Below are 72,089 nucleotides of genomic sequence, written 5' to 3'. Positions count from 1 at the left end.
AAGCAGCCATTTTATGCCACGATCGCTGATAAAACATTTAGGTAATCATTCTCTAGCAAAGACCGTGGACATTCGCTTGTACCAACATCCAGACGAATTTCATCAACCGGGAGTAGCAATTAGGTGACAATCAGGCACGTGTTCGGGCCGGGATACAAGAGAAACGGCTGGCTTCACGAGAAGTTTCCAGGGAGAGAGCGAGAGAATTTAACGTGCCACGTGCTCGTAACGATCCGAATGTCTGCTCGTACGTCCTGTTCCGGAATTTAATACAGTAACGTACGCGTAATTTAGATCTGGTCCGGCACGGCTAATGCGTTACACCGCAACGCTCGCTCGCGCCTGGAATTTCGCGGGCAAATTATATCGGGCCGGCGCGGCAGAGAGCGGAGAGGCGGTCATTAACGCTCGGTGCATCAGCGTCGCATTCTGCCGCCGCGGATTCACTTTGCGCTTCGGGATAGCGATCGAAAAATACCTGGACGGGTCCCCGTGTGTCCCCGCGGTCTCCACAAATCTTTCACCGCGGGAAATTATATCGTTACGCGCTCGAGCATTCCTGAAACGTAACGGCGCGTTTACAACGCCGCTGCTGACTCGAATTTGTGCAACTACGCCGATCATTCTCCCACGATGCGGAATATTCTCTTTATTCTTCCTTTCAATTTTATAAAGATCTTGCTTAACATCGGATCATTCATTGCCGCCGTAATAACAGATCATTTACGCTTTCACGAAGATTGGCGTCTGCCATAGGAGTGATATGTAGCTTCCTTTCTCTTCTGCAGCATAGCTTGGAGGAACAGCTAGTTTACAACAAACCTACAGTTAACGTACAAGCGTATAGGAAGTAATAATGTAGCATACAAAAACGTGCTGCAAGAGTACAGTAAATGTACAACAAGCGTGTAGCAAATTTACTGTAAGCGTACAACAAGCGTACAGCAATCGTACAACAAGCGTATAGGTAGTAACAATCAGCCCTACTAGAACCGTGCTGCAAGTGTACAGTAAATATACTACAAGCGTAGAGTAAGCGTACTGCAAGCGTACAACAAGCGTACAGCAAGTGTACAGCAGTCGGACAGCAAGCGTATAGAAAATAATAACGTAGCATACTAAAAACATGCTGCAAGACTGCAGCTAACATACAACAAGCGTGTAGCAAATGTATAGCAAGCGTACAATAAGCGTACAGCAATCGCACAACAAGCGTATAGGTAGTAACAATCAGCCTTATTAGAACCGTGCTGCAAGTGTATAGTAAATGTACCACAAGCGTAGAGTAAGCGTACTGCAAGCGTACAACAAATGTACAGCAAGCGTACAGCAATCGGACAACAAGCGTATAGGTAGTAACAATCAGCCCTACTAGAACCGTGCTGCAAGTGTACAGTAAATATACCACAAGCGTAGAGTAAGCGTACTGCAAGCGTACAATAAGCGTACAGCAATCGTATAACAAGCGTATAGATAGTAACAATCAGCCCTACCAGAACCGTGCTGCAAGTGTACAGTAAATGTACCACAAGCGTAGAGTAAGCGTACAGCAAGCAACATTTTGTGAACACCTCTACCCATCTACCCATCGCTACAAAGCAAAACTGTTACACGAACCTAACCCTAATCCACCCCTCGTAAAAACTCCATACCCTACCAACAATTATCTCCCCTGAAAAAATAATGCATTGTTCTAAATGATTGCCCTATCATCGAGTTGCCGAACAACGGCGGCGAAAGTGTCGTAATGTTAGGCGTGGTTCGATCGTGGGTCTTACACGTACAAGAAAATCGGCTCGTGTAGCGACGGAGTCCTGAACTGGTTTCGTGATCGTCGTCGTGATTGCAAACAGCCCGGTCGAACGATATTCTTGTGCAACGGGGAATCGTGCGCGACAGAACGTCGTCGCGTCGTCTCGGTTAGAGAGCGGAAAATGGAGGCACGTTGCACGATCCATCTTCCGCGTACGAGTTTATCTTGAGAATTTCATTTGGTGGCTTACGTGGCTGTGAAAACAGAGCGATTTTCCCTGGTCCCGTTTTTGCTCCTCTCTAATTTCGCTAAAATCCAACCAGGAATTCGGTGGTAAAAATCGCGCGAGAAATTAGACGAGGGGGTCAGTTTTTCCTTCTCCGACGCCACGTTCTCTTAGTAAGGGTAAAGTGGAAGGGTTTCCCGTGGTTTCTTGGGAATGTTGAAATTCACTGTGTTTTACCTCGATTGCCACGCGAAACGCTGACTTGGTAGTTCTGGCGTGTTACGAATTAACGTTGGACGAGTTAGCGACTGGATCGACCCTTCTGCTGCGTGGTGGTTTTGGATTACGACAATCAACAGACACTCGGCTTCTAATTTAAATAAGCCATGCAACATTTCCACGGCTATATTAACTTTTTAGACGTGTATTTGTGAGGGCGCGCTATCTGTTACATCAGACATGATCAAATGTCACCGCGGAGACAGCTACACGCTCGCTACTAGATGATCTGTCTCGCTATTATCAATCAACCCGTACAAATACATCACTCGTGTGGTATATGTATACGGACCGAATTTAGGAATAGTGAATTCTGGTTATATTACTCCCGCTCATATTGTTAGCTTACGTCATCTCCGAAATGATCAGATTTAGATGTCTGAGTATTTATATACGAAACTTCTAAATTCCTGAATTTAAAGTTCTGTCGGAATTGTTGTTCTAAATTTAAAGTAGACGCAAATGTATCGCGTTCTAAAAAATTCAAGAATTCCTCGCCCCTATCTAATTTCGAGATCAAACTAAGTTCGTGTACGACGGATGTTCTAAATGAAGTACACGAAGACCGACAAGACCGTATCAAGTAACTTGAACGATTCGATTAATCAGCCCGGAATAGACAAGTAGCAGCGACAAGAAGTTGCTGGATCTGCGGGATAGTGAAACGATCGTAACGAATTTCTAACGCGCGTTTAATTATTACCGATCATTATATCGAAATCACCGGGAGATTAGAATGATATTAGAGTGAATCCTGGTGTTGCAGCGTCCGGGCTGACGGTCGACTATCGGAAAACGATTACAACATAATTCACAGTATCGATAAAATTTAATTGCGCTTTATATAATGTAACGGCACAGGCGAGTGAGCGCACGCGGAGCAACGGAGAGATATATACGTACATATAGTAACTCGAATCGGGGAATTTATACACTGTCACTTTTGCAACCGTTGGAAATACCGAGTAACAAGGCGATTTCGATGGTAATATAATTCGTTATCGTACGCGGTTCGTTTTATCATTACCGCGAATCAAGCTACGTTTTGTATCTTGCCACCGCGACTCGAATCTGACGTTTCCCCGATAACCGCGGTATAAATCTGGACGCAATATCGCGGGACAAAGCTATTTGGGTTGCCCACCGATTTTCTGGATGAAGATCGACGGATGCGCGATGCAAAATGTGGAAAATCGGGAAAATAACGGAAATTTTCAATTCGGTTATGTTCAATATTCAAACGTCAAATAGTTATGATCGATTACTCGATTTGCATGTTGGAATTGCACATTTTGAATAGTTGATAGTCACGGATTGAAAACTGTTATGATACGTGTCAAGTACTCATATGACTATATCATATATATATCATATACACATATCATACATATATCATATATTAAATACACGGTGTGACAGTGCGTCGGAAACTTACATGTTGACCTATGCAGTCGAGATAGTCATACATCGAATACTCACATATAATGCTCATGTGTCGAAAACTCACATGTCGAACATTCATACGTCGGATACCCACATGTCAACATAGGCACACATCAAATACTCACACGTTCTAATACTTACATACCAGATACTCGTCTGCCACATACTCACACACCAAATACTCACACATGGACAAAATATTGCTCGAGATAGTCATACATCGAACACTCACATATAATGCTCATGTGTCGAAATCTCACATGTCGAACATTCACTCATCAGATACTTACATGTCAACATAGGCACACATCAAATACTCACACGTCCTAAAACTCACATACCAAATACTCATCTGCCACATACTCACACACCAAATACTCACACATGGACAAAATATTGCTCGAGATAGTCGTACATCGAATACTCACATATAATGCTCATGTGTCGAAATCTCACATGTAGAACATTCACTCATCAGATACTTACATGTCAACATAGGCACACATCAAATACTCACACGTCCTAAAACTCACATACCAAATACTCATCTGCCACATACTCACACACCAAATACTCACACATGGACAAAATATTGCTCAACATACTTACACATTGAATATTCAAAAGTCTTAATACGCACGCCACATACACGCCATACATATACACACCTTCGCTTATTAAAAGCTTATCGTCAGTCACCACCAAAGCAGATAGAATTTACAGCAATTACAAATGTTCGAAATAGATTCTCGACAAAGGAATGATTAATTCTTCCAGTCGACTCATTAGAGTCAACCTGATTGGATATGAGATTCGTGGAACGATTATCAAGCTCGTTTCCCCGGGTTCGACAAAGCGTTCGCCTGAAGGCGAGAGTGGTTCGCGGACGAATAAAATTTTATCGATTCGCGAAACGATACTGGCAAGTCGACGAGATACGGGACAACGACGACGCGTATCCGAGTCAGACTTTGCTGATAACATGGTCGCGGAACGTCTTGAACGTACCGCGGATACAGGTAGAAAATGGACGCATAACAATTCGCGTGCTTTATGGTAGGAGAGGTAACTGAATCCGCTGAAAAGATACTGATAAAGGAAAGACATACAATTCTCAGAATAACCGTAGATGCTATTGGGTTGTTTGGACATTTTATGTCGTCCGCGATAGCAGTTAGCGATAAGAGTTTCAACAAACTATAATACATATTTCTCACACGATATTAAAACGAATTAAGCTACAAAATTTCTATCGAATTTCCAACGCAGCTATATTCATGACAGCATCCCCTGATCATAAGCAGATTCTAACAACCGCAAACTTGTTGATAACGTACGTAGATCGATAAAGTTAATATCAAATCTGAAGCGTTATCAGCCCAACTTGCATCTGACTTCGCGAGGTTTCACTTAGATTGAAGTAGGTTGTTAGGTTATGTCAGAACGATCCGCACGTAGGTGAAATTTACGTTCAGCCGGACTATGTTCGGGCTAAGACAGTCCTACACCGAAGTAGGTTGCTCGGCAGTTCGGTTCAAGCACGGATGAAGTTTACGGTAAAATAGGGTTGCAACAGGGAACAACTTTATCTCGAACGTTATCCTGTTCTCTTTTCTTGCTCTTTTCAAAACGCTGCTTCTTCCATTCGAAATTCATCCGATTTCCTGCAACACGCTCGACTGCATTCCACTTCGCCGATATCGAAGACGTTCCAGGATCACCGCGATAGCGCAACCTGAGAGGGAAGCGTCGAAGATAACCGAGAATTCCCAAGCAGAATTCAGGCATTACGAAGACATCGAGACAAGTCTCGGCATCGACCAAGCTTAATATCGCGAAAATGTAGAACGATTCCGAGAACACTTCTGTTGCTCACCGTCTCGGCGTCTTCCGACAAATTGACAAACTTTTCTACCCTTAATATCACCAGCATTTTTCGCCAACGTTCACGGACTTTCGACTTCCTTAACGAATAGATTACTCCGCGGAACGTGTCCCTCTCTCTCGACTTTTGTCTATTCGAGACGGAGAAAGACAGGCGCTTTTTGGAGCAGTTTCGCGGTACGATTGCGCGACGAGGGCATTAGAGATAACAGCAGAAGTGGTTCCATAAGGCAGCAAGAAACCCTGGAAGAAGATACACACTCGCACACTGTAACGTTGTACAGATACGTAGAGGGAATAGACGAGTGGGTCTACAAGGGCCTTTATGTGGGGCGCAGTCGGCGAAAAATTTGAACAAACAGCAGACGCAAGAAAATTTTTGCTCGCCACGGTAGAATTCGCCGGAGCACGTGCCTCCTCGCTTTTCCACCCTCGTGCGAGTGACACGCTAGGATGTTTATTTCGAGACACGTAACCGTTTCTTACCGAGACTCGATCTCCTCTCGCTTCGATAAACTACGACCGTTCTAAAAACCGTTGCGTGGCTCCTCAACGTAGAATCACGCTTTCGTAGTCATTACGAGAATCGATTCTTACTCGCTGTGATTTATGCTGGCTGTCGAAATATAAAGTGACTATACTACATAACCTCTTTGAGAACATTGACACATGCGTGTATGTTTAGACTCGTGCAAAAATACTACCATCTTTTTATTTAGTTAATTCTTTCGCAATTTTTGTGTCTAATCGATTTAGTTTAAATATCAGGTAAATTATACTACTAAGTTTGCAAGAAAATTTCATTCGCTGTTGTTAAAGAGGAAAGTCAAAGAATATCTGATTATCTAAGATGTCTGATTATGTAAGATGTGTACACATCAGAACGGTTTTCACTAATAAAGAGTTTATTACAAAATAAAAATATAATTTAACGATGACCTCCTTCCAGGAGTTATTAAATGTGAAAAAGGCAGTGGTTTCGAGTAGAAGAGAGGTGATTTCGATAGAGTGTAGGACAGTGACAGTAGAGAGCAGAAGGTTAATACCCGTTCTGGTTGCTCTAGAGAGCAAAACGCCGTGGCGGCTTCTCTGGTCTTCTCGGTCGCTTTTTCCTCGATCGCGGTCTTTATACCGGGCATCGCGAGCAACGACCGCCTGCAGTCGGCCAAGATGGCAAGTGTAACGCGAACTGGAAGTAAAGCCAGGCCGTTCAGCTCAATTATTTTCGACATTTTTCAGCGCGCCCCTCGAACGTGTTGCTCGCGTGCACCGCGCGCCTTTTTCTATGGGACGTTCCGCGAAACGATCGTGGACCATCTCGAAAAACCGTTCCGTGGCCAGGGAATTACACGATCTCGAGTGGACGTAATGGCTAAGGGATCGTAACAAGTCGCTTACCGCTGCGAATTCACTTCCTTGCCGAGGAGCTCCTCGCTCGGCTTCTAACGGGATCAATTTTTCCACGTTACGTTGACGAGCGTCTGCGGAGAAATACTTCCGGTTCGTGCAATGACAGTCTTTCATTTTAGATAATACCCTAAACGCCTCACTAGCTACCTTTAGCTTTTCTAACGATATTTATCTTCCAAATTATGTAGTTACATAAATATTTTATTAATAAGATGAAGTTAAGTTTTTGCATTAATGTGCTTCTACAAAATTATTAAGGTGTAGACAAAATATAACAGATCAATTGCTCAAAATATATAAGAAATGTGTAGCATTTAAAATACTCCTCAGTATTAGTATGAGTATGAGACTCATAGCTTCTCAAGTTCTAATTTGAAGCAAATATTGTATAAATGTGTAGTGTTGTTTAAAATAATCCTTAGTATTAGTAACAGTACAAGATTCATAGCTCTTCAAGTTCTAATTTGAAGCAAATATTTTATAAATGTGTAGCATTGTTTTAAATAATCCTTAGTATTAGTAACAGTACAAGACTCATAGCTCCTCAAGTTTTAATTTAAAGCAAATGTTGTATAAATGTGTAGTATTGTTTAAAATAATCCTTAGTATTAGTAACAGTACAAGACTCATAGCTCCTCAAGTTCTAATTTAAAGCAAATGTTGTATAAATGTGTAGTATTGTTTAAAATAATCCTTAGTATTAGTAACAGTACAAGACTCATAGCTCCTCAAGTTCTAATTTAAAGCAAATGTTGTATAAATGTGTAGTATTGTTTAAAATAATCCTCAGTATTAGTATGAGTATGAGACTCATAGCTCCTCAGGTTCTAATTTAAAGCAAATATTTTATAAATTTGTAGTATTGTTTAAAATAATCCTTAGTATTAGTAACAGTACAAGGCTCATAGCTCCTGAGGTTCTAATTTAAAGCAAGTATTTTATAAATTTGTAGTATTGTTTAAAATAATCCTTAGTATTAGTAACAGTACAAGGCTCATAGCTCCTGAGGTTCTAATTTAAAGCAAGTATTTTATAAATGTGCAGCATTGTTTAAAATACTCCTCAGTAGTAGTATGAGTACAAGACTCACAGCTCTTCAGGTTCTAATTTAAATCAAATATAGTTCCAAACAAAGGCACTTAGTAAAATTCACTGATAATGAATTGATAAATAGTACCTATTAAAGAACGATATAACGATCATTGTTCAGATGATTATAGAACAAGTTTCATGACTCGATTAAAGTCGTGCCCATTACGCCGCGATTAACTCATCCGACGGTCTTCCATGATCTCCGCTCGATTCAGGCTTCTTCTCCCCAGCGCAATCGCTGTTTTTCGTTCGTGCGTGGTTAATCGAAGCGGCTTTTTAGGTTTCGCGCAGGAGAAACGCTCGTCGCGCCGGTGCAAATTGGTTTAATTAGAAACAGCACGAGCGGCCGTGTAAAGGTGCATCGGTGTTTATGCACGAAGCACCGCGGTTCCCCGCGGTAATTCAATTTCCGATCGAAGGAAAAATATTTAATTATGCGCGACGCGACCACCCTCGTATGCCTCGCCTCGCCGCGCGTAAATCAATCCGGAGGATCGGCACGGTTCGACTCGCTGCGTGTTCGACATACGCGAACGTGGTGGGATTACTCGATAGCCTATGTATTTTGCCAGGGAAATGCTTTTTGCTTATTTTTACTGCTCACTGATCGGTGAATTCAAAAAGGAAAGAAACTCCGTACTTTACTCGTGATCTTTTATAGGTTAGAAAAAAATGACTCTTTCGTGCAATTATTTTTTAATTCTTTTAAAAGTTTGCTGTGTAGAATTCTTTCGAGTGAACATACTAGTTAGATGCAATATAGTTCAGTACATAAAATGATATTATGATACTAACAGTAGTCAAATAAAAAATCTCAATGAATGCACGAATAACGAAATTATTTTTCAATGACATTTTATATAACAAATAAAGAAGTCGTCTGTATAGTAACAATCTCAAAAAGTTAGATCTTGTAATAAATAAATCCTCAAACATTTAAAACATACAAAAAGACTGACAATGTCCGCCATCTTCCACGAAGTTAACCTAAACTACATGTATGTTTGAGGAGGTTAGATCATTAAAAGTTCGCAGCGAATTCCTAAAGTCCCCAGAATTATTCCCACAGATCTCTTTCAGATTTTCCAGGATTTGTCGAGGATTGAGATTTTTGAATAGCAATGACAGAATCGGATCGATGGAGATAAAAGTTTTAAGTCCCCGTCGCGACTAATGTTCCGTGCCACAAACGGATCCACAACGAATTGTACATGTCGAAATCCGTTACCTATCCGCTTTCGGCAAGCTTACGTTCGTTTCATATTCATCAAAGTCGTTACCTGAAATCCTATTACCCGTTTGACAAAAGCTAACAGCAATGAGTATCGCGATATCTGCTGACTGTTTGTTAAAAGATGTTGCAAGAATTTTTTTCGAGAATGCTGTCGCATCGGAATCTCTATTATTCGAGCTTAACCATTATTCTCTTCATTATCCGAAGGCCCCATTATTTGAACATTCCATTGCTCGAATGGTTCTGTTGTTGCAAGATTTCTTTTCTGAAACATTCCGTGCAGGTTCAATTATGCCACAGCGTAGCGGTATGCAATGTTGCAGCAAGGGAACGGAAGACGCTAACTATTGATCTTAAATGTGGAAAGGGAGGTGGTATGCGGTAATAGTGCAATTACGAAAGAAGTAAAATGTAAAGACATTAATAAATGTTCGTGAGAAAATCGCGAGTGCGCGTAACAACTATTTTATCTAAACTTATTCTTTGCAACAAATTTTATAGATTCTTTTTTGCTCAAAAATTCGCTACCTCAAAGTTACACGAAACTGCAAAACACTTCCGTATAGATAAGTTGAAAATTACGTCGTTGATTAGCGATGAGTTTAGAACAGAAGTAGAATTTACAGAAGAATTTACCGGTCAGAAGAAAAGTTGCACGTTTGAATAGAGCAAAGTGTTAGCAGGAAATTTAACCTGGCAATTTTCCTCGCGAGGTACGCGAAAAAAATTGACCAACTTTCAATATTCACCGGCGCCATTTTCGCTCGCATTGAAACTTCGGCAATTTCTTTCGCCGGCGCGAAAATGGACTGCTAACATTCCGCGGTAATATTTAGTTCTGCTCGTTCTGACCGATGGAAAGTATGTCCGCCAAGAGTTTAAGCGAGCAAAAAAAGACTGTCGGAACACTTCGAGATGCTTTCCAGAAAAGTTACAGACGCGAAGAAGTTGAATAAGAGATTTGCTGTAACATTATCTCGACATGGTCGGGATAAATGGAGAAATAATGATCCTTCTTTTCTATTTTTTTCCCGAAACCTGCGTTGTGTGCAGCGTTAAATATTTGCAAAAAAATGTTAGCTTTGATACTCGTGTTGTCGTATTAATGAACAAACAGCGCGCAGGCTGAAACATCGAGAGAGGACATGAAAAATAAACGGAAAATATTCTACGTACTTTACGTTGCGCGATTTTCAGAATATCCAAATATTTTTACGATTTTCCCATTCTCTTTCATTGAATTAATCGTAAACAGTAAATGAATGCTTTTTCGTTCCTGTCAACTAAAAACTGCGCTGCAACGAGGAGTAATAAATATTTCCGGCTCAAATGTTTACACGTTGCACAGCGTTCCGACAAATTTGCAATTCTTTTGCGAAAAATTTCACCGCGCAACGGTCAAACTTTCGTATCTGAATTTTAATGCTGCACCTCCTGGCCTACGATTTATTCGACGCGTTAGACTAACAGAACATGGTTTACAATATTAATATGAGCAAAGAAAGGTAAAATATTTCGGCTTTCTATTCCACCTTTGTGCAAATTGTAGAACTAGTCTGAAAATTAAAGTCTGAAAAAAAATACTGTGACTCCATTGTAGTTTAAGGGGTTGATGTACGTGTAATTAATTAATTTCATTCTGGATTTTTGTATGATCAAACGACATGGTATTAATTTAAGCTTCCTTATGTTTTTACTAATTGGGTAGCTCCAGTATCGAATATAATAGCAGAGGTCGTGTTATTCCTGCAGAGCAGAGAAACGAATGATCCAGGTTTCAGATGGGTCTGAAATAAATCAGTATTCGGGCGCGTCCAGCTGGAAATAAGAAAAAATGACGGGCTTGTTATCCGTATGAGGAGCGTAGCCGCGAGTACGCGCGCGTGTACAGGCTGGCCAGACCTTAACGGAGCGGAGAGAAGCAGGGCAGCCAACGAAGGGAAGATATATAGACCATTCGCAGAGTCCATTCGCCTCGACGCGTACGCCTGCCTATGGGACAAATAACCGTATAAATTTCCTCTCGCGACACGTCCTCTTATATTACATGGAAATGCACGGGATCTCGTGCCAAATACCCCTCTCGGACGAGTTTCTTCTCTCTCGTTGCGTTAATTCTTTCGTTGCCGCGATCAGCGAATTTGTTTGTTCGCGGAAGAAAAAAAGGCAGCCACCTTATCTCGGGGCAGGATTTAGTTGCAACAGAGCGTTAATTCAAGAAGAATATAAATCTTCGCGGTACACAACGGAGGAAGATGAGGAGTTAAACTGATGAAGGCAGCCAGCGTTTTGCAAGTAAAATGAGATATCCTTTACAACGCATCTCGGCAAACATCGCGTAAGCCTTCGAGCGTTTGAAGATGTTGCGAACGAGCGAGATGAATTCTGATCAGGCTACAGGTGTAGCCAACATATTTTTTTTTTTAATTTCATGAATAAATTTCGTATCTTCTTTTTTAATTATCGCTTTGAACGGCTCTTACGCGAAGGTATCTTTTACGAAAATTAGCGTAGATTTTTCGAACATTCAGATTTGGACGCATGCGGAACATTCAGATTTTCAAATTCGTATTTCTGATATGAATATTCACCGTTCGTATTTAACGGTTTAATTAACGAATAGTGAAAAGGGATTAAACGAAGTTTCCAAGGTATAACAGCACGTCCGAGAATTATTCGGTTTGAAACGTTGTTGCGTTATTCGGATAATGAAGATATCGGCTTTGGTACGGTTAATACGGATATCCGAGATATTTGGATAACACAAGTGGCATTGTGAATCGAGTACAGGACCGATACGTGTACGTGAATATATGGAGAGACCCCATTACCCGCCGTTATTCCCGCTACTCGAATATTTTCTTCGATATTAACATCGACGAGTGTACGGTGGCCGGCGCTGCAAGCAGTTGTGTAATAGAACGGAAGAGGAAGTGCTTCGCTGCAGATTATTGTCCGATTCTAGGGTGCTTGTTTGCTAGAATCACGTTCAATTTGCCGTAAATAGCTTCCGATCGAAAGATTGCTATTTTACATTTCGATATCTGGTGCTTTGTTATCTAGAAAATGTATCTGTAATAAACGCTACTTCGAGTCAGTTTAATCAAAGAAAATATCAAAGCTTCCGTAACGAAATAGTCGGTAAAAATATATTTTTAAGGAAATAAAACTTTTGAACCAATTCGCGAGTTCATTTTCCGAATTAACATTGTAATTTCCAAATATTTAAATTTGCCTTTCGCTACATCCACTTTCCCCGGAGCCTACGTGCACGTTCCGTGACACGGTGAAATAATTTCTTGCTATTCCGCTCGGAGCTCTCGTTTTCCGTCAGCTCCACTTTTGGTTGCCATTTGTGTCGCGCAATGGAGTGCGCTGCTCCTGACAGCACTTCACATCCCCTGTACCCTCTTTGTCCGCCACGTCGACACGACAATGAGACACGGGTTCGCGATATGAATGAATCCTTGCCAACCCCTCGGCAACATCCCTCTCTGGCTGCAAGTGCAGATCACCCCCTCGTCCGATTGCCGGTCAAATTCGATCTCTCTCTTTCCCTTTGAACGACCATCCCGGTTCTATTTGCTCCAATAAAATCAAAGGTCCTCGAGCACGGTCAGCATCGATCATTAGCTCTTTTCGCGGCGGGGACGGCTTTGATGCACCCCTGCGTTCTACGTCTTTCGATAATTAAGGCTGTTGAACGCGTGACGATTCATTCAGATATAGCTCGCCCTGCTGAATCGATGAATTCAAGGGGGAATGTCTCTGGACATAGTACCGGGGTCCTTTAGATTGGAATCCGTAATGTAAAGGAGGGCAAGATTGACTTTCTGCTAATTGACGTAACTACTAAATTGCTTCCCCATAACGTGGCAGTAGGAAACACGTTAGATAAGAATAATTACTGCAAGCCAAAATGGGTAAATTATGTGTTAAGAAATTATCCCTTTGCTCTTTTATATGACTCGACATATCTCTTGTTCTTATAAATAATTTGCATAAATAGGTTGAATATACATTTATAATAGAAGCAAAAAATATTTGCCAGTTTCAATTTAATTCAGAATTTAATCTATTTATGTGTTAAGAAATTATCCCTTTGCTCTTTTATGTGACTCGACATATTTCTTGTTCTTATAAATAATTTGCATAAATAGGTTGAATATACATTTATAATAGAAGGAAAAAATATTTGCCAGTTGCAATTTAATTCAGAAGTTAATCTATTTAAGTAGAGTTGATCAGGTTAATAAATTTAATGGTTGAAAGTTAGTGGTTAGATGGAATATGGAGAAGGAATCGAATTCATAAAGAGTGGTACTTAACGATAAAGTGGAACGAGTCTCTGTAATTGTTTCGAGGCGGGTATTGGAGCCGTGGCGCAATTATGAGCATAACTCGATCGTTAGGACGTTAGAAAGCTGAAGGGCCATCGTCGGTGACCGGAGGCTCGACGTCGGAGGAGATGGTGGGCAAAGAATTAAGCGTAACAAGGTTTCCCGGCGGGACCCGTTATTACGAGCCAGGCGATGCACTGCTCGCCGACTTCTCGTAATTTTCCGACTCGCGAGTCCACGGGAATAATTATAAAAGTGGGCGAGAGCGTTCCCCTTTACGGATGTGCGAGCAGCTTTCAGCGAAGCTCGCGTAATTACTAAGAACTCGCCTTTACGTAGCTTCGAACGAGCCTGGCAGACTCGTGAAAGATAGCCCGCGATACCGGGTCCGCGATTCCATCTGTCTCGCGAAGATCTATTAACCTATATTTCAACAAACCCGGCTCGCATTGTTCCAGTCTGGAGTTCCAAGTGAATTCGTATCCAGGTGCGAGAAAGGGACCCGATGACGTACTACGTGGACGATTTTTGCGGTCGTTAAACAGGGCTCCGGGGAAATGATCGGAGTTCATTAGGGGGATGCTGATGATTCGCGAATACTGCTGGCTGGATTCGCGAGAACAGAATGGGACGCTGATTCTGGAGCATCACTTTTACAGATGTCGAGTCTTACGGAGGCTTTCTGCCCCAGATATTCAGTTTAATTTTCTAAGACCCGCTTTTTTCTACGCTGATGCAGAATTTTACCTAAGGTATCTTCTTCTAATAATCAACGTTGAATATGTACTTAATTTGTTATCGTAAAGATAGACATTTTTGTTTCGATTTTGTACAAACATTGATATACTTCAGCCAATTGAAATCGATGAAAAGTAGAAGAGTTGTATTGTATAATTATTTTACGCTTTGAAATGATAACTTACCGTCCGAAGTTGACAGAAATTTGCTGTTAAAGAAAGTTAAGATTCGTTAGCGGACAACGGAGGCAGCTGAACGTCTAATGACATCAAACGTCGTCGTTAACGTGGTCCTTTAACGAGCGTACATAATACATACCGGTTGATAGAATTTTAGATCGTGACGCTCCATGAATCCCAGACTCGAGTGGCTGATCAACCGATGGCGAGGCTAAATGTGGATCGATGATGCTCACCGATTCGTAACGGGATGAAAGGAAAACATTCTTCTCCGTGTTGTGATTAAAATATATATAAATAACTTTATTGTTTATAATAAAATGCCCTATCTATATTACAAATATACAAAACTCTCGCTATGTACAATGAAAATCTCCCGCTCGACGAGAAACAAGAGAACGCTCATCGGAGGAGACACGCTAGACCCCTCTAGGTTCATCCGATCGATCGATCGATAGGTATCCTTACAATTATTCGATCGATCGGTTTTAATAAACTATTCGAGTTCGAGTAGAAAGAGAAAAAACTTGTTTACTTCGTTGCAATTACGAGTTAATTAAAGGTAGTATGCTCTCTGTGTGTGTCTGTGTGTGTATGTGGTTTTCATTTAGTCGTCATTCTTCTTCCGCTTCTTCTGTTTGTTCGTTTCTTTTTTCCGTGCTTTTCCTTCGCTCTGTTGTTTTTTTTTGTTTTGGTTTGTTTATCGCTGTTCATCGCCCTAATTACATTTGCACACTACGAAGCTATCACGAGTCTCAAAAATACGAATAAACCGTTTACTTAGGTGAGAACACCGTGTTACGGAGTACAATTGCGATAGTAAGAAATACTTCTTGATAATAAGTAGAGAGAAACGTCGCGCGACAGTCGGGTAATCCTGCAACAGAAAAATACGAAAGTCATTAGATCACTTTTTGATGTCTTCGATTAGGGAACTTTAGGTATTTTGGAAGTTTGCAACTTTTGGGATTTTAGGACTTCTTTAAGTATATTTCTGATCAAGAAACTCTCGAACAGTAATCGAGTCTCTACCCCACTACAATAGAATTCGTTGCATCTTTCCGAGCGTTCCGCTTTAAGAAAGAATGCATCATCAAATTAATAAATAGACGGAGTGTTCACTAGCAGAAAACGAGTTTCTTTGCGTTTCACTCAGAAATATGAATGGCTATATCCTGGGACATTTTCAAGCTACTCGACCATTTTGACTTCTAACTTATAATCCACATCAGCACGTATTATCAGTTAAGTGACTTTTATGAATTTTGAAATAAATTCCTGAACATACTCTTTGATATTCTGAAATTGAAAGTACGACACGTGACAAGCACCTGCCATGACACATGTCACATGACACCTGCCACAAACAGAATATTTTCAGTAACAACTCGTGTTATCGTTCGTAATAATTTGATGACACACCATAAGTAGTTCTACTTGAAGAGGTTAAAAGGGACTCACTTTGCCCACTGCGATTTCCAATTACTTCATGCGTAATGCGAATCGATAATACTTCTGGCAACAGTTCACATCTGAAACAGAAAAAGCGAAACGTCCGGTTACAACGCTGTCTATAAATCACTTGGACGTCGACGACGCTCTCGACGCTCAGACAAATTCTCCCGGCGAACGTATTTTCAGGGAATAAAACCGGGAACTGTGGTGGTCACCGGGAGACACGACGATTTGTACGCGTGTACAGGGTGTACACTCGCTCGAATATATGCACTCGATTGTTTCTTGGACCGTCGAGGATGGAAAGAACGTGCTCGGCTCGAAAAAGGAATTGCTACGTTGAAATTAAGCTGGTTGCAGTCAAAAGTTGGGGAGTAAAAAATGGGGTTACTTTAATCAAAAAGTTCCATCGTAAAACACGTAGCTTCTGCTTACTTGTTTACACGCAATGCGATTGAAGTTGAAAAAGGGAGATAAATAAACGATAAAGTATAATTAAATACACAGTAGCTCTTTATCTTTGGAGTCAACGGAGATTTTAAGAAAAGTATCTTAACGTTGACTGTCATGGTGGTCTTCGGTGAACTACAAAGTCAGATGAATTCATTATTTACAGGAAAAATAAATAATAGCAAGTTTTGTGGACCTTTAATGTTCAATATTATAATAGATTGAAAACAATTTACCCTTGTTAGTAACAATCTATATTATATGTCTGATGACACATGTGTACTTTCCCCAAATCAATATTTTAAAATAAAAATGTGAACCGGTCATTCGATCGTTTTGATACAATCAGTGTTAAATGTCTTTCGACTATTTTAAATATTACGATATAATTAATATGAAAATTAGCCATCCGATGAGAACAACAGTGTTTTCGAAAGCGGTTGTGATATGAGATGGTAAGGTATAAAGTTAGCGAATGACTGGAATGAAAAAAACATGGAGGCAGAAATCAATTTTTAGAATAATTGATTAACCGTCACATTTCTCTTCCGCGGCAAAATAAAACAAATAATACCCATCCAGTATATTTTGTTAACCAGAAAAAACAACGGACCGTGCATGCGCGAACGTGAAAATTGATGGATGTTTCAATGAAATTAAAATGATGAATGATTCCGCAATATCGTCCGAACGGGCGATGCATGTAATGAAAATTTTAAATTCAATAGACGGATTTGTTGAAATCCCCGATTATCGATGATGAAAAGCATACGAATATGATATAAGCCAGCTACGATAAACCTTAGCACAGCTTTAATTTCAATCTCTTTGAATACAAGGATGGAATGACCAATCCAGTTATTTTGGCAGTAGAAGCTTTTGAAGAGTAAATGATGAATACGAATGATAGACATGAAATATGCTCAGAAAGGTATCTCTCCACTGCTTTTAACTCGGGTTTATAAAAATCTAAATATAAAAACTTACTGATGTACGCGACCATGTTAATAAGTAATTAACTCCAGTTATTACTTTCGTATTTTCAGAGTTAAATTCTCTGTGACTCGAATCCTTAAATTACAGGTCGCTATATGGAGGCGAGTTATACAGAGTTTTTTAGATAGTTATTATTACTATTATTAGTTATTTTAGTTGCAATATGTCGGTATGGGTACAATGCAATATTTATTGGTACCAGTTTTTGTTAAGAGAAATTTCATTCAAAGTAAAGTTTCCTACGCTTGTATGGGCTTTCCAAAGTCCCGACCTTTCCAAAGACCGATATTCAGAAAATTCAAGGTTCCATGGTTCTAAAATTTCTCAATATCCCAAAGTTCAACACTTCAAAACCTTAAATCGACCTACAGTTTGAAAGTTCCAAAATTCCAAATTGACCTACACTTAAGAAGTCCTAAAATTCCACGTCCACCTAACCTGATATCCAAGATGCCGGTGTGAAGGGACCACAGCAGCAGCGAAGGTGTTAATCAAATTACCCGTAGACAGAAGCATCTACCTCGGGTACGGAATTACCTAAAAATTCCACTGAAATCAAGCGTGTCACGACGTCACATCCTCTTTCTTCGGTCCGGCGGTCTCGCCTTTAGAAATGCATTTAAACTTCCGCTTGGTTGTGCCCGCTGTCGAAACGCGTTTCCCCATCGGCGTGGTTGTCGCGTCTAAACGCCAGGATTCGTCGAACACGGTGGTGTTTGGGTTAGGAAAAACCCGAAGGTGTCGGGATCGCGGCTCCTGTCAAGGATTCCGGTTACTTGAATCCTCTTACGCTTCGATGAACGGACACGGCGCGTATCGTCCGCCCGGTACGTCGTCCATCTTGCCCGGATTCCAGCCACGAATTGATACAGCATGGACTGGAATGTCCATTGCTACGCCACGATCGCGCTACGTGCAATCGAATTGGATCTTGGGACACGTGACATTTTATTGCTGCGTACGAGGACAGTTTTACCGTCCCGGAAGGACGTTTCGTAGCTTGGCTCCCGGTATGCTGCTCCTTTTATTGCCGCCGTTCAAATGGTAAACGACGCCCGTCTAACATGGCCTCGATGTCCCTAAATAGCGTTCGCGATCAATGACACTCGATCGCTGCCTCCTGAAGCGGTCGATGACGAACTTAAACAATTTATCTTCTTTTTTTGTTCTGCGACGTTTTAGACGTGGAAAACTAAAATAGTTTGTTGGCATTTCGAAGAATTGGAAATAATGTTCTGTATAAATATAAGCTTGTATTATGAACAGGGTAGACTAGTAGCTTTAGATACAGTATGTTCCATATGGTTAGGTTATAGGTTATATAATAAATATTTTATTTTTTGATACTGTGATAACAGTTATCTGAGTATAGTCAGCTTTAACGCACAGTGGCCACTCGACACGGGATGCCTACAGTCAAGTTCGCTAACAAAAGGGTTAAGAATCCCCTCCTGTCCGGTGAACACGAAACACGACCCTCGACACGCAACCCTTGACGATGGAAGTACAAACTGAGCAGCGTCAGAGGCGCATCGGTGCAAAAACAAAAGGCAGCGAACAAAAAGAAAAGCGTTCGAGTTAGGGGTTGCAGGAGAGACTTTGTCCCCGCTGACGATGTCGCCAGGCGATTTAATTGAACCGGCTCGGAAAATTAATAATGGCTCGCGCCGGTCTCCCTTTTATCGTCCCTCCTGTCCGCGTGGCCGTTTGTAAAATAATTCCAATAAACGCGAATCAATGGGATTTTCCATGAGGAGCAAGCTGGACGCCAGGTACAAATGTAATTACGACGTCAGTCTGCTCGATTGGATCCGCTTGATTCGTGAAACGGCGCGTAAACAGCCGGCATATCGATCGCGAAAAATCACTTCCGGCCAACAAACGCCGCTCGGCCGAGTTCGATTAGGAATTGACCGAATGATCGAAATGACCGGACTCGTCGATCATTAATTCGGCTGCAACCGCCCGGACGAGTATTTCTCCACAATGGCCGATACACAATTTCGTTGATGACGGTGCGTCAACTTGTCGATGTTATGAATGTGCAACGGGCTCGCAAAGTGGCCGCGATTGCCCGCCTATTATGTTATCAATTTAGACGCAATCGTGACGACGCGATGATTAATTATGCGACTCGTGCGCATGGGAATAAAAGTGCAACGATGCGCCGCTCGATCGAGGGAATATTAAATCGCAGTGGGCGTAAATGAAAAATTTCGTCGGTGGGGTCACTGCGAAGTGTTCTCGAAGAATACTGGGGTCGGTAAATTCGATGATGGGATCAAGGACCCGTCAGCCTAAATATTATAATGGTATATTCGCTGTTTCAGTTCTATTAAATATTACAAATGGTACTTGCGATCGAAATTTTCATTCGTTTGAAAATTGATAAATGCATCGAACTTATTGATTATACGTACTCCCAATATTACAGAGTGTCAATGTATAAAAATTAGCTTGCATGTCGCAGGGCGAAGTTAATGAAAGAAAGGAAGAAATTAATTTATCTATGAAGACGTTGCAGTCAGTTTGTTCGGATCGCTGGTTAAAATTCCGTAGAAAGAAAGCCGCGACGGTGTTTGCTGCGGAAAGAAAGTAATATCATTCAAAAGCACCGGAAGTTATTCCTCGATGCGAAAGTTTCTCCATTTTACATTACAGAAATGGTCCGCGGTGGAGATGTTAGTCGCGGGGAAAACTTCATCTCGGCGATAACTTTTCCAATTATTATTAGATGGCAAATGGACAGTCTTTGTGTTTTCCGTGGCCAAGTCCGGCCTCCCGAAAGTTCAAGAAGTCCCTGAAGGGGGGAACTTGAGCCGAGCTCGCACAATACCCCGGTGATAAACCCCGACGGACCCCGCTGGAAAATCTATTTTTGATCGAACGCTCGATGTTTTCCAAGCACTTGCACGCGCTCTCCACGGACAAAGATTTCATCGACAAGTGGATCGACAGAGAAAGAGAGAAAATGTGCTCTAACTCTCTCGAAATCGAACAATCACGTTAACTTCCGTCCGTAACGGTCCATCGATATTCTCCGCGCAGGGTGTCTAGCAATCGAGGCCGCATATTTTAACTGCGCCGATCGGCTCGAGAGGGAAAAGTACGAATTAACGTGGCTTTAATTCGTGGGAATGTCTGTTGAAAACTTTCGCAGGACATTCGACAAGAATTCCAAGTGTACAGAATTTTACACTCGTTTTATATTTCGTTAACTCGTGCACAAAGATGTAACATTTTAATAAGTAACTTTGAAGCGAAAAGATTGACGGTAATAGGGTGTACATATGTTTCACTGTGACAACGTGTTAATAACCATTGTTAACATATTGTCGTACAGTTAATTAAGACTCGTGATTTTGTATAAAATGCATACTGATTATATAGAAGGATTTAATTAATAATCCAACAAGCTTCCGAGTTGAGCCTCTTGGCGGAAGAAAATAATCAAAATACTATCAGATACATTTATCACGGTCGTCAACGACACGGCAACAAGGGATTGTACATATCATTTTAAAAAAAAGAGGGATCATCAACGTATCAGATCGCATTTATCAGCCGTTAATCACCGCCGTATCGTTAACGAACAAAGAAGAAAACGAAGAAGAAAAAATAGACAGGGGGAAGGTAAGTGAACGACAGAGGGAACATTAATTACAACCGCGCCAGTGGCGTGTCGGTAATCGCTTTCGTCCTGAATTAAAAGTAGATTAAGATATCTGGCCAACCTGTGTCGCTCAACGGTAAGAGAGTGGAGATGGGCTGCAAAGTACTTCAAATCGTCTCGAATATAACGCTTTGGATTGTTTGTATAATTCTAAATACATAATCATCTGCAATTTACGTATCATTACTGCGCTGCGTATTAAATGCCCTTCGTTACAGTTCGTTGTTTCATAATGATAAAACCATTGTTTCATAATGGTAAAAATAATTTAGATTCAAATTCGACATGTTCTTTCCACTTTTTTTCTAAAGTCTATTGTGTTCGCTATCATTTTTGATGTTTGCCAACAGATACGAAACAATTATCTCTTAACGTAGAATAGGTATCCTGAAAGAAAAAGTACCATATACATTATTGCCAATTAGAGCCACATTCCTCCCAGCAGTTTTTAAACTCCACGGTGTAAAGAATGGTTCAGCAGGAAATAACGAAATAGCGGGTCGACGCAAAAATACCACCCTTGTGTGGAAGCAGAAGTCGATCGGTGTTTACAAACAAAGTGGAACTGGTTCTGAAGGGACAACCCGTACGAGTGGACACACCCTGCCCGGTGGCACTCGAGCGTGTGAAAGAGCGACGAGATGAACAAAGAACGCCACTGTCCTTTGTCCGAACCGCTCACGACAGGCTGAATATAATGCGAGCGTGTTAATTAAAGCCGATAGCCTGGCGCGGATAATCGCGCGTGCAGAGTAGTTTCGAGGGAAAGAAGCGAAAATGATAAAAAGGGTTTATGTATTTCGTAAAACGGCACCGAAAGATTGCAGACTCGTTACCGCCCATTACCGATATCGCTTACGGTTCCCCGAAATAATAAACGACCAGTTAATTAATATCGCGTATAATAACTTTTCGATCGCATTCCGATTCGCGTTACTTTTATTATCGCAATGGTCGGCAATTAAGATGTCGTGAGCTGCGTGCCGAACCGGCCATTATTAACCGCCATTAGCCGAGTCTCGATCGTCGTTAACGCGATGTGAAATTGAAATTCCCCATTGTTCTGTCTATTAACATTCCGCTCGATTTAAGGAACTTGGAAAAAATTGATTTTTTTCTCCAAGGAATACCGATTTCTCTAATTAACGACGAATTCTCAATAATAAACATCCGAGTAGATGTGTAGATCCATTGACACTTTTCGAACGTTTGTCAATCGAGTCGCGCTAAGCGAAAGAAGATGAAATCGACAGAGGTACGAGGGTTAAATGAAAACATTTTCCCCGACGCTATCTGCGCGACGCGGTGGCTGGCCGTAGCTAATAAGAGCGTCTCGATAGTTTCGATGCATTATTCCTGTTCCTTCGTGGCTCGTATATACGTATACATCCGGCGTAGCTTCGCGTCCAATATTCAGAGTGCAGCTGAAATTCCCTCAGCCAGGATTTTAAGGAACAGAGGAGACAGAGCGAGAGAAAGAGGGCGAATGGAAGAGAACATCGGGAGAAACTTTCCTCGACCGAACAGGCTCCCTCCCCCTGCCACCCTTTTCTATCTGTACTTCGTGCTCGGTTCATTAAAATTGAAGGTTCCTCGTCGTTGCCGTTGCCAAGTCGAAAGTCTGCAGAAACTTCACCGATGTATCTCCACCCGCCACCCGGTTTCCTTCCTTCTCCCTTCGAACAACCACCCGTTCGCCATCGGCAACGATAGTAACAAAACGTGACGCGGTCCCCTGTATTTCGTTACGTGCATCCGAGTGACGGTGTCGCGCGGCCACCGGCAACCGAATTGCCTTTCCTTTCCCCATACCCTGTTCGCCAGGAAAACACACCCCTTTTGCGCGTGGACCCTTCCGAACTTTCCGCCCGAGGGGATGCACACCGCCCTCTCGATATTCGGCCAACATGTAAATTCACCGTGTTCCTTTTCCTCCTTTTTGCCATCTTTTTTTTACAGAACCAGACAAACTTCCTGCAACTCCCGGTTACTGCTAGATAGTGTATCTGGCGGAGTCGACTTGGCAAAGTTCGAGGAAGCACCAGGTTGATACGAACAGGTATTTGTTAGAATAATTGTCTGCGTTTGTAGTTGTTGGAATTTTCTTTTTTCAACGAGATTCGCGCTGGTGAGTTTGAAATTTTAAACGAAGCTGCAAATTTCAAGTTTCTTCATTTTCCAATGGTTACAGTACTACAGTTGTAATATGTTAACATATCCAAATTTTTAAATTTTCAACTTTTCAGTCATTAAATTTTTACGTCATCAAATTCGTAAACTTTCGGAGACCGCAGTTTCTATAATTAATTGCAATTGTCAAAATTTCTACAAGTCCAAAGCTGAAGTTCTGCATTTCACCCCTGATTCTCCTAAAATTAACTGTTCACGAGGAGAATTTTCTTTGCGAGGCATAAAGGTATTCTATGGATATTACAATACAGTAGCGATACGTGAAGTACCTCTCCGTTAGCGTGTGCAGAAACGACTTTTGTAGGAGACAGTCGTTCAGAATGGGAGGCTTACGGGAAAAGAACTTGTCGACAGTTTGGATGGCTCCAAGTGGTTAAAGCAGTCGAGATAAAGGTAAGATCCTATTTCGGATCTAGATCTAGTCCGGCAGTGAGCCGTCGGAGATAGCTATTTGGCATTATTAGACCCTGAGAAGAGAAGGTCTATGGAAGGGCAGGATGGAGAGTTCGATTAGTTAGAGCAATCGAGTCAAAGGAGAGATTCAACCTCGAACCTCGGTCCAACGATCACCTGTCGAACGATTTTTATTCTTATTGCAATTCACGGAAATAGAATTCCGCTTCTCTACCTCTCGTTCTTCTATTATTTTTCTACTTCGGGATTGCACGAATCGAACAAGCGACGAATAAATAAAATGGTCTCGATTTTGGGAAGATAACTGAAAGAAGACGTTATTTCACTAAACAGTTAATTCGTTTAACGAAAACTTTCAAATTGATCAAAATTGTAATTAAACTAATGTTCTTTATCAATTTTCCAAAATGCGGTTTCTACGAGCACGATGCAAAGAGATGCAACTTCAATTTCGAACAAGGGCCGACCGGTCGATACGACTAATCGATGATCAAACGACGAAACGGAACGAATCGAAACGAAACGAGACGAATTCAAAAATCATCGGGGACAGTTAGTTTTCGAGCGTGTTAAAAGAATCAGCCGTGAACGGTGCTCGGCAGAGAGGCGGGCAAAAATCTCGTTTCGCGATCGAAATCGAATGAGAGCGAAAGGAACGAACGGTGGACACTATTGATGGGACGCGAGATAGGGGGGTGGTAGAGACGGAGGATGAGGGTTGCGATTGGAAAAAGCGTCATTCAAATTTCGGCTCGTTGCACGCGCGGCGCGGCTTCTGAAGCGGAATGACACAACGGAATGACGACGCCGCAATGGCTCGTTTTTTTCCGGCTTCCGCAGCCGCCTCTGAATGCGAATCGAATCGAATCTATCCGGTCGAAAGGCGGCGTGGCGGCCACGTTCGATAACGAGCGGTCAATAAACGCGATGGGGAACGGTTGCGACTATGTGTCTTCTCTAACGATGGGAAACGTGGTAATTCATTTTTTTCGACGACCTGATTCTCTTTCTTTTCGAGATGTAGAACTATTGGTTATCGATACCTTCTTCATTTTTTTGTATACACGTTTACTGAACTTGTTTACAATTAGAGATGACTGTCAATTTGCAATGGTTGTCAATTCTTTGCAATTGTTGGAGCACTTTGAAAATTTACAGTTGGATAGTTTGACGAATTTTGTTAAAGTTCTCTGTTACCAACGTTCAGTATTGTCACTGTGTTCATCATTCGACACTGTAGTTTAGTTAATTTATTTATTTCAGAGTGATGAGCATGAACCACCTTTAGAACGTAGAAGGTTACAGGATGGGAATAAAAATGTCATAAACTTTCCTCAAGTATAAACAAATGTATAAATATTACACCATATATATCAATGTATTCGAACAATAATACGTCAAGAATGTCATTAAGACGTCGTTAAGGTTAATGACAGCGATTAACCTCAAACATAACCTAACTTAAGGTTACACAACGTTATTCCCTAGCCAAAATAGGAAAAGCAACTTTGGTCAGCAATAATATTATGCTACAAACACGAAGGCTATATAAGACAAATATACCAATTAGTTTTAATTTTATTAATAACTGTTTCGCACGTCTGTTTACATTTTATTAAACACCGTTCGGTAGAAATGTATACATTTCATTAAAGCCTGTTTCGCACAACTATTTACATTTGATTAAAAACGTTCATTAAAATGGTGTGTTGATTGAAACCTTAGAACAGTATTTTGTATATTATTTTCAAGATGTTTTTAAATTGAAGTTGATGTTCACAGATTCTTATGAGACTAGTTATTAATAAGTTTCCAGTTCAGTTATTAGATGTTAGATGCTTGTGAAGTCATCAATTTCGTAAAATCTGTATAATTTTTTAAATTAACAGTACGATAACTGGAATGGAAATAGTTATAGAATATCGTGATGGTCAACGAACATCAGACCAAATATCATTACAAATATTTCTACAAATATTGATCTGATTTGCCTATAAACTCTTACATTGAAGAGGTACTTGCACAGAATTACACAAAAGTGCATAGGTAAAAGATTATTATTTTTAAAGAATTCTTATGTATCCAGTAACGAAATTTAGTCATGTTTTAAATAAACTTTAACCAAGTATTATTTAACGTAACAAATACGTACAAATGTGTCCAGCAAATTACTAGTAAAAACTGCTTTAACGACGCCAAAGGGTCAGCAACGAAGGCACAATGAAACGATAAAAGTAGTTACGTCGAAAGTAAAAAGTACCAGAATCACCGAGTTACACGTTTATACAGCATCGTTTTTCCCTTTTTCCGACGAGGCTCAATTTCCCTTCCGCCCGGTGGAAAAAAGATGCGTCCACGAATATCCCGTAGATCCGCGAGCACACGAATCACGATGTAACGACGTGGCAGCGTACAGAGCTGACGGGAAACCGAGAGAAGATTTTTTTTCCCGGCCTGCCCCGAGGGCCGACGATACAAAACGAGAACGACGAAGTGGAATTAGTCGGAATCGATGGTTCCCGATGTTGAAATCGTCAACGTCGAGTTTAATACGGGTCCCTTAAATTTCTATTTGTAATTGCGCGAAAAGGTCGACGGGAAGCTGGTAGAGGGAGGAAAAATCGGCACAAAAGGAAAAGGCGAAACAAAGCGAGTAGAGGGAAAATGATGGAAAGGGTGGAACGTTGCATGGAAATTTCGACCCTCTCCCTGGCGGCTCTCGAAGCCAAACGAAATGCGCATAGGAATGACACGAGCCGCAACGTTCGTTCTCCACGTTTCGATTTGACCATTTGCCTCGATCCCGTGGACCAGACTATTCGACCGAGCACAATGTAAGAGCACTTTTCATGCTAACGAACGCGACCAGCCACGTTTATCCCCGCCAACTCGCGTGATTTTCGTTTTTCTTCGAAGGACTCTGTCAAAACGGTCTCCCCTTTAATCCGAAAAACCGTACACGACTCGGTAATATCGAAATTCCAAACAAATCCCAAGGTATTCCTGTCATTTGCACTGGCGTTTCCCCGTCGGTTTCGACGCGAATGATTTTCGAGAACGTTTCGTGCTCCATTGAGCTGTTCCGCGAATACTCCACGCGTGTAATTAATGCTTGGTTTTGTGCGTTTACAGCTGCATTCGTAGTTTCCATGTATAATAGAAATGTTGTCGGCATTGACTATAAAATTAAGCTATTTCGTATTAATACGCTCCTCGCAACGATTGTTGACTGGAAATTGATTAATAAATCTTTGATTATTATTAATTCGCAACTCCGATGGAAATCATACGCACCATAATTAAGAGGAAATTGAAATTTTAGTCTCCCGTTGTTATTGATTCATGAAATGATACATTACATAGTGCCTAATAAATAATTATTCACTGTATTCGAAAATGCATGTAATCAATATAAAGTACGAGTTTATTTTTCGACTTCAAACCGTTTAAAATTGTTCTCCCGTCCCTGTTCGATCGTTTTCGAATGAAACGCTCTCCACAAAGATGCATCTCGTTCATCCTGCGAATTTCAATTGAATTCTAGCTCCGGTAAGCCGTCATTCTGGCGGTGAAAATTGGAACGCGTTCGCGCGAAAGGTACACGCGAATTCGAAATTACGCGTTTACGAGCAACTTCGTTCAGCAAAGTCGGCCAAGGAAAGAAATCGCGGATCGGACAAACGACGAAAATATAAAATGGGATATCCATCCATCCTGCTTTCGAAAACGAAACCGTCGAGTCGACGATAAATCCGGGGTTTGTTCGCGCTAGGACTCTTACATTGTGTCGGGGGTCGGATGGCTCAATTCGTATCAGGATCATGGTGGACGAATCAGAATGAGAGGGGACATCGATCTGACGGAAACTGACGAACCAAAATTTGTGGGACACCGCAGTAAAAAAGGAACCCTTTTTCCCCTCATCTGTTTACGTCAGATTCGTGATCAGAAAATTGTAGCAAACCAGACTTTCGTTTGGAAAATATATTGCATGAAAATCATTTGAAGTTTCAAGTCACTCGAAGTTTGGGTAAATACGTCAAAGGAATAGCCGTTGTTTATCAACTTTTATCAAAACGAAACTAGTTAGCAGGTTAATTACGCAGCTATAACTTGGGTCTTATTCAAATTTAATTTGGACATCATTTGAATAGAAATTTTAGAAGTTGCCTGGAAGTTTTAACACAAATTTAATTTAGCATAACGCAACGTAGTCCTTGCTCCGGATCTAGACTACTTCATCTGCTCCAAACTATTTCGAGATTAACTTACTGTTACATTCAACGTAATCCACGGTAATCTAGCTTAATCCTTTGACCGTTCAGTCAACTTAAGAGCAAACTTCCACACAACAAATCTTGACGATCGCTCGTGAGAGTCTACGTGAATTAACCGGGTATCGTTACGTTTCCAAATATCACCATTTCTTGTGCTGTTCTGTCTTCAAATTAAATCGAAACAAATAAAAGTGATTATATAATAATACGACTATAATGTGACTAAAACAGGTACAAATTTTTTACGTAACTTCTACCTTTCCATAGGTAATTCCAGTAATTCTACTGCTTTCATAGGTAGTTCTACCTATGACCCTTTGAATATCCAAGATTAATAGCTGCTATAGAACGAACCATAAAAAATGAAATGCAAATGAGAAACACTGGCATATCTTACATCATCGTTTTACGATTCGGTCAAGTGTCTAGGCCACATGGCAGCGAAACGTTATAAAGAGTCCCGTACACCCAGTTATTCAGCGAACCGTCCAAAGTGTTCGGTATTTACAGTCGCCATTTCTGTTCGTGCCACGGACACTAATCTCCGGAAGTACTTCTGCCTTTTACTAAAACGTCAGCTTCGCGCAGCCGTGTACGGGATACCGTATGTGAAATTCATGCCTCTTTCTTCCGTTTGAGAAGGGACTACGAGTTCTCGGTGACATTTTTGTTCGACACGCTGTCGGAATTGTAGACACGTAGATGTCGATAAGCAAAATTCTGCACGAGTTTATCGTTATTGGCTGATCGTTATCGACTGTATAGTGGTCACGGAAAATGCACGCCACGGAAATATTTTAATACCTCGCCCGGTGAAACGCCGGGGAGAGAAGCTGGCACGGTGTTCCATTTAGCAAGGAAGCGCGGGTACATATTGCATCGGTGTAGTTCCGCTGTTACGAGAAAGAAGAGAAATTTTGCAAAGTTACATTTTTCCAAGCGTACAATTTTATTCTTTTTTTCTTTCTGTTTTATGCTCGTTCCAATATTGGATACTAATATTTGAAACAGAACGTTGAAGAACTAAACGATATTGCACCGGCAAACGTTTAACCCGAGTTTTGTAACCCACTGACGATATATTTGGCAAAATAGAGAGCGAAGAAGCGAAACGATTTAACCAGGAACCCAACGATTTTATACTTGAAATAAATTCGAAATTGTAGCGAAAATTCGCAGGCGGCTAATATTGGTCGAATGTATCCCGTACATAGTCCGCGTAAACCGCATTACTTAAGGGATGATTTAATAGCAGCGGAAAAGGGGAAAGCAGAGAGCGGAGTTAAGGGTCAAAGAGATAAAGAGCGAAGAGAACGGCGAAGTGGCAGAGAGAGAGACGGACAGCAGGAAGATGAACACGAAGATAAAGTGTCAAAGGGAGAAAAGAACAACCCGGAGAAAAGAAGATTCAGGGGTGGAGAGGGCGCGAAGGGACAGGGGTGGAAAAATATAGACGAAAGAGGGACAGAGAGACGCGTGAGGTGAGCCGGAAAATCCGGTAGCAGTTTTCAGGGGGTAGATCCAAGGCTTCGAACGTTCGACGAGGGTTGAAAGGTGAAGAAGAGAGGGTAGGTGGCGAACAAGTACAAAGCTGTGGACGAGGGAAAGGTAAAGAGTGCTCGAAAAAATTTATCGAGCGCTGCACTTAACTCCCGCCACGTTTTAAAACAGTCTGACGGGGACGTTTCAAAACAGACAGTCTCCCTTCCGATCTCGACTCCCTTCGTCCGATCGACGATGGTAGGCAAACATACTTATCGTTCGTTCGACAATCGAACAATTTCCCTCGGACACAATTGTCGAGTCTTCAACGTTTAATCATAATCAGACAAAGTCAGGAGTAAATCAGAATCAACTCTTTTTCTTTGTTATATCGACAATTTGCCTCGAATTTCAGTTCGTTTAACTCCATCGTTCATTTACGATCAATAGGGACATGTCAATTTGACACTAAACCTACCGGCATATAATGGGTACTTAATTTGAAGTTAAAAATGAAGTTAAAAAATGAATAAACAAACGATGAAACATAAATTAGTGCCCACATTTATTATTTATCTTGATGAAAATCAATTCTGCTTTCAAGGAATGTACTTTAACAAAATGTGTATTTAATTTGAAGTTAAAACTGAAGTTCAAAAATAAATAGACAAACGACGAAACATAAATTAGTGTCCACATTTATTTTTTATCTTAATGAAAATCAATTCTGATTTCAAGGAATGTATTTTAACAAAATGTGTACTTAATTTGAAATTAAAACTGAAGTTCAAAAATAAATAAACAAACGACGAAACATAAATTAGTACACACATTTATACTTTATCCTGATGAAAATCAATTTCGATTTCAAGCAATGTATTTTAACAAAATATGTATTTAAGTTGAAGTTAAAACTGAAGTTCAAAAATAAATAGACAAACGATGAAACATAAATTAGTGCCCACATTTATTCTTTATCTTAATGAAAATCAATTCTGATTTCAAGAAATGTACTTTAACAAAATGTGCATCTTATAATAAGCAACTTGTAGAGCGATCATTAGATCTCTAGATTTTTGTATTTTCTAAATTTTGTATCCTCCAATACGACCAAGAGAAATAACCTAACCACAAAGAACCATGTTCAAAGAATTCGAATTCGTTCAGTTTAAAAGTCTCGGCAACGAACATAATCGAGCCACTGTTTAATACCAGCCTGCGGGCAACTGCTACAAATTGAAAGTACGAGCAGAAATGTGTCTGCATAAAAGAACCTCGGTATGCTATGGAAATACCAGGTAGATTAAGAGTACATTCTTTCGAGGGTAATACGTAATTTCGCGGTGTTTCGTGGAAAGAGACAGCGGGGCTACTTTCACCCTCTATCCCTCTGGCGAAGGTAGCGCAACCGGGAAAAATGCGAAAGAGCTTGTCCATACATTCCACTTCCGGCGACGAGCACATACATACAACCGGGTCGTGTCATTGAACGAACGATAAATCCGGCTTCGTGTTCGCTCGTCCAAGGGGAAGTTACGTGGTGCTCGTTGAATTATGTCGGTTCGACGTTAGATAAATTTGACCCGTGCTTCCGTTCATCGAGAACCACCCTTTTTTCGGTTGTTTCGGTTCCTCTTACGACTGCTTTGCGAACACGAGAATCGCGTAAAAATTTTTCGAGAATTTAATACGTTAGCATGTAATATTATCCTGTAATGAGAGTAGGTTTCATATCGAATTGCCCATATAATTATTCTACAGAAAACTGTTACCACAGGATTGTACTGAAGACACACATACACTCCCCGTTCGATTTTCTCCCTAACAAGCCCGTTCTTGTTCGTTTTCTTCGCCCCTCGCTGTCAAATTAACATAGTTTTCGCAACCGAATTTAAATAGCGATCCGGGTAACCGTCTCTCGGTCACAAGGATTTCGGTTTACCCCCGTTGAAAGTTTCGAGGGGACTCGATCGTGGAACTTTTTGCGGGATTAGTCGGTAATTGGAGCAATCGAGACCCCGTGACAACGGCTCCAGGCAAAAACAATGTCTCCCTGCAGTTAATTCCGTGTCCAGGATAAGGTTGCAGGTACGACGAAGTTTCGCCGCGGACGTTTATCGAAAGTCCGGACGTAGATCGATCCTCGAGGACGAACAGTGCTCTCGTCTACGTCCGAACGGGATCGGAAAAGGTTTTAAAAAGAGTCCACGTAATTCGCGATGGGCCAACTTGAATTGAGGCTTACGAAGTAATCGGAAAGTTCCAGCCGAAGCGATCGGGCGACACGCTGGCTTTTTGCTACTGGCGAATCCCTCTCAAACCACCATCCTGACAGTGGAAGCGAGTTCACGCGCGAAAAAACCCTCCCTTCAATGATTTTACCATGACTCTACAAATTTCTTACTACGACTCTTCAAAATTAAAATATCTTCTTCTGATTCAAAAATGGAGTTCTAAAATTTCTACAAAACTATTTCGATGATGTTTCAAATTTCACAAATTCGGTCTAAAATATTTGAGGCGTGTAAATATTTTCATTGTGCTCCTATTTCGCAAGGCAAACGCGTGGTATCTATCAGAAAATATCAGCAAAGAGGTACATAGCGCTAAGTCTGGCCAAAGCTTGTTATCGCTAATTTGAACCATAAAGATGGACAGATAGTCGGCGCTAATTCGTCGGCTAAAATAACAGATTTTAATTAAGGGAAGTTTACACACTGGCGAGTCACGTGTTATCAGGAACAAGCGGAGGGTCTTCAGGCAGAAGACCCTAAGGTTTCATTTGCACGAGGCGTAAGGGTGAGCTAATGGCGGTCGATTCTTTCGAGTTCGAGGACGAAGGAAAATCGATTCCCGGATTTTCGTACGGAATAGTTGTATTTTAGCAACAACTTCGAAAGTGCAGTCGGTCGAGGTTCTTTATGTTATGCACGCTTTGCCAGCGATTCCGCGTTCTTCACCCAACGTTATGCGCAACTTTCGAGCGTAACTTTTCCCCTCGAAGAAAAGTTGCACGTATATTGTTGCACCGACGAATAATTACTGTCTCGACGAACTATAGAGGCGGTTGGAACTTCTGGAAAACATGTTCGTTTCGGTGGCTGACGACGAAGTAGAATTTCGGAGAGATCGATCCTTGACTGTATCTACGAGAGTTTTGGCGATATAGCAGGTACGCCTCGCGTGTCCACTCATCTTAACCCATTTCCGAGCGATACCGTATATCCGTTCGAACGAATTCTCACCCCTTTGGCGATAAAATATTATCGGTCGGACAGTTTTGCGCGGTTGCGACGATTCACGAGTCTTCTCTGTCATTTTGGTTTACCACTCGCTGTTATCTGTCGATTCGTCGCGAACCAACCCCTGGTTGGGCCGTTATCGGTCGGGCGTTTATTGTGCCGGTGTATAGGGGGGGTTGTTTTTTTCTAGCTCGCTAGATTTTTTCGCGGTCGCGAGATTTATTCGAAGAGTCGCGCGAAAGCTTTGACGCGTTTGCGTATGATGGACGGGAATTTCTGTTCGGCGAACGATACCGGTGAAAAATTGCTCGAGGAATGGACGCTGTAATCCCTCGTGATTTTTATTCTCTTCTTTTTCGTTTTGCCCGCGACTACTGGATTTTTTGTTTTTAAAGCGTGACAGGTGATGGAACTTCCAAGAGAAACAGCTTGATGTAATCGCACAAACTTTTTCGTGCTTATTCGACCGATTGGGTCTTGAACATGGACATACAGATCTCCGCGAGGGAGATTCGCAACAAAGGAAGAGCTTTTCCGTTTTTTATACGCAAAGGGATTTTGTTATTTTTAAAGCACGTATCCCCTCTAAAAATTTCTGCTGAAACCACTGTACTTTTACATGTCTGGTTTCAGCTCATAGTTCGGATAGTTGTCGATTAGCAATTACCTATATGACAGATATTGCAGTCTCCCTATGAGTAAAGCGCACTTGATCCAGTCGATACCGAATCGCTCCGAGTCAAATTTAACGATTTTCCATGCGGATGGAGGATGAAAAAGCGTTGCAGGGAATGGAGTTCAAAGTCGAATCGCGGTTCGCGGGCGATGAACGCTTTCGTTCGATCAAGGATGTGAATGGTAGGAGGATGGAGAGCTTCCACGGCAATCTGGAACGGCTGGAGGGGTTGTTGGATGGCGGAACGGATAGAACGGCAGGAATAAGTATCGCTTGCCGGGAAAAGCTCTCCATTGGATACGGGAATTGGACGCTCAGGACGAAGGATGGAATGGAGGCTGCACTCAAACAATTCTTCGGCGTGTATTGACCGTGGGTAAATCAATCAGAAACAGTCGTTTTGACCTTTACGATCAGATTCTCGGTCGGTTGCGTTCGGTTGGCCGGGACAAGGAACCGGGCGGGACGAGCACCGGATGAACGAGTTTGCCGAGAGAGCGGAGAGGCGGACGAGGAGCAGAAGACGGCGAGAGGGTATCTAGACATTGTTTATCCCGATCGCAATTACACTATCGAGGACTTTGCTCCAATCGAGGGGCCACTCGATGAAAATCTTTTTACGATCGATTTAAATCGAAGCTCCCAACGAACCAGAAACAAGATTCTTCTGGCACAGTTCCGTGAACTCGCGATTACTGCTCGAATGATATGAATGGCGAACTAGTCAATCTCGAGAAAGGGTTACTTCATCAAGTCGAAATAATTTAAAGCAATTCTGTCAATCCCTGAATTTTCCGCTGGATAATCTGCTGGTAGAGATTCAAATTTGAACGCAGTTGGGAAATCTAGCTTTCTCTTCCACGTAAATTCTGGTCAAGTTTCGTATCTCTTCGGGAAGCCTCTGCGGTCCCCGCGCTTTTATCCCACTTCGAACCGTGCAACTTTCACGAAAGAGTATTCACCCTCTCGGTTCCGAGAAATCTTCGTGCACCGCGGCCAGTGATCCAGCTTTTAAATTATTAGCTTCGGTAGCGAGTCGGTAAAAAGCGCATAACCGATGCAAGGTGTGCAAAGAACGAGAGAAGGCGAAAGAAATTGCCAGCCAACCCGTGTGCGTGTGTTGTTCGTTTTCGCGGAGGAACTGCTGCTGGCCTTGGAGCACCTGCTGTTCCGTTATCGACGCTCCTTTCTTCGAACTCTTTGCTTCCCGCCCCGTCAACCCCCTTTTCGCCCTTTCTGAACGCGCCGTTCACGGCGTCGCGCTTAAATATTTCCAAAGAACCGGTGACCGTTTCAACTTCGCGACGAGGGGCGAGAACTTTCCAACAACGAAATTTACCAGCTTTCATGGCGACCCACCCTCTCCTGTTGCACCCCCGTTTATTCGCTACGTAACACATGGGATAGTCCGCGGGCCAGATGGCGGTCGCGTTAAAAAACTTTCCCGATCATGATTTTCCAATTTCAATGGCTGGCCACGTGCCGGGTAAGCGATTACGGCAGCTATTTTATGTCTCTTTGAGGCGGATTACCGGCCGCGTGTAATTCGCACGTGGCTTTTCCAGCGAGCGATTCAGCCGTGCGTGCATTAAGGGGCGCTCCGCTCGAGAACCTGCTCGATTGACGCCAGTACGAATCGAATTATCGAGAGGCGGGCCCGGTTCATCGATGAGTTAGGTGATTGTTGAAAAACGAAAGTGATCGACAGGGGTCGTTCGCGCGTGGTTCGTTCACTGATTATCGCGCGATCGATCGCTATAGGGGTGTCACGACGAGATGCAGCCGATTTCAATTTATCGACAGTTTGTTCCCGGAGTTATTTTTTCGGATTTTGCAATTTTTCCAGACTCGGAATTTTTTACGGGATTCGGGTCTCGGTAAAGATTGATCGAGGATTCTACTTTCGTAAGAAAATTCTTCCGCTGCAAATTTAAATGGACTTTATCAGAAATAAATCTGAGACCCAAGTTTTTCTATTGTTCGTTCGCTTCATTAGCAAGCAATTACTCGCGTAATTGTTGGAAGGAAAAAACATATTGGCTCTAACGAACTTCCTGAATCGAGAGAAACGAAGCATCGGATTACTTTATTAATTCTCGTCTATTTCCAGTATATTGTCCTGCTGTATATCTAATTAAAGGCAGATAATTTCGAACAGTAACTGCGAGAAACTAGAATACGAGATTAAATATTTCGAGTTGCCTTTTACAAGCTTTCCGAAGCTTCTGAATAACAAAGTCATTGTCTGTAACAAAGTATCAATTAGCTCAGCAATTAGGCTAAATAAGTTTAAGAATTGTATGTCATGGACTTTGTTTTTTAATAATAGCACCATGACCAATATTTGCAGCGAAATTATCTGCGTGGTCGCGAAAGCGAACGAGGGTGGAACAAGGTTGTATTTTTACGAGTTCGCAATTACGGCGGTGAATGCGCACAGGCAAAACGGTGTGCATAAATTCGGCAAATGGAAATAGTTGCTGTAACCTGAAATTAAATCGACCGACGACATTTCGAACTATTTAAGTACAATGGGACACGGATAGCAATTCCGAGCGACAGGCACGCGGCGGTTAGCCAGATAAATGCCGCGTCGCGACGCTCCCGGCTGCCTTGAAATGTCGCACACTATTTTAGCCCACAACCTTTTCTTTTTCGCCCTTGAACACCCTCGAAATTACGACTTTACAATTCGTAAACTGTCCGGTAAACCATGACGGGTTTGGTATAGTACATATTTATTTAATGATTCACAAAGTTTCAAATCGCATCGGACAGGAAAAAAATAATCAGAAGTTACTTTTTTATTCAGAAAGTGAAATTTTATATTTTACAAATGTATCTTAAAATTTTGCTGCAATATTTTATAACTTAGATGTCACTCAAGAAAAAATATTAAAGTAAAAAGAGAATAAGGGAAGGAAAGAGAATGTTTACTTCTTAAAAATATTATTCATTCTGTATGTACCCATAAATGTTATTAAAATTCAAATAAAAGATTTCACCCAGCAAACACGCCGTTAGGTGTAAATACGGTCGGTCGTCAACAGAGGTTGCCGAAGAAAGGGAATACCAAATGCGAGGTTAATCTTTCACGTGCAGCAACAATTTCAGACGAAGCTTCCCTCTATCGCCAAAGTACTCTCAACCTGTTTCCATAATGCATGGAGTATTCTTCTGTCCAAGCATTAATGTTGCCCTGACTAAAACGCAACATCGCTAGTTAAATCCCATTAGTACCATTAACTTTCAGCTCCTACTCCCAACGGGGACGGTACTTGGATCTAGGGGTCAATAAACTGTGCCAGTAGTTTAATCACTTGCGAGTTGGGAATAATTTGTACGATTTTAAAGTGGCCAGAAAATATAGGCTATTCGAACGATAACGGGTTGTAACTTTGGAATTTGAGACTTTAGGATTTTTAAATTTTGGTGAATTTGGAATTTGGGGGTTTGGTAATTTAGGAGTTTGGGAATTTGGTGGTTTGGGAATTTGAGGACTTGAACAGTTGGAAATTCCAAAATTTAGGGTTGCAATTTTGGAAGTTGAGACTTTAGGATTTTTAAATTTTGGCAAATTTGGCATTTAGGGGTTTGGTAATTTGGGGGTTTGGGAATTTGAGGACTTGGACAGTTGGAAATTTCAAGATTTAAGGTTGCAATTTTGGAATTTGAGACTTTAGGATTTTTAAATTTTGGCAAATTTGGCATTTAGGGGTTTGGAAATTTAGGAGTTTGGTAATTTGGGGGTTTCGTAATTTAGGAGTTTGGAAATTTGGGGGTTTGGGAATTTGAGGACTTGGACAGTTGGAAATTTTAAGATTTAGGGTTGCAATTCTGGAATTTGAGACTTTAGGATTTTTAAATTTTGGCAAATTTGGCATTTAGGGGTTTGGTAATTTGGGGGTTTGGGAATTTCAGGACTTGGACACTTGGAAATTTCAAGATTTAGACACTTGGGAATTTAGGGATTTAAGGGTTTGGAGATTTGAGAATTTGGGAAGATGGGGATGTTGTGACGAGGAATTTGGGAATTCGAGAACTTGAGGATGTGGAGATTTGAGAATTTAGAGATTCTCAATTTTATGATTTAGAGATTTAGACATCGTTGGGTATGGAATTTGGAGAACTTAAAGATTTGTAGCTGTAGAAGCTTGTAACCCTAAAATTCTAGAATCTTGTACATTAAGGAACTTAGAAATTTAGGTAGTTCGTAAATTAGGTATTAAGGTCTTTGGTGTTTTACTTGAAAAGTCCCTTCAGAACTTTGGTACTTCCGCAATTTATTAATTTAAAGATTCGAAGATTAGGAACTTAAGCGCAAACATAAAGTCTTCCTAATATAAAGAATTCATTTGTGAATCCAGAAGTGTGGAAAGATTTGTGAATTTGAGAGTTCCTTCCTCGTTTCCATCGAAACGATATCCTCTGCGATATCGGTAAAGGAACGATCTCCGGACGAAATCGTTCAAAGGAAAATCATAAAGAGCCGACGTCTATCAAGCACCGGATGACTTACAAGTCGCGCAGTAGTCTCGATTCCGTGCTCGCAACTTTACGATCGAGGATTCCAGCGGTGTTCGGGGTAGAAGAGCAGAGGCAGCACGCGTATCCGGTAATAACGATAAATAATCGTAAAAATCCACTATCGTTCACGGTTGGTTAACCCCGGTTCTTTTCGCCGACGGAGGGCAAAAGCAGCCTGCTAAGAATTCAATGCGCGGGGCGTCTAATAAATATTTCTTCCCCGACGCGACACACGCTCGCGAGCGCACATGTTCCACCCTTGCGAGCATTCTTACAGATACGAGTTCTAGGCGTTGCTACGAAATTTCCTCCAAGCAAAAAACTATGTTCGAAAGTCGCATTTTCCTCTTAACCCCTTAATCTACAATTTCCTAGGACACGAATGATTAATTATTTGGACAACTTCAAGACAAATGAACAAAATTAAAAAGTTAGACATTTTTAACAATCTTAGTTTAAGTCTTTAACAATCTTTGCTTATGAAGATTATAATCAGCTTTGAACGCAGAATTCAATTGGGATTACAATATGTGTATTGTTTGTTGTGGATGACTTACATAGTGCGTCATGAGTGTGACAATATTTTTAAAAAGTTTTTCGAAGAAATTTTTGAGAGAATCTTTCCTTGATTTTTGACTGAAAACACCTATGCCAACATTATATAAATGATACTTTGCGCGCATCCTGGCCGCAGATTCAATTCCACCGAAGGTGACCTTATGCAAAATATGCAGGAAGTGCAGCATGGTGTACCGGAAATAAAGGAGCGTATAGATCGCTGCATTTCAAGGATACCTCTGAGAATCGAGGCCACTATCAATAACTAAGGAGATCGCATGAAATACTATAAATAAGTGAAGGTTCTTTAAGAATGTAATATTTCCGTTTGTTGCGTCGGTTTATCGAGATTGGAAACTTTAAAATTTATACTTCCGAAAATATTTACATATGATAACTTCAGGGAAACCGAACAGAACATTGGAAACGCATGTAAGAAAATTTATTCTACAAAAGAAAGATAATTTCTTGCAGAGATGAGAGTTCGATTCAGAGAGACCGTGTTACAGAGATAAAATAACGCGTTTGGAAATAGTCGAAGTTCTATCTCGGTTCTCGAAAATTTTGTTACAGTTGGACTGTATAACGAGGAAAATCTGCTCGGAAAATCGTTACTATCGGCGATGCGCGCAGCTAGAAAGGGGTGGTTTTCAAGATTTCGGCGCCGCTGAAACGGCGTCGACTGCAGCGAGTCAGGGATGGGAATAGATGGTCGTTTCGTTATCTTGGTCACGTCTCGTCTGGACCCGCGTTTCCTCGCAGGAAAAGAGATACTCGAATATTTGTTGGCCGGCGATCTATAACCGCGCCGAATCTATATACGCGCGTGCACGCGCCGCTACGTGACCTGTCTGCGCGACACCGTGAGACGCGGTTAACTCGTGGTGCTTTTAAATCACCGGTAATTTCGCCGTTCGCGGTTCACGACACGCAACGTTGACACGACACTCCACGCGGACGTATCTTTGCCACCCCTCGCGATATTATCATCCGAGCCGCGTTTAGTTCGTTAAAATTCATGGTGTTCCGCGAGGCGAGAGCTTTCCCGCCGCCTTTCCACGGGAGGGTGAAAGAACGACGAGGGTGGAGGTAACAGGAACGGTGTCCTTTTGAGGGTGGGCGGCTCGCATGCGGTAACCGGCGAGGAACCTTGTATCAGGGGTATTGGTAGTTCATTCGTGCCGGTGCTTTAAATGGAAATTTCACCCTTTCGATACGAAGGCGTATGCGTATGCTCGTAGAAAGCAGATGTACTGGCTGTATCGTCGTGTTAAGGGTCGCAGATGCTTTCACCGATACCATGGAAAATGCTGCTGTAATTTTTGTTCGGTTATTGCGGTTTCCTGCACCCAGACAAAGTTATCTCGCACTCGTGCTATTACATATATTCGAATTACCTATACACTTCTTTCAAACAGGATCCATGGCAAGATCCATACCATACTTAACATTAGATTTATTTCTTATTTTTTTGGCGGTTCGGCTAGCTATGGTAGGGAGACTAGGAAAAGTAAAGGAGAGGGAAAACGTTTCGGGCACCCTGCTAGTGGACTCATCAGTAAGGCGTTCTAGCAGGCCCTTGCCTTAGGCGCGGGGATGTAAGGAAAGGATGGACAGGAACTATACAGTATATGAATAGGAAGGCTCTTGGAGTCCTAGCGAGAAAGTCTAGGTCTCGATTCTATGCGCCGTCTAGTGGCGATGAGCGTGGGAGTGAACCACATTTTCATTTACGAAATTCAAAAAGCTTTTGTCACAATGCATCGTCATAAGCTAGTTTCTATACTGTATATTATTGTAAGAAAAGAGGAATTCAAACCAATACGATCTGTTCGGATGACTGTCTCTTTTGTTGAAGAATGGTTGAAAGGGCTTGAAAGTAACAGTTTACCGAAATTACATATATTCGAATTACCTATACTACACTTCTTTACCATTTTTAACATTAGATTTATTTCTTATTTTCATTTACGAAAGCTTTTGTCACAATGCATCGTCATAAACTAGTTTCTATACTGTACATTATTGTAAGAAAAGTGGAATTCAAACCAATAACATCTGTTTGGATGTCTGTCTCTTTTGTTGAAGAACGGTTGAAAGGGGTTGAAAATGACACTTTATCGGAAGACAGCAAGAAAAACGGTTCCAACTAGCATATTTAGAGTTTCTTTAAATTTCGCATTGAATATTCTGTTTAAATCATAGTTGAATTGTGTTAATAGTTCATGTTCGAAGTTCTTTTATAAAATATTTAGTAAATCTTATTATCTATGCATTCTTAATTCACTTTCAATTTAAATACAAGTCATGAAACGAATGTACAGTTAAAACTCAACTCTAATATAAACCGCATTATCTAAGCACACGAAGATAAATAATAAATAACTTATCAGTACCCCAGACAGAAAGACTGAAATCGATGGGTCTCTAAAGAAGCCTCTGTACAGATGTCCCATGATCGATGAAAATATTAAGGAGATACCCAGTTGGAAGATAAATCGTGGTCGAATGGTCGTTTTTATATCCATCCGGGGGAACCGATACCAAGGATTTAATTGATTTCTTTCTTCGTGGCCTCGTAGCTACGTTCTCGATCAATCTTACGCGTACATCGTCGCGCCTAGAATGTACATGTTATCTCGAGCGCCAGATAATCGGCGGTTACGTAAAATGATTAAGGGCCGCCCATTACTCATGGAATGGTTCCCTTCTCCACGACGCTCGCGCGAACCAACCATTCAACACCGTGAAACTTTCATCGAGTTTCAACCCCTTCCGATTAAGATCTAACCCTCAACCTCAAAACTACTCCTCCCATCGCGGCACCCTCTTGTCACAACGCTGCAGTCTCTCTTTTTGGAGCGAGAGAACCGCGAGATTTTTCATTTCCTTCTTTTATTCCATAAAAATATTTGCTCCGTTGCTGTGCATAGAGACTGGTTTATATTTGAGTAAGGTCTGAAATTTTTTAATTATTAGGTATCTCGTACGCCTTTCCAATGTTTTAATCTTGCAATGTTCATCTTCGATGTTTTCATGTTCTTAAATTTTGTAGTCCATATTCATTGATGATAAAATATCGACACTACTGTGTTTAACTAAACCCACCATCATATAACGTGCATTTAATTTGAAATTAAAAAATAAACAAGCGACGAAACATAAATTAGTACACACATTTATTCTTCATCTTGAAAATCAATTCTGATGTCAAGGAATGTATTTTAACAAAATGTGTCTCTTATAATAAGAAACTTGTGGAGTCATTTGACCGGTTTTTAATATAGAGCCTTTCACTCAAATTTTCCTACAAAAACAATAAATTTCACGACACACATAAAAATGTACGAGGGTCATTCAATAAGTAAAGAGACAAATGGCTATAACTCAAAAACGGTTTATTTCAATCTTTCAAAATTAAGGCTATTTTTCAACATAATCTCCCCGCACAGTTATGCACTAGTCCCATCTTCCTTGCAGCTTCCCAATTCCCTTGGCGAAGAATTCTTTCGATTTTCCCCGAAGCCACTTTTGCACCGCTTCCTTAACTTCATTGTTAGCAAATCTTTTTTCACGTAGGGCGTCTTTGAGTGGTTCAAACAGGTAAAAATCAGATGGGGCGAGGTTGGGACTATAGGCAGGATGAGGTAAGACCTCCCAACCCAATTCTTGAAGCTTATCACGGGTCAGCTGGACTAAAAATCTAATGACTGAGCGCTGCTCTTCTAAGGTGCAATCTTCTAGTGGACTTGCCATGGTGAATTGAAAATTTTGAGGTTATGTTGACATAAAATGATGAAACAGCTGATCAGAGCATATCCCAAGGTTGCCAACTAACACTCCTGAAAAGATTGTACACATTCATTGAATAGTTTTAAAATTATAGAATTTGTCTCTTTACTTATTGAATGACCCTCGTAGTACAATCTTATACACGATTGACGTTGAAGAGGAGACCGTAGAAAAGATGCGTCCATAAAAGCGCGGATTGCAGGCAAACGAAGAAAAACACAAAGAATAAAGAGTAGCGGAGATAAAGATGAATATAGCAGGACGAAGTTAGCGGAACTTATAATGGAATTATCTTTCCGGAGCCAAGGTTGGGGCAAGGAAGCCATGGGTCCGCGGAGAACCCATAGAAAACTAGTTCCCTATAATTCCTCTTTTGACGGTGACTGCATCGTCCAGGTCCTGCCATTACTCTCCCTCTATGTCTCATCGGCTCGTCTTGCGGATACATACTGACGCACTCTGGATCCGTCGACCGAATGGAATCGCGCTCGACCGTAAACTTCACACAATTGTGCCGCTGGACGTAACTCGGGATTAGCACAATGGCTGTCCTCCCTCTATTTTCTTGGTCCTTCCGTACATGCGTCTGTCTCGCAGGAAACGCCCGAGGCACGCGTGTGTCTCGGGAGAGATCTTAGAAGCTGAACGGGGCCGATCGAGGGGGACGAAGGCTCGGGGGATGCCGTCGGTTAGTTGCAGTTTTCGATTTCTTTGCGCATACAAGAGGGACATGCGGGAAATGGAAGAACGATGTACCGTCCTTGTGTCCTAATAAAATTGTCGTGAGGGACGAATGGAGGGATTGCCGTATTGCAGGAGACTCGGGATGGATGTAGAAAGAACCATTATCTTTCTTTTTACTGTATGTGAAAGAAAATGAGTCAAAGTTATAGAAGTTTTAACGACGCATCGATATAGCGCTTTTAGTATCATATCTTTCGGTGCATTAGAAAGTGTAGTATCGTAATATCCACCGCGACGGAGGAAGATTACAAAGAATTTATCGCGGTCTGAAATACTTGGGACATGATATTTACCGTTTACGAGAAAAACGTGGAGCGGTAATTGGTCGAACACCCTGTATACGCCGTTTCTGTTATCTCGCCTGAAACAGTAGCCCGTATATCCTTTACAACGTCCCGGAGAAGAGGGTTGAATCGGCTGTTCCGCAACGAAATCGGCGATCGAAGGGCCAGGTTCCGTCAAACGCGGGCACGAACAGAGAGAGGAAAGAATTCCGTGAAAAGGGCACAATAGGATGGTGGAAAGATACAGAGGCCGTAGAATAGGGGAGATAGATGCGCGGATAAAGAAAGATGGACACTGATACAGCGTGAAGAACCGTAGAGACGAGAAGGGTACGGATACACGGCGAGATAAATGGAGGTAAAGGTGGCACGACAAAGAAGACACACGCTCGACGCAGCAGAGTTTCACGGGGGAAAAGAAGAAGGTGGGACCGTATTGAATCGGTTCATAGGTTTACGGGCGACCACCATTATTTTCGTCTCGCATTCTGGACCCATTGTATCGGGGCGTGAGGCTGTACAATGTAGAAGCGAGCATCTGCCTTCTCTTCTGTGCGCGCCCCTTCCTTGCAAATCTCCGAGAACCACTCGATGCCGCTTTTTGTTCGATCGTGAGCGCGAATTATTGGCGCCGACGAGAGAGAGCTCCTTTCTCGTCGTGAAAACGTCGTCGCCGGAACCGGCTGCGACGGAACTTTTCACTAAAACGTAAACAACCGGGATCGTTGGCCGTTTCGCCGGCCAATCGATTTCCACGTCGACTCGAAAATCCCTGACACCGAACGCTTGCTTTCTGCTTTCGGAATTAATCCTGTCGACGAACCTGACTCCTGGGGTAAATATTTATCGTAAGCGGCTGCCGAGTTTTCGGATACTCGCCTTCGAATTATTTATACGTTGCTGGAAATCGGCTTCGTTATTTCCTTACTCGCAGAAAACTGATCCATTAGGCAACTTCCTGCCATTTTTCTCTTAATTATTGAATGGCGTAACAGCGAGTTCATGGCGCAGGAATTTCAGGAATTAGTTCACGTAATAATTTTTAGCTGTTACAGCTTTCATGTTAATTTGTACTACTTCCTACTCTGGAACGTTGAAGTCAAGGAATTTCAGGAACTACACGTAATAATTTTTAGCTGCTGCAGTTTTACTTTTCATGTTAATTTTCATTATTCTGCAACGTTGAGGTTATGCAATTTTACATTCTCTTAATTTACTTTATTGCGTTTACTCTGTAACATTGAGGTTGTGCGGAGGGACTTCAGGATTTGGTTCACGTAAATTTTATGTACTGTAAAATAATGTTTGGACGAAATGGGAGAATCAGCAGCACGAGCCATTTTCTTGTATTGTAGAAACTTTGGTACCTCATTAAAATATCATTATAGTACAGTTATGTTAGATATTTTGACACAATATGTACATTTTATATTTCATACTACGTATTACATTTTGTACTTCATATTACATTTTGTACTTTATATTACATTAAGTACGTTATTATAACAAAGGTATGTCTTTCAATTCTTTATCAATCCACAAATTTGACGAGAAACGAAATGAAAGCGCATCTTAAAACCGCGTTTCCAGGAAAGTAATTAAAAAAATTGAAAATCAGAGCAAACAGTAGTTTTAATTATATACAAAACAGAGTAGAAGGTTAACGAGCATTAAACAAAGAAAAAGTAAATTGAAACGTGTTAGTTTCTCGCGCGAAAGAAGTTTGTAAAAGATCAAGTTTATCAGGAGGAACCGACTGTTCCCACGATAACGAGGGGAAAAAGCCAATTTCCCATTTCTAATTTCTGTTTTCCGTGACCTAACCGCACGAGTTGGCGAACGGGGAAAAATAAACGGGAGCGGATCGTCGAGCCGTTCGAGTCCGAGTTGCGTTTTTGTCGACGCTCCGGGAAATTAACTCTTGACCCCACGACCGGGGGAATTTTATGAAAGCGATAAATCTTCGAGTTTATGTATTTACCTGGGTACGCGCGCTAATGGAGAATCGTTTTTGCTTTGTCTTTGAGACGGTTGCGCGCGATGAATCACGCTCGAGCCGTTTCGTTGACTCTCGTCACTTTCGCGGCGTTCGCGCTTAATTAACTATCGATCAAAATGTATCGGGTTACTTGAAAACGTATGAAAGTATCACGTCGGTTTTAATTACTGCCGGTAACACGAGTTAGCACTCGGTGTTGAAATTCACTTGTACGTATTTCTACGTATGCGTATATCAGTACGTATGACTATTCTAATGTTAGGTTATGTTTGCATATATTACAATTTATATTACTACATGTTACATTACGTATTAGTATGCATTGCATTACTTGCTCCTATGAATAGGATAGTTGCTATGCAAGTTCATGTGAATTATGGATTAAAATATAAAAGAAGGGGGAATTGATAATGTATAAGTACGGGGAATTTCAATGGTTTTAATTCCACGCGATATTCCTTCTAGGAAAACCGTTGCTGAAATTGTAGCCGGCACGTGGAAGAACAACGCCCGGTAATTCCGCGCTAACGAGCATTTCATTTGCGCGATTCGTTAAATATTTGCGCCGATTTATACGCGAAATTATCGAACTACGTCGTTTCGAATAAAACAGAGGTGGAGATGAGCGAGTTTGCCAGCCCGTTTGGACGTATTTCCGCTTATTAATTAAAACAGCGGAGTCGAACAGTTTCTCCGTTTCGTTCGGAACAGAGGCGGAACAAAATCCATAGGCGTCGAAAGAAAAAGTCTCTTGATCTCGTTTCTTCTCTCCCGGCAAGGAAGAAAAGAAAATTCCGAATTCGAAAAAATCAATCTACGCTTTTATAGCTCGAAAGCCAATGAAATCCTTTTAAACGTATACCAGAAATTCTGTCTTTGGAATTTATCGTAGTAAAAAATACTCGATTTCAATCGGGCGTTCTGCGATTTCTGCAAAAATCTTGCCATTTAAGAGGAAATACCATCAATCACGATTCTACTTGGGATAGTGGTCCAAATGGAAAACCTGCAACTCGATTTAAACCCTTGCATTGAAATCACGTCTTCCATATGTATCTCTTACGAACTAAAGCCAATAGCCAGACGCGTTTCACACACGTGTTCCTCCAATTTTCGTTTACCATTATTTATTTCGTCGGTTTACGTGATGACGGGTTTGGAAATTTTGCGGATTGAACTTTTTGAAATTTGGAGATTGATGGATTTTGTGATGTAGGAGTTTGGGAATTTGTGGATTTATAAATGTAAGCATTTGAAGAAAGATTTGAAATTATAGAAATTTTGAAATGGTCGGTAACCACATTGCCGATTGACTGATGATTAATGTCGTTGATGTACAACATGTACAAAACAACTCCCATATAATTAACTTGTTATATGTATATACTTGTTATTTTTCCTCATATATTTCCTCATCTATATATATTTAATTATATGAGAGTTATACATATATATATATTTTGTGAAAACCATATTATGAGTTATTTTATAACACGAAGTTTTAATCTAATATAGTTGTAATTCAAGAATGTAGAAATTCCGAAATTGAACAAAATTTGACAGAACAATTTGCCAATAAAAAAATTGAAAGATTTGACAAGCGAAAAATAGTGAAATTAGAGAATGCAGAGATACAATAAGAGTAATTAAGCGTGGCGGCGGCAGCGGAATCGAGGACCCATTCGTAAATAGCGTCCTGAATTTTGTCCATTTACGGGGAATCGTCGCGAGTAATAGCGAACCGTTGGCTTTTCGTCCATTTTACGAAACGATTCGTTTCGACCAGTTACGCGCCGTCTGTCGCGGCAATTAATGCAGCGCGTTGTAATTACGCAGCTGGCCACGAAATTATAGAGAGGAACGATTTGTAACGAATAAAATTCAACCGCCAGCCACACGCAACAAGTAAATTTTATCGTTATCGCGTGAGGAACAAAAGGGAGCGGCGTCGAGGAGATCTGCTCGGATTTCCTGCGGGACTTTCTGCTGACGCTTCGCGAAAGGACAAGCCTCCGCTCGCGAAATTACTTTTCTTTGTGTCCTGTGATGCCAGCTTCGTCTAAGGGGACCTGTGTGACCGAGCTCCAGGAAAAATCGCCATTGTTCCACGACCTGAACGCTCCGTGGAGAAAATCGGAGAGAGATCCTGTTACGGTTAATGCGATCGTCGAACGCGTTATTGTAACCCGGTAATTGACGAGATAATACGGGGACGTAATAGACCCTTTTGAATCCTTCTCCCGAATGTGTCATTTTTCTCGGGGTGCTCGATTCCGATGATCGTTCGAAGATAGAGCGAGATTCTTATAGAAAGAATTCTCGCGAGTCGTCGAATCGCGACGGTCCAGGGTAGAAAACGCTCGAAGCCAAGTGGATTATTAGAAGAGGAATAAAAAGATGGTTCGGAGTCTAATGGAACAGAGACACGCACGTGGGTCCCGAGAACTGGAACGAACGGAACGAAAATTACACGGTAGATTTAATAAAGCGAGGATCATACGAGGATCCACGCGTAATTTCGTGAGCAGCCTCAAAGTCTCTAATGACGGCCGCCGGCTTCGACGATCGCAGTTACCGTCTCGTTCGGATTTTTCACCTCCGCCTCGTTCGACGTCGTTCTCTGTTGCGGAACCAAACGTCTCTCGTGGAACCTCCCTTTTTCGTCCTAGCCGCTCATTCTACCCGTGTGTTCCCGCTCCTTCCGTCTTATTCGATTACACCAACCTGCGAATTATCGAATGCTACGCAACGTAATGCTTCTAGTCATTTTCTTCGCTTTAAATAACACGACATTTGGTATTTTAACGTCGAATGGTATTTGGACCATTAAAAAGATATTATGCAAGCTGCCTTCACTGTTTGACCTGATTATTTTCTGTAAATATTAGGTCGAGGTTATTACAGTATTTCTCTTCAGTCTCTTGAGCAAATATGCCTTCCTTGAAAACATGACAGCCACTGGAAATTTAAAAATTGTCAAATTTAAGGAAGCCTACTTCCACGAACTAAAAATAGTCGATTATCACACAAGTTTTATTAACGTCACAATCTAACACAGATAAAAATGCAACATTTAATTAGAAAACGTATCGTTTTGCCCATTTTTGTTTCCCTCCAATTCCAATTATTCTAACAACGTTTAAGGGAATGTCGCGAAAAAAGAAATTTCTATAGAGGTCCACACGAGGTAATAGGTTGTAAAAATTGCGATGGACGTGCACGAGAGGAGAAATTTGAAGCGGCACACAACCGAGCGACGTAATTGACCGACGTACTCGACGATGAATAATAAGAATGGGATTCTAAATGGAAATGTTCCAGCTGCTGTACAGAAAATTTTACAAAGGCACAGGAGACACAGGGCGAGTTTCGAAATTGTTCAACGCGAAATTGCGACAGAAATATTTGATTAGCATGTTTATGAAGCTGGTATATGTACCGTGATATATTAATCATTAACGGGGATAGAATTATCTGACCTTTGCTGTTCTCGATTTTGTACGAGTGAAACATAATTAAATATGAATGATGATGCGCCAGTGGCATCTACTTGCGGACACTAATGGCTACTCAATTTACCTATCTGAAAATTAGGCAACACCAAATTTATGTATTTATGCATTTCCACATTTAATTTCTACATTCCTTGAAAGCTTCTGATTTCCATATTGAAAATTAAACATTTCTATGTTTATAAATTTGAAATATTTGTCTATATACGTGATACATAGGTTTACGTAAATTTAACACTATGCAAACAGCAACTTTAAAACTTAGTTAAAAAGTTAAATGAATTCTCTTGAGGTTATTACTTTTTTACTAATAATTTCTGCATTTGTTTGTTTTATGTTTATACATCACACGTGTCATATTATAATATGCTTATTTCAAGTTATTGTATTAAATAAAATGGTGACTGAGTCACCTCTCAAAGGGTTAAAAGCTTGAGGTTTCTCTGCTTATTAGTACTTTCGTGATTTTTATGCATCTAAATTTTAGTTTCTAAATTTTATAGATACACGGAGTCTGTTTCACAGATACTTGGGTAGAGTTATAGAGAATTTTCCGCTCCACTCAATTTCCCATTGGATATTTCCACGGCACGTCTCGTTACACCGGCATTGTTAACGCGAAAACGAGAGGATGTTATGATAGGCTAGCAAGGGCCGTTTCGCGGATTCTTCCGCCGAAAGGATCGAAGAAAGGAAAGAGGAAAATGCGAATGGTAAAGAGACACGACAGGCTCGACCCTCTCACGGTTATCATCCCCTGAATGGACAAGAGAGGCAGAAAATTCCGGCTGGGCGTTTTGCTCTTTTCAAACGACCTGGCTAGACTGACACTTCGATGACAGGTAGAGTGCCGGCAATTGAAATAACAAGGGAACGTTAAGGAGGAAGCTGTGCTTGAAAACGACGAGCGATGGCGGCGAGAGGGGCGCAGGAGGAGGAAGCCTGGCTGGCTGCTTGCATGAATTCCAAAAAAGTTTGTTTGAAAGGAATCCGCCACGATGCTTCGTGGCATTCGTCTTCCGTCCTAGATCCGACGAATTGCAAAGCGCCCTGAAAAATTGTCCTTTTCAAACTCGTCGCCGAGCGTAACAATGACGGGTCGTGGCCGACCGTGTTCCCTCGTTCCTCTCGGATATTATCGTTCCTTTCGTATGAATTAAATGGCCGGTCCCGCCAAAGCTACTGAATAATAGATGACTACCGAGATACATCGATATTCGACTCTCCGCGTCAACCTTTTCCCGCGAAATTTCGAATTCGTACGAATCTATTGGGCTTCGCGTTCCTTAAAGAGATATTCTTTTATCAGTGTACACAGAAAATTATTATTGATCAAGATCTCGGAAGGACTTTCTGTGCTATTCTTGAATGTGGATTCAAGAATATTTTCGACACAAAATTTTTCACCCTGCCACTCGTAATCTCACTGTATTCTATGGACGTCTTCTTCGGGATTGAATAACACTCCTATTTCTATGAAAATGATGTAATATAATGTTGTCAAAAGATTTCGCGTCTTTCATTTTTAGGTATTTATATTACATGTAATACTTCAGTGTCTTTGACCCTGTTTTTAAAATGCGAGGTACTAAATGTAAGGTTATGTACGCATCTATTGAAGAAGAGTGCGCCGTCACATAAATTGAACGAATGTCATCTACCGAGAAAACCGACATAACTCTTTTGGCCGACCCAGTTCTTGCGTAAAATATAGTCGTAAAGAGAATGGTATTCATTTTGGAAATAAATATACAGATCTCGAAATCTCGAACGCTGACCCAGTATTCGCCTTATACGAACGGTATTCGCCATTCGAAATTTAATTATCGAAGCAAAGGCATCAGGAAATTGCAGTGACGTCCGTTCCAGCCTAGGGAAAATATTATATTAGACCTTTTTTCGACGCTGGAATTTTTCCAGCGTGCCGTACGCGCTGTATTTTTATCGCGGCCAGTGTAATACCGCGGCGTGTATACAGCTTCCGTAAAATATGGTTACGTTGATTACTTTTTTGCACACAATCCCCCACCCGCCAACCCCTCGACGTTCTTACGAACCTACCCCCGGCTGATCCTCGCCATTTTTACTGCGCTTTTCCCCTCGCGTGTTGTTCGGCTAATGCAAAGGATCGGATATGACTCACCAGAAGGGACCAGGAATTTTCAGCGGATTCATGGCGGCGTACAAATCGATACGTTCCGCGTTCAAAACCTTCGCCTCGCTTAATACGACCGCTGATCGAATCAATATCGATACATATTGGTAATACAACATTTTTTAAATGTACGGTGAAATTGATTTAATGTGGGAAATTGAGAGTTTGCGAGTTTTGGATGGTTCTTTTAGTTGCAATTTTAGGGATTTGTAAGTTTAGGTATTTGGATGTTTAGAGATTTGGGAATTAACAAATTTGGGATCTTAGGAGTTTAAGAACTTGAAAATTTAGGATTTGGGAATTTTAATATTTGAGAATGGAATTCAGGAATTTGACGAATTATAGATTTCTCACTGTAAGGATTTGGGAATTCACAGATGGATGATTTTAAGAGTTTATCAATTTCGAAATTCAGCAACTTAGAGCTTCAGCAATATCACAATCACACAATTCATAAATCTATAATGTTAACAAAAATGAATACATTTGATCATCTAATTCTACAATCAAAACCTCGAATTTCGAAGCACTCTTATCTTGAGCTCAAGACGAACTCCAAGTGGCGTCAATCAATTAGCAAAGTCTAATTCCGCAAGGTTAGCGAAGAATAATTTCTTGAAGGATACTATCCAGACAACGTGACAGTGGTACCGTATCGCAACGGAGGCCAGAGTTTATTTGAACAAGCGTAAAAAAGGAAGAAGTAGCGGCGGAGAACGGTAAAGGAAAACGGAACCGCGCGAAAGAGAGCAACGCGGCCACCGGAAATAACGGACTGACCTTAACGCGGCCACCGGCGCAAACTTTCAGATGTTATGAGTGTAAACCGTGGGGCGAACTATCGTGGACCCAGGCAGCCAGATACGGCTCCGTTTTATTTATGAAACGAAAACATTCTCTCGCTGCCTGCAGCAGAATAATTTTCCGCGCACGTCGCCGACGTTGCCGAATTAGCCGCGTCTGGTTACGTTTCGGCTGATACAGTTATCGTTGCACATGGAATCTGAAGGAATATCCTTTGGCTCGATGCCCGTCGATTCTTTGGAATCCTCTTTCCGACGGTTCTTAACGCAAAATAATTTAATTATGATGCGATGAATAATGTGATCATATGCATCGTATACTGCTAATTTGGTTAATTAATTTACCTGAAATGCTAATTAGGATATGATGTTTTAAGAGGAAAGGTTTTGTGAAGATTTTGTCTATTATTAATTGTTACTATTGTTTCATTTATACGAAAGTACAAGCACACAAGCATACAAAATCGAATGTACGTCAGCTTTCGACTGCAAAAGATCAATTATTGCAGTATTACATAATTACACATTACAACGCAATTAATTATTATAACATGTTATTAGAGCTCTTGTTGTAATACGTTATTTGTGTAACGTGTCTGACCACAAACGTCCGTTTTCACAGCAGCGGTCAACGTGTAAATCGCGTTTATTATCGAATCATTAAAATATTTGAATTCCGTACAAAATCAACGCGTTCACTTCTGCGTATTGACGTGTGAAAGAGATGGAAGGGCTACGAACCATTGTTAACTTTACTGGTCATTTTATTAAAGCGGCTAATAAAATGTAAAAATGAATACAACGTACGTTAGGTATTTGTCAAAGCGAATAATATTGAAAACACGATGTCGGGTTGACGTGCATAGATATAAACGAGCCTTCTCGTGTCGAGGGTAAAATCTGATTCGCGAAACGAGCCCGCGACACCCCTCGGAAATTGGGTCAGATACGCGTGTCTCCAACAGCTGCGACAGCGTGGCGAACCCGCAACGCAATCAATTTATCAGGTCGAAGCGCGAACGTGACCAGACTTAAGCATATGGCCGATTTAACGATGCCAGTCGGGAAACTGTGTCCATGAGCGGTCGTAGCGGGCAGAGATTATCCGTTCCCCGGGATATTTTCCGTCGTTGTCGATACAAAAGCCAACGGGAACGTAAAGGGGGAGAAACGAAGGCAATTACCCCCGGTACCAGCGTCGAATTTGTTACGCCGTTATGTCGTAACCGAACGCGCCAGATACAATTATGAATGCCCGCCCTGTTCAATGGGGGTAAACGAAATTTCCGTGACCGACGACGGTGGTATCTTTTGTTCGGCCACGTTCCGGGCTTTTCGAGCCCGTCACACCCTTCCACCTTTCGTTGCCGCTCGATGATTTCGCGATTTTCTCCCTCCCCACGGTGTTAATTACTTTCTAGGTCTTTTTTTCGCCGGGCTTCGTTCGCTGATTTTTCCTTTGTGCCTGATTAATGGACTGGCCGGACGGTCGCGTGCAACGGGCATCCGCGAAAATCACGGGGATGAAACGCGCTCGAGGGGTGAATTTTCCGCGACGTTCGGAACACGTGGACGATCCGTCGCTGCGTAATTCCGTTAATAGAAACGAGTAATTTCGTTTCGTTTTTATAATTATCGCCCGACGATTTTCCACGCGATCGAGAGCCGACCCTTGTCAAAGTCCGCGATATTTTATTCGCGTTGCGCTCGAATTACCGGCGTAATACTGTTATTGCAGCATTTACTTTTTATACGGGTAAAAGTTACTCTTCAAAAATGATTATCACGTCTCGATTAAAAGTGTAGACATTAATATAAATTTTCTGGGTCACTGAAGATCTAATCTAAGGGTCAAGTGTTAAATCATGCTAATATACATTAATTCAGACCGAAGAAATGAAAAAAGGGTTTACTGCCTTTGAAAGGGAACTAGAAACAGTTCGAGTCGGTGAAACAAACTTTATAGCTCGTTAGATAAGATACTCGGTGTTTTCGATGTTCCAGCATACAAAGACGTCGTTGTATTAAATAGACGGCACTCTAACTTACTAAGAAACTCGATGCTTCAATTGTTTTCGGATACGAGACTCGGAGCAACGACTTTTTGCCAAGAAGCAACAGCCACTCCGAGAGGAAGCTAACGACACGCTTTCAAGGTAAATACCTTTGAATTCCGACGGAGCAAAACGTTGCCGCGATAAAGTGGAAAAGAAAAAAGGAGGACGTAATCGAGGGTAATTTTTTAGAAGAGCACGCCGTTCGACCGCGTTAACCTCTTTTCGTTGGACGTTAAAAAACTCGAGTAGATCGGAAATGTATTGACATAATTTGTTCCTTGAACACCACTTTACTTCTATGTTCTATTCAATTTTGCCATTTACAAATCTCACAATTTATCTGAAAATTTAGGAGGCTCTTTACGAGAACTTCTTTAGAGGAATTTTAAACGTTCGACGATTTAACAATTTTGGTTTATAGATTTTAGCATGTGAACATTTGAGTGCTGGACTCTTTAAGAAGATTTAATGTAAAGAAGACTCTTAAAGATTTAATAATTTAACAATTTGACGATTCGAACATTTAATGATGCGACAATTTCACAATTTATGTATTTGAAGATTTCAATGCTATACTCTTTAAGAATTTGATTTGACTACTTGAAAATTTGAGCACTTAAAGATTTGACAATTTGACCATTTGACAATTTGTATATTTAATAATGTGACAATTTCACAATTTATGTATTTAAAGATTTCAATGCTATACTCTTTAAGAATTTGATTTGACTATTTCAAAATCTGAGTACTTAAAGATTTAATAATTTAACAATTTGACAATTTGAACATTTAATAATGTAACAATTTCACAATTTATATATTTGAAGATTTCAATGCTATACTCTTTAAGAATATGATTTGACTATTTGAAAATTTGAGCACTTAAAGATTTGACAATTTGACCATTTGACAATTTGTATATTTAATAATGTGACAATTTCACAATTTATGTATTTAAAGATTTCAATGCTATACTCTTTAAGAATTTGATTTGACTACTTCAAAATTTGAGCACTTAAAGATTTGACAATTTGACCATTTGACAATTTGAACATTTAATGATGTGACAATTTCACAATTTATGTATTTGAAGATTTCAATGCTATACTCTTTAAGAATTTGATTTGACTACTTCAAAATTTGAGCACTTAAAGATTTGACAATTTGACCATTTGACAATTTGTATATTTAATAATGTGACAATTTCACAATTTATGTATTTAAAGATTTCAATGCTATACTCTTTAAGAATTTGATTTGACTACTTCAAAATTTGAGCACTTAAAGATTTGACAATTTGACCATTTGACAATTTGAACATTTAATGATGTGACAATTTCACAATTTATGTATTTGAAGATTTCAATGCTATACTCTTTAAGAATTTGATTTGACTACTTCAAAATTTGAGCACTTAAAGATTTGACAATTTGACCATTTGACAATTTGTATATTTAATAATGTGACAATTTCACAATTTATGTATTTAAAGATTTCAATGCTATACTCTTTAAGAATTTGATTTGACTACTTCAAAATTTGAGCACTTAAAGATTTGACAATTTGACCATTTGACAATTTGAACATTTAATGATGTGACAATTTCACAATTTATGTATTTGAAGATTTCAATGCTATACTCTTTAAGAATTTGATTTGATTATTTGAAAATTTGAGCACTTAAAGATTTGACAATTTGACCATTTGACAATTTGAACATTTAATGATGTGACAATTTCATAATTTATGTATTTAAAGATTTCAGTGTTTGAATTCTTATGTACTTGAAGATTTGACAATTAGAAAATACAAGCACATGAAGATTTAACAATTTGACAATTTAACAATCGATATATTTGAAGATTTAAATGCTTGAAACCTCAGGTACTTAAAGATTTCACAATTAAAAAATGACACTTGAAAATTTAACAATTTGACAATTTGTATACTAGAAAACCTCTAAATAATTGTGGACAGAAGATTGAATTAAAAAATTGAGTACTAAGATTGAAAAATGTAAGAGTTGTAAACTTCCCCCGTTAAATTGTAAAGTAAAGTATCAAAGGGACCTTAAATAAAGTTATTAGAATGCTCTTCTGATCCCGCGTATCTACGAAATGGAAGTTGGCCGTAATAAAAAAGCGACAAGAAGGAAAGAAGTTCGATAAGATAAAAAGCACGTATTAAAAGTGGAAGCTGTGCTCTTAAGTGAGACGCAAGAAGCCCCTCTGTGACGCCGATGAAGTTAGTCTAGCGATGGCGGCACGAAATCGTGGAGCGTTAAAGCGAAAGAGACGCTTTTTCAAATTGACCAAACACGCCGCGAGATAAGTCTGTTAACGACTACGTTAAGAGAAGGCCGGCTGTTCCTGTATGGAACTCGAAGAAAAAAGAGGATCCACCGCAGAAGCGCAGCGACCGTCTGAAAGCGCCATAAAAATTCTTGCTTCTCAAATATTGCGGATGCAGGTGCTATCCTGGGCTCTGGCAATGTGCTCGATAAGACTAGTAGAATTTCTAAGAACGCTACTGTCGTAAAACGGAGTGCTCTACAGAGAGACATCCGTTGTTATCCCGCTAGAGAAATTGTTTCACCGACCACTTTTGCCGCGCACGTTCGCCAAAATGGATAACGAGGAAAGATTAGCCCTTCGAGATACGCGCTTTTTCTTCCGTTAAATTTTCATGGAAAATCGTAACCTTATCATAACATTTACTAATTCGGCAGAATAAAAATGCAGGAGGGTGGATTTAAAAATAGCGATTAGAAGAGTTAAGAAAATCGAGCTCTCGTTAAGATAATTTCAGCTCGCAGCCATTTATTTCGCAATTTCGGCCCAGACTCCAGTTTCCTCCGCGACGCAGATATCCGTCAAGAGGCCATCATCCGCGTCCCAGCAGTCGGAAACGCGGATCGTCTCTCGTTATTCGTCCATTCAATCGAGCAACGCGATTCATTTCCCAGAATTACGAAGCAAAAGGTGGTGCTGATGCTGGAGGGTGCCGCAAGATGTCGGAAAGCCAGCCAGCGGATATCTGTGCACCTTTTACTTTTGCAATCTGCCGCTCGGTTGAAACGTCAAGAGCGACTCGGAGAGGTTCACGCCCGAGCGAAGAGATCCCGGAGCGAAGGAGAGGGAAAACGGAGCGGAAACAGAGACAGACGGGAAAAACCGGGAAACGTGAAAGCCGTAGAACGAAGCGGGGACAGAGACAGAGACACGTCTAAAAGGTTTTAAAGAGTCGAGGAACAGCGACGGCTTATTCGAGCCGTTTCGTTCGCGGTATACTGGGTGTCTGTCTAAACTGATCCCTTACCTGACATTTTCTACAAATATGCAATTAGATGCAGGAGAGATGCGTTAGGTTAGGTTAGATTCTTTAAATGGTTAAGGCAGAATTTTCTAAATATATTTATTCTAAATCAAAGTCAACTTCTATTCTGATCAACCTCTAAGGCTTTACTGGATATTTTATCATCTTCACTTACTATTTTATTAATGTTTTATTCATCGTTTCACGAATTACTAGGAGATTGTTTTGTAGCTCCATATGTACTATATAATTTTAGTTTACTTATTGAATGAGATTGAATGACTGACTGTAATGAGATAATATGATTGGACTGATAGTATAATAGAACTGATAATATAATTAAACAGACAATATGAATGAACTGATAATATAATTGAACTGATAATATAATTGAACAGACAATATGATTGAACTGATAGTATAATTGAACTGATAATATAATTAAACAGACAATATGATTGAACTGATAGTATAATTGAACTGATAATATAATTAAACAGAAAATATGATTGAACTGATAGTATAATTGAACTGATAATATAATTAAACAGATAATATGATTGAACTGATAGTATAATTGAACTGATAATATAATTAAACAGACAATATGGTTGAACTGATAGTATAATTGAATTGATAGTATAATTGAACAGACAATATGATTGAACTGATAGTATAATTGAACTGATAATATAATTAAACAGACAATATGATTGAACTGATAGTATAATTGAACCGATAATATAATTAAACAGACAATATGATTGAACTGATAGTATAATGGAACTGATAATATAATTAAACAGATAATATGATTGAACTGATAGTATAATTGAACTGATAATATAATTAAACAGACAATATGATTGAACTGATAGTATAATTGAATTGATAGTATAATTGAACAGACAATATGATTGAACTGATAGTATAATTGAACTGATAATATAATTAAACAGACAATATGATTGAACTGATAATATAATTAAACAGATAATATGATTGAACTGATAGTATAATTGAACCGATAATATAATTAAACAGACAATATGATTGAACTGATAGTATAATTGAACTGATAATATAATTAAACATACAATATGATTGAACTGATAGTATAATTGAACTGATAATATAATTAGACAGACAATATGATTGAACTGATACTATGATTAAACATTGAACCACAAAATCTTTACTAAAAAGTTTCCTAAAGACAGTACAAATTGAGACACCCAGTATAGTTCGGGTTACATTTATGTCCATGGAAAGAAGGCCTTTGAAGGGAGTGAATCCAAAGGAGCGGACAATGGCGGAGAGAGGATAGAAGCTTTGAAACGCGCGCGCGGAAGCAACGTGGGACCAACGGGGTAACCTGGTGGCCTCGTAAAACACCGGCTGACAATGAGTACACAGGAATGACCGATTCGGAAACGCGTCTCGGTGGCTACGTTCGGCAATGCAATCTCAGGATATGTAATAGTACGGCTGTCGATACACGGACACGTCGGATCAACCGTGTTTCCTGTTTTCTGATCAACTTCGCGGATACAGGAAACCATGACGAAATGTCCTCTAACAATGTGTACAGATACGTCACGTATTTTTTACTAGTCTGTCACTGGCTGTAGTAGGAAACAATTGACCGTTCTTTTTGTCTAATTTATTACTTTTAATGGAATTCGTGATGAGGGGAAGTTTCAAGGTCTAAACTTTAAAGTGATTGTAACCTTAAATGTAACTCTGCAGTAAGTGCTTTAAATGCCTTAAAATTGAGTGCCTACATTCTAACTTTTTATGGGTTGTAGGTTATTTTTATAGGTTAAAATTGGTCACCTTGCTTTTGGATAAAGATACAAATTATTTTGAATTAATATAAAAAAGATGGTAATATATTACGAATGTAAATTATAATATATTTTTAACTATTAAACAAGATGGTGAACTTCGAACTGAGCTGATATATTTTTATGATTGAATGTGTATGCTTGCGATCAGCTTCAGTTAATATCGACGGATATTCGATGGAAATCCCCTTTTTACTATGCAAAAGCGCGTCACGACTTAATAGATTTATTGAAATTTATGTGAGGATTAGGGGAGCGTATATATATATCCAGAAAGGTTAAAAAGAGGTCAAATTTCATGAATCTTTTAAGAGAAAGGTAAAACAATTTTTTACTACTATTTTGATCTATTAAAAAGTAAATATATTATACAATTTTTACAAAAATTTACATTTAAAAGTAACAAGAAGTATTTACATTGCGAATAGTTTTACGAGACACCTGTTTCTGACATGTTCCATGGTACCAATTGACATTTTTACAGGTTTCATCTAAAACAAACAAAAAACGACGATTTTCTTGAATTATGCAAAATAAAGATTTTCGTTTTGAAATATATTTTGGCTTTGAAAGAAAAGCGTTGTTTAGAGCTGATTGAACACTTTGAGAATTTATGGGGATAAGTAGCATGGTAGGCTTTCTTAGAGAAAATGGCGATGTGGGAAGGGCTCTAGCTTTCGCTGTAACACTCAAGTTTGGAAATTTGGCTAGTTGGAAATTTGGGGGGTTAGAAATTTGAGGGGTTGGAAATTGCGGAGTTGGTAATTTGGGGGGTTAGAAATTTGGGGCGTTGGAAATTTGGGGGGTTAGAAATTTGAGTGGTTGGAAATTTGGTGGGTTAGAAATTTGAGGGGTTGGAAATTCAGGAATTTGGAAATTTGGGGGGTTGGAAATTCGATGGGTTAGAAATTTGGGGGGTTGGAAATTTTGGGGGTTAGAAATTGGGAGATTTGGAAATTTGGGGGGTTAGAAATTTGGGGCGTTGGAAATTTGGGGGGTTAGAAATTTGGTGGGTTAGAAATTTGAGTGGTTGGAAATTTGGTGGGTTAGAAATTGGGAGATTTGGAAATTTGGGGGGTTAGAAATTTGGGGCGTTGGAAATTTGGGGGGTTAGAAATTTGGTGGGTTAGAAATTTGAGTGGTTGGAAATTTGGTGGGTTAGAAATTTGAGAGGTTGGAAATTCAGGAATTTGGAAATTCGGGGGGTTGGAAATTCGATGGGTTAGAAATTTGAGGGGTTGGAAATTTGGGGGGTTACAAATTGGGAGATTTGGAAATTCGGAGATTTGGAAATTTGGAAATTGGGAGAATTGGAAATTTGGAAATTCGGAAATCCGAAATTTAAAAACTAAAAAATTTGAATATTCAAAAACTGAGAAATCGAGAACCGTGAAAGCCCAAAAATTCTAAACTAAAATCCACCGAGTTCCCAAGGCAATTTCCCGAATCCCAACATCATTTTCCCTAGGGAAGCCTAGAACGCCTGCAAGTTATTCCAGCGTTCCCGTTCTCACGATGTGACAGCAACGAAAAAGGATTACGCTTTCTCATTTCGAAAAATCTGAAAGTTACAGCGGAACGACCACCCACCAACGAGGAAAGAAGCCCGAAGGAATCAGTCAGGTGGCACAACAAATCCTCTTTTAATCTGTAACGTGCCTTCGGGCCAGGAAAACGCAAGGTCGTTGGTAATCCCATTTGTCTTCCAGATTCAGTCCAGCCGTTGTCAGGTACAAACGTAAAAGGGGCACGAACAGGTACACGCGATCATGGATTCAACCTGTTCCAATGGGCACGGACCCCCATTTTCTTTTCCTTTTTTCCCGCGATTCGATTCGCTCTCTCTCTTTCGGTCAGGCGGTTCCTTTTTCCGGGACGAAAGTTTCGCAATTAACAGTCGGGGCACGTATTCGAGAAAAGCATTTTTCACAGGTAATTTTTGTCCACGAGCACACTTTACGCCTGTTCGTTTTCCCCTTGCAGGTCTTCGCTGGAAAATACATAAATGGTAAGGTATATGCTTAACTTTCAGACTTTAATACTCCAATTATTTTTAATTCTTTTGAAAAATTCGATAACTTCTGCGACTCTTAATTGCTGTTATCTGAACATGCTGCATGTACCAAACCATCGACCTTAAAACTACCAAACTTAAATGATTGCACAAGTTTCTTATTTTAAGGGACACACTTTGTTAACATTCTTTGAAATCAGACTTTCAGTGAGATAAAAAATAATGTACTAATTTATGTTTCGTTTGTTTATTTATCTTTTAACTTCATTTTTATACCAAACTACCAAACTGGTCAAATGACAAACTTCTTATTATATGAGACACATTTTGTTAATCTTAAAATCAGAATTGATTTTCAGTAATATAAAAAATAATATACTAATTTATATTCCGTCGTTTATTTATTTTTAACTTCATTTTTATACTAAACTACCAAACTGGTCAAATGACTGCACAAACTTATTATATGAGACACATTTTGTTAATCTTAAAATCAGAATTGATTTCCAGTAATATAAAAAATAATGTACTAATTTATATTCCGTCGTTTATTTATTTATTTTTTAACTTTATTTTTATACCAAACTACCAAACTGGTCAAATGACAAACTTCTTATTATATGAGACACATTTTGTTAATCTTAAAATCAGAATTGATTTCCAGTAATATAAAAAATAATGTACTAATTTATATTCCGTCGTTTATTTATTTTTAACTTCAAATTGAGTGCACATTCTTTGTACGTTTTAATGTCATAGCCCTGAATAATTAGTCTTAACTGAATAAACGACACGGGAAGTTAAAATTAAAACTGCAACAAAAGAACATTGCGGACATTGAAGTTAAACACCTATTAACCTAGGTACTTAAAAGATCTCACATGTAACACTAAAACTTGCCAAGACTATTTTGCATATGGAGTAAATTATGAACACAAACTTCATGAAGTGGCTCACCGAGCGAATCGATGGAAACTCATTTTATTCCAGCAACTCGTACATCATAGCCGAAATCGAAGCTTGACAACAAAACCCCCATACGCTGCGCGTATGCCGCGTAATAAATCACGATAAAAAGACCACGATCCTTTTTTCCCCGTGCAAGCCTGACGAAACCCTAGCTTCTTCTTTACCGTCTGCCTTTCGGCTTGATCTTACAAAGATCCTCTCTATACCGGGCTGAAGGAAACACGCGGGGCTCAAGAATCCTCCCGACCTCATTTTTCTTTTTTCTCTTTCTTTCTTTCGCTCTGTTTACACTTAGATCGTCCGCCAAATATTTGAGACACGAAAATACGGATCGTTACGGGAACAGTTTTTTACTACGATTATTAAATTTATTTAAGGGATTTTATCTTTCGGATAATCGACTGGGGTTGTAATCGGGACATTAGAAATTTGGAAGTTTGAGATATCTGGACGATAGAAATATTGGTACTTTGGTACATTAGCAGTTTGAGACTTTGAAACTTCAGAAGGGAACTTTGAATCTTGAGGACATTAGATATGTAGAATATTGAACACACATTACTCATGAAAAATTTGTTCATTTCGAAACATAATAAATCTAAAATGTCTCAACTTCGGTTGCTCAATCATTAACCTTCAGACCGTACAAATTTTATTGATCCCAATTTTGTAGTTCCATAAAATGTTACAATGTTCCTCCCACAAATAGAGCTACGTTTGTTCTAAAACGGGAATGGCAATGGCGGTGTGTGATAAGGGAGAATTAGGGAGCAGCGATTGTATATTTTTCGACGTAATCCCGTAAGAAGCGAATCGAGAGTAATTTCAGGGTGAAAAGCTGGTGCGGTATCGCAGCGACTTGTCGACGGATCAGCTGTTAATGGAAACTAGGCGTGAATTCGCTGGCTCGTCAGATAAAAAGGGTCCATTTGGTCCCTTCGATCCGGCAAATCTCTCTCCCCCCATTGTGACAAGCTGACCAGGAGGAGAACAGCTGAAACTGAAGCGTGTCACGAAAAGTTAACGCGACCAGTCGAGTTCTCGTGAACGCGAACGACCACCTGACACGAATAAAAGGGACACAGTTCGTAGCAGGGGGTGCGAAAGCATTGTGTTCCCGTAGTATTCTGAGCACGGGATCGATCGAACACAATTGACTTTCCTAATTTCCTCGTACCGGTCGCGACAAAGTGCGGCTTGTTGCAATTTCGTATTTCGTACGAGGGGGCGGTTCTCGCTTTATATCGCTGCACCCTCTTCCGTGAATCGTTATAAACTCGATCGGTCACACTTTTCACGAGGGAGCCTGATAACCGGTTGGGTATTTGTCCCGTCAACACCGGGGAAAATAATTGTGTCGCCATGACAGACTGACGACATCAACGAGTACTTACATGTAAAGTCTAAAGCAACGGTACTCAAAATAATCAGAACCACAATTGTATAAAGTACGAGATCTAAGGTGCTAAACTAAAGGTTCGGACACAACTGGTCCCAGTAGATTTCACGGTTATTAAGTTTCAAAAAATGATAAGTAAATGGTGAATGTATCGGTGTACTTTTCGAGTGGAGTATGAACCTGTTTGTCAGGTCGAGTCCATCGCTAGCGGTCAGCGGTGAACAGGTTGCTCGAGTTTCAATTTTCAGTGGAGCCGTTAATCGCGCGGAGGCTGTTGTATGATAAAGCATTCGATGAACGGAGAAAAGGAGGCGTGATCGCGCGGTACCGTGGAACGTATCGGTTTAATACGCGCAAAGGAGATTGCCCGTATGTCACGGAATAGATTGCCGTGTCTCGGATGGCGTTGAAAGGTGTTAGGTGCAGGGAGGGCGGATGGAGCGATATCGGGGACACGTTAACATTAGACAGCGAGTGAATAGGTTGTATCGAGAGGGCTGCATTGAATTAAGAACGACAACGATGATCGATAAAAGGTAACGGGGCCGGTCCTAAAGGACTTAATTTGGTGAGTGGGTGCGAAGGGTGGGCCCCGATCAATAGTTTTCTGTAATAGCCGACGAATTTCACGCGTGTTCGTGCACTTTTGATCGGTCCATATGTCCCGGCGTGGCCCGAAGATGACCCCATTCACGGTCCAATCACAATGAGGCGAAATGTGCTGCCGTTAAATCGGGCTGTGGGTCAGGACCCGTGTTCAATGGTATGGCTATAGTCTCGTTAGTTTGTCATTCGGGAATGATATATAATTTTACAGCGTTGCCGCTAGAAGAGGAAGCTGCACTAACTTTACGGACAGATTCGATCGTTTAATCGCGGCTGTAAATCTCGTCGGGAGATCAATGATTTTCTTACGGTTTAACGGAGCGGACCAAGCAAATGGATGGGTATTTCGGTATAATAAAAGTCCGCCGTACCGTCGAAGTCGTGGGCACCGATTGTTATTGCGTTTCGACGGAGGAACGACAAACGAAGTGGCTTTTAAGCAATCGAAACGAATTGTTCTCTTTAAGAGGAAATGCGAGTCGTAAAGTCAAACATTCGCTTCGTGTTTTTCGCGTTGGTTGATAGTCTTATTTTTCCGGGATGGCGGAAATGTCTGACGGTAAAATTAATTCTGGTTAGAAATCAACGTGATATCGTTTTAACACTTCGGATTATGAAACTTTGCCCCGAAGAGGCTATTACAATAAGTAGTCTTAAATTGAGACGATAATCGCAGACGCGAGAATACCACTTTAGCATATAAATGTGCATTCAGTGAAAGTCCGGATGGTTCCAATATAATCGCATATCACTATTTTACTGTCTAATCCTTTTACTATCCAGCGTTAAATGATTAACGTGTGATTTTTCGTCTCTTAAAAGTCTAACAGATTACGTATCTATGTAGGAGAAGGAAATGTACTCTCACCACAAGATAAGCTCCAGGAATTCAGAGAGACGAGTCTGTTTTCCTAAGTTTTTCAATCTGACTCATACGCGTGACCGCAGTAAAGAATCGTTTGTTCGTGCTGAAAATATGTATGAAGCAAAGAATACGCTTTCCGCATTAACCGAGCGCAGTCGTATTTGTTCGGTACACTACCAGGGTTTATCTTGTGGCAAACCGTACAATTATAATACTGAGCCGGACAGAGTCGAATTAAGACTCGCTTCGAGGTGATCGGTGATCGTTTCGAAGGAAGAAGGAAAGAAAGCCGAAAGGAGCATCGGAAATAGGGTGAAGCGTAACGAGACGAAATAATGGTTCTTACCTAAATAATGGTAGTTCTACGTCCATTGATGCTGCGCCGGGGGCGGGGGCGGCGGCGGCAATGGCAAGGGTCTCTCCAAAACAGGAACAGGGGACACGTCTGGCATGGCGAACCTTAGCTTCTGCCAAAACAACTTGTCCCCCCACACCAGGACGGTGTGCGAGGAGATTCTCTTTTTGAGATCGGCGTCGAGATCCCGTGGACACACACCGCCTACCAGCAGCAGGATCACCGAGCGGCCCTTGCCTTTCAGAGCGTCCCTAAGCGCCGCTTTAAACTCGAACCTGGCCCACTCGCCGTGCAGAAAGTTCTTGGAGAGCACCAGGATGGTGCGCCTCGAGGAATCGGCAGCTTCGGCCACTGCGTCGGCGACGTTGCTGCCAGCGCCCAAGTCCCGATAGTGCAAACACAAACGGTACGAGGTCTCCAGACCCGGTACCAGGATAGTGGATACGAACGCCTCGTCCACGGCCGAATAGGAGATGTAGGCGTCGAAGGGTTTCTCCTGGTCCTCGAACGCGGCCGTCTTGTAGCATGCTCTCAGTCCGCATCTGCTGGCTGCCCATGCCCTGAGCGTACGGCGATGCCTGAAGGCGCCGCACACCAACGCCACCATGGAAAAAATGAGCACGGCGGTGGCCAGCAGTAGCGGCAGATAAGCCTCGAGCGGTCGGGTCTCGATGACCGAGGTCGTGCCCGTTAATGCCGCGCAATTTATGACCGATCCGTTGGCCGGAAGAGTTATGGGCACGCCGAGGGAACAGGTGACGCTACGCCAGTCGCTGATCTTTGCTCGATTACGGGACATCCACTCGCGCACACGATCCAAGTAAGAGCACTCGCAGCTCCACGGGTTGCTCGACAGCCCGATGTCCACCAGATACGGATTCTGGCCGAGTTGCCAAACGGCGAAAGTGCCCAGCCGATTGTTCTCCAGGCGCAGCACTTCCAGCTGACGTAGCGGAAGAAACGTTTGGTTATCTATATAAGTCAGTAGATTGTTTTGCAGGTAGAGCTCCTTCAGGTTTTCGAGCGGCATCAGTTCCACGCCGTTGAGCACGCTTATCTTGTTGTTCTCCAGATGAAGGACCAACAGCCGCTTCAGACCGCTGAAGGTGTGATTCCGTATAGCGATGATGTTGCTATCGTTCGCGTACAGGATCTGCAGGTTCTTCCGGCCGATGAACGAATGGGAATTCAATTCCCCGAAATTGTTTCCATCGAGGTAAACCTCGGTGGCGTCCATCGGTAATCGACCGGGCAGCGTTTTGTAGCCGGAGTTGGAGCAATCCACCACGTTCGCCGACCAGGATTGATCGTGATAGCAAGTGCAGTTGGTCGGGCAGGTCATCTCGCAGTCGCAGGCGTCGAAGTCGCAACAATGACAGAGCGCGAAACAGTGAGCCTTGTACGTGCAGAGAAATTGAGAGGGTTTAGCCTCGAGCAACGGTATGTAAGATTTGTGTCGATCGTAGGGAAGCCGACAATAAACCGACTCCAGATCCATTACCCGAGGGTGTTGCCTCAGCGTCAGAGAATTGATTCGCTGCAACCACTCGGTGGTGCAGTCGCATATGAACGGATTGCCCCCTATATAAAACTCGGGCAGTCGCCGGTAAGTGGGCACCTGTGTCAACTGAAGCGCGGACAGGTTCATCTTGACGATCTGATTCGCGTAAAGATCCACTCTGGTCAGATCTTTCTTGTTCAAAAACGTCTGAGGCTCGACGGTATGTATCAGATTATCGTTGACGAACAGAAGCTCGATGGAATCCGGTATCGATCTCGAGTGTATCCTCGTTAGCCGGTTGAACGACACGTCGAGCGTCCTTAATTTCATGCCCTGCGGCGCGATCCCGAGATCCATAATAAGATTTTTATGCAGATCCATCCACTGCAATTTCTCCGGCAAGTAACCGTAATCGAACTGTACGATCATGTTGTCGGACATGTTCAACCAGAGCAGACCAGGCGCGCTCGCGAACATGCCGGACATGTCCTGCAACAGATTCGAGTCGAAACGAATCGCCTGCAACGCCGGGTTCGCGGAAAACGCTCCGTCTTCCACCGTTTCGATCTTGTTCCTAGCCAGATTCAGGATCTGCAGAGCGGGCAACTCGGCGAAATCCTCGACGGTGACGTTCGTGATCTCGTTCTCGATCATCCGTAATCCGTACAGACTGGACATTCCACGAAATCCCGGCCTGTTCAGGCTTCTGATTTGATTCTCGCCCAGATCCAACGTACGAAGCATCCTCATGTCCTTCAGAGCGACCGGTATGCTGTCCAGACTGTTACCGGACAGATTCAACTCCTGCATACTGGAGCAATTCCGAAAGGCATCCGGGTGAATACCTTCGAGTTGATTAGAATCGAGCGATAGCAGGGAAAGTGCGAACAGCCCATTCAGGGAGTAAGCGTCCAGGTAGGTTAATCGATTATACGTTAGATCTAGCCTGTGCAGATTGCTCATCGGCGCGAACGTGTCCGCCGGTATCGTCTCGATCTCGTTGTATTGCAAATTCAATATCTGCAGGGTGTAAAGGTCTTTGAAGAGGGCCGGGTCCAACCGACTGATTCGATTATGGGACAGATTCAGCAGGACCAGACGAATCAGGCCAGAGAACGTGGCGGAGTTCAACCAAGAGCTGGTCAGCGCGTTTCTCGATAGGTCCAGTTCGACCAGCTGATTCATGTCGGCGATCAGACCGGGCGACAGCACGCTGATGGTGTTATTCTGCAGTCGTAACTCCTTCAAAGATTTCGCCGAGTCTTTGAACATTTCCGTCGGTAACGCGACGATCCTGTTTCCGGACAGATCGAACGTCTCCAGCGATCTCAGTCCGTGTAGCGCCTCGTCCGCTACCATGGAGATCGCGTTGCTGGACAAGTTCAACACCCGCAACCTCTTCAAGGAGGAAAACCCGTGGGCGGGCAGCACAAGAATTTGATTGTTCGACAAATCCAACGACTGTATGTCCAAGGAACAGGGATACGGTGACGGGGTCGATTCCGGCAGGCGTCTCGGATGCTTTTCCGGCTCCGTGTCCCTGAAGCTGAGCTCGGTGATGTCCTTCAGCATGTTCCAGGAGATGTTCAACGTGAGCAGGTTCGACAGAGGGCAAAACAAGTGTTCCGGTAACTGCCAGATGTTGTTCCACGATAAATCGATCTTCTCGATCTGCGGGACCGAGTCGAACGCTCCGCTCTCCACCTCCAAACTGTAATTGCTCTTTCGCCCGTTCAAGCTTCTGATCGTCAGATTACGGAGATCTCGCAGGCCGCCGAGAACTTTCGCCGGCCAATGTACCAGCTTGCATCCGATCAGTTTCAGCGATCGCAATCTCCATAACTGGACGAACCCGTCCACGTTCAGGACACCGTTTCCGAGCGACTCGGGGTCCTCGCAGACCACGTTCACGGTAGTCACGTATTCGCTGGTCGCCTGCGAGAAGTTCGTCCGCAGCGAGTCGTTGCCGGCGTAACGGTGAACGCAGGTGACCACGCCATCCTGCCAGGGAGTCCACAAACAATGCTCGGGCAGATCGGGCCCGGGCGGTAGCTCGCTGGTCACGGCGAGCACGTGGTACACCGGGACCAGAAGACAGTAGTAGTAAAGCAACGACGGCGACACCGATCTCCTCAGCCCTTCCGGACCGGTGAACCCACGCATCTTTAGCGAACCCGTTGCCTTCCCTTGTTTCCGCTCCTCCCGGTCATCACACGCCTCCAAGCGGCTCTTTTTACGCGCGCTGTCGTCGCTCCCGTACGCCCTGTCTGGGACCAGTGGCGCTGCCGATCGTTCGAGATCGTCGATCCTCGATCGCGGGCTATCTCGTCGATTCGAATCGTCGTTAACGATTCCGGGACACGGTACTCGTTGATATCAAGCTGTCTTTGAAACGAGCACGAGAGGCACAATATTATCGCGTTTCACCGGAGTACTTTTCAAGTAGTCCACACTTAAAGAATCACACTTCACCCGACCGGCAAATCGTCCGCGCTTCAAACATTTCGAGCCCCGGACCACTCGACTCGTTTGACTGAGAGTATCCTCGTAACAGAACGGATCTCTCGAAATAATTACGCGCAAACGTCGAGACGCTTTATGAATTCGGTTCGCGCGTTTCGCTTTCTCCCCTCTTGTCAAAAGGACGCCTGTTTACGTAGCTGACTCAGCGGCGCATCCACGACGTTTGCCGCCTCGCTGTTCATGCTTTTGCACCGAGATACCGTCCTCGAAACCTTGTTTTTCAATTCGTACGCAAAATGTCCCATTGCTGAAGCGCGTGCATGAGCGACGCGAATAATCGCACCCTGTTCAGAAATTACGATCCGATTTCACCGAGTTTCCATAACCGTTCGAACCGCGACGAACTTGCACGAGTCTTCCGTACGCAAAGGGCCAGAGAGAATATCCGTCGGCCACGACACTCTCGAAACCATAACACTCGCTACGGCGACCACCGCGCAACTGACGGTTGAGATCTCCTCAGCATCTAACTCGACGCATAGCGTCCACGAATCGTTCGTTCCCCCTCCACTGGCGGCAGCACTAACACACCGAGGACCGGCATCCGACTCCGGCGAGCACGCGCCCCTCGTCCAACCGCCGGAGGTGGAACGAGGACGGCATACGTTCTCGTCTCTTCCTTCTCAGACTCCCGTTGAAATCGCGCGCGATTTTGTCCAACGAATGCTCCGTGTTCTGTTGCTCCACGACGGTGTAAGCGCGAAAAAACCGACAGCAAACTTGAACTAGAGTCTAGTCGACTTCTAGGGATTTGGGGGTAGCTGATTTTTATGGGGTGGGATTATGAGTTTGGGACATGAGAGGGAAGTAGACTCGAGCACTTTGAGATTTGCTGATCTATGGATTTCATATCTATTTGCCACTTGGTGATTTGGGAATTTGTTGAAATTTAGGAATTTAAGGGTACTTGTTGAAATTTGGGTATCTAAGGATTTGGGGAGCTAGGACTTTGTCAAGTTAGGTATTTGTGATATAGAGAATCAGGACCTACTAATTTAGGATCTAGAGACTTGAGGACGTTGGAATTAGGAACTCTAGGGTCTTAGAAATCTGAGGACCTTGAGATTTGGAGAACTATCGATATAGGACTTAGGGAGTCCTAGGAGTCTAGAATGTAAGGGTTTGAGCACTTGTTGAAATTTGGGTATCTAAGGATTTGGGGAGCTAGGACTTTGCAAAGTTAGGTATTTGTGATATAGAGATTCGGCACTTGCAGATTCGGGACCTACTAATTTAGGATTTAGAGACTTGAGGATGTTGGAATTAGGAACTCTAGGGTCTTAGATATCTAGAAATCTGAGGATCTTGAGATTTGGAGAACTATCGATACAGGACTTAGGGTCTACAGGAGTCCTAGGAGTCTCAGTATGTAGAATATGGGAAATTTGAAAATTCCAATACGTAGAATCCTCGAAACTCGAAGACTCCAATATTAAGAAATTTGATAATTTGAGAAGTCGAAGATTCAGAAAGCTTGACATCCAGAAATAGGAAAGGGAATTGAAACTTATCAAATGTACGTGTCTTGATGCGAAGCTTTACTATCTGAAGGCGTTGCAGAATTCGTATGCAGTGTGAGTGGAGATGTTGGCTGCGAACAGGACACCTTACACCTCGACGCGGCCACCCTCATCTCCAGCGATGAAATCTTATTCCTAACTTGCGCGACCACCCTGCTTTGCGGAAGGAAAGTAAAGAATGTACGGGATTTTCAAACGCGATCGATCGAGCGTGCATTACTGTCGTTCGAAATTTATAATTAATAGTGATACCGATATTAATGATTATCTTGATAAACATCGGAGCGAATGAAAACGATTGAAATAAGCGGGTCGTCACGTCGTTTATATTTATTTAGTCTCATTTAAATTCATAATTTTACTTGTTACACAAATCTATTTAACAAACAGTGAGTTTGACAAAAAAGCTCGATTATTCAGAGGTACATTTAATATATTTTGCATCGAATCGATCGATGTTTTTGCGCCCTGTTTGGAGCACCTGCCATTCGCAACCTTCTTGTTTCGTTGTTATTTCATCCACTCAATCAAATATTTCCATCATCGATACAGATACGAATTGTTTGATAAATTCCGGCGAATTGTAAAATCGCGAATTAAAAATAATTCTATTTTTACATCGCGAATGATGCGTTTAATAATTTCGAATTCGGAAATGTATTTCTCTTTTCGCAAATTTACGTTCATCGTTCCAACAATGTAGTTTGCACTTTCTTAGTCAAACGCTTTATGAAACCTCGGACCATAGTTGTAATCATAAAATCAGTTTCTTAAACGCAACGTTACAATTACCTACTCTGTATCATTACTTCAATTTCACTGGCATGTCTCGCTGTTTTTCTCGAGCGCATTAAACGTCATAACGAGGCAGGTATTAACGAAATGACCAGGTTCGAAACATTGTACGATTACATTCCAATAACGACGTGACGCGTTCCGAGAATCATTACACGGTTCGTTTTCTCTAAAACAATTATCTTTTCTTCGCATCCGATACAAGACACCCCGCGTCTATTTGCGTCTACACCCATCTATCGTATCTTTCGTATCGATAAAAGCGAGAATGTGTCGCGAAGGTGGAAGAAAGATGGCCGAAAGGGGCGAAGTTGCACGAAGAAGGGCGAACCGGTCCCTGCACTGGTTTCTCTTCGCCTCTCGCGTTTCTCTATCGCGATCCACGCGATATTCAGAACACACCACCCCTGTCCAAGGACTGTTCATAAAAAGGTTTCGATCAATTTTTAAGTGGTCGACCGACCAGACGGCGCGTTCGTCTGTTTCTCTTTGTATCGTCGTGGCTTCGGAGGAGGG

General features: G+C 41.5%; 1 protein-coding gene across 3 annotated transcripts; it reads right to left on the bottom strand.

Annotated features, from left to right (window-relative positions):
* Positions 1-14,854: 14,854 nt before the first annotated feature.
* Positions 14,855-69,722, bottom strand: Toll-6 (Toll-like receptor 6). Of its 3 annotated transcripts, none has more exons than XR_001097038.2 (3): positions 65,226-69,722; positions 16,040-16,110; positions 14,855-15,455 (listed from the first exon to the last, which is right to left on the bottom strand). XR_001097038.2 is itself a non-coding variant. In XM_076538949.1 (2 exons), exon 1 carries the CDS (start codon positions 68,896-68,898, stop codon positions 65,242-65,244), a length of 3,657 nt encoding a protein of 1,218 aa, XP_076395064.1. In that variant the 5' UTR covers positions 68,899-69,722; the 3' UTR covers positions 59,367-59,517; positions 65,226-65,241. The 3 variants fall into 3 exon arrangements, 1 of the variants encoding a protein (XP_076395064.1); XR_013040310.1 differs by lacking the exons at positions 14,855-15,455; positions 16,040-16,110 and adding exons at positions 59,367-59,517; positions 60,617-61,016; XM_076538949.1 differs by lacking the exons at positions 14,855-15,455; positions 16,040-16,110 and adding an exon at positions 59,367-59,517.
* Positions 69,723-72,089: the final 2,367 nt, after the last annotated feature.

This window comes from Megachile rotundata, chromosome 2 (genome assembly GCF_050947335.1).
Source record: "Megachile rotundata isolate GNS110a chromosome 2, iyMegRotu1, whole genome shotgun sequence".
NCBI classification, from domain to species: Eukaryota; Metazoa; Arthropoda; class Insecta; order Hymenoptera; family Megachilidae; genus Megachile; species Megachile rotundata.
This window is presented reverse-complemented; position numbering and strand designations above follow the sequence as displayed.

Excerpts from the sequence above, each read along its gene's own strand:
- Toll-6 (XM_076538949.1), bottom strand. The coding sequence starts at position 68,898 with ATGCGTGGGTTCACCGGTCCGGAAGGGCTGAGGAGATCGGTGTCGCCG.